General features: G+C 47.8%; 1 protein-coding gene, 1 long non-coding RNA gene and 1 pseudogene across 2 annotated transcripts; 2 read left to right on the top strand and 1 right to left on the bottom strand.

The window, feature by feature from the left end:
- Positions 1-2,362: 2,362 nt before the first annotated feature.
- On the top strand, positions 2,363-4,136 carry LOC121475493 (annotated as a pseudogene).
- A 939-nt stretch (positions 4,137-5,075) lies between these two features.
- On the bottom strand, positions 5,076-44,457 carry LOC121475322. Its single transcript, XM_041728525.1, has 7 exons — positions 44,438-44,457; positions 43,127-43,491; positions 38,998-39,041; positions 34,543-34,632; positions 17,493-17,568; positions 14,294-14,456; positions 5,076-12,477 (listed from the first exon to the last, which is right to left on the bottom strand). Exons 1-7 carry the CDS (start codon positions 44,455-44,457, stop codon positions 12,474-12,476), a joined length of 762 nt encoding a protein of 253 aa, XP_041584459.1. The 3' UTR covers positions 5,076-12,473.
- A 7,081-nt stretch (positions 44,458-51,538) lies between these two features.
- On the top strand, positions 51,539-55,206 carry LOC121475494. Its single transcript, XR_005983767.1, has 5 exons — positions 51,539-52,089; positions 52,415-52,599; positions 53,278-53,354; positions 53,820-54,021; positions 55,034-55,206. It is a non-coding gene; the product is annotated as an uncharacterized LOC121475494 (long non-coding RNA).
- Positions 55,207-57,070: the final 1,864 nt, after the last annotated feature.

The following is a 57,070-nucleotide window of genomic DNA, read 5'->3' as shown; positions in this document are numbered from 1 at the left end:
TGATAACTGATGGGAGTTATTCTAATGCCATGCCACTTTGCTATAACAGCAATTCTTACCAGTTCAATTAAGCTTATATTTTCAAGGATTCTTAGTTTTCTCCTGGAATTATGATCAACATAGTAATTTTTTATATTATTTTTTCTGAGAAACATTTTTAGGTAATGGGGGGAAAATGAGCCCTCTCTTAGAATATATAAAAGATATATAAAAGACTGTTTAAAATATGTATATATGTATAAAAGATGTTTAAAATATATTTCTTTGTGGAACATATTAAATGGATCATTATTTGTATGAGATTTTTAAAACTCACTGTGGCTTATTATGCAAATTTTAAACTGACATTGGATAGGTAAATTATGTTTAGGCAGTTTTCAAGAACTGGATTTTTGATTCAATAGACCATAGCAACTCTTTGATGTGCTATATTGTAATTCATTAAATTATCTTCTAGCACATGCATAGCTATCATGATGCTAATGGGTATTCATATTTAAATCATGAACGAAAGTTATACATATATACGCCAATTTTTCATATCAAAAAGCTTGGAACTGAAAGAACTATAGAGCAAAACACAGTATTTGAACACATTTTTATGGTGTTGTGATTTCTAGATTATCTCTGTATTTGTTAAGCCTATCTGTTGTGTCAGTTATCAATTCATTGCCTTTCATTTCCAAATGTACCTCCAATATGGTAAACAACAGAATTGGCTTAAGCATTTCTCTTTTAAAATGCACACTGTTAAGTTTCTCAGTAGAGGGCAGCAGGGGAGATTTTGCAGGAGGTAGAGACTTCCTCCAATTCACAGCACTATCCAGGAGGATAGGCAGTGTGGGTATAAGGATATCTGGTAAGGAACTACTACTTAGCAGTCACAAGCCTAGGATGAAGGTCCTTTGACCTTTCAGCCTCATCCTGGCAATGATATTTCTACAGACAGCCTGGACTCCTCTGACAAGCCTAGTACAGCCTGCATAAAGCTACTTGTGTCCAGAAGGTCACACACCAAGTCAGTCCTTCTTCAAAGAGTAAGTTCTAAAACCTTTCACCCCTACTGGCACCTGGATTCCCACTGCAGATCCAGCAACCATTTTCTTGTCACATGTCATTTTCTTATCTTTGTCTATACCTCCGGAGGTGGCTGTTGTTTGCACAGCAGTTCTGGCCTGGCCATTGCAGTGGTCAGCTCTGCTCTCTAGGAGCCAAACTACATTTTCTCCAGTATTTGAACACATTTTTACAGTGTTGTGATTTATGGATTATCTCTGTATCTGTTAATACCCTTTTCAAGTTTACCCTTTCTTAGGTACTCTCTCTCTGCCTTACCACACAGAATTTCTTTATATCTTATAGTTATGTTTGTCAGGGTTAATAATTCTTTGTATTAAACTGTTCTGCTTTAACCTACTACATGTTTTTTTGTTTGTTTGTTTGTTTTGTTTTGTTTTTGTCTCCTGATTGGGCTCAGAGTGCTACTTTGGCTTTCTACAATTAGAAGTGAAACTTGTTCAAGAGATCATTTTATTACAATAAGGGCTACTATTTATTGTGAACTATCTATGTGCCAGGCTCTTCACAATTATGATCTCACTTCATCCTCATGGAAATCTTATGAAGTGCGTACTTCATTCTACAAATGAAGTATATAGGGATCCCTGGGTGGCACAGCGGTTTGGCACCTGCATTTGGCCCAGGGCGCGATCCTGGAGACCCGGGATCGAATCCCACATCAGGCTCCCGGTGCATGGAGCCTGCTTCTCCCTCTGCCTATGTCTCTGCCTCTCTCTCTCTCTCTCTCTCTCTCTGTGACTATCATAAATAAATAAAAATTAAAAAAACAAACAAATGAAGTATATACAAGGCTTATAATTAAAGCAATTTACTCAAGGTCATGACTGACTCAAGACTTAAAACGAGTCCTCTCTCAATACTATCATAGTGCTTATCACTACTATTTTAACTCCTAAACACCATAAAAGTCAACTAAAATGTCCACGAATATCTTATTTTTTTCTGAATGATTGATAACATAGGATCTTATGGGTTTATTATCCAGATAGAACGTAAAATACATATTTGGATATCATAGCTTTCCAGGTTATGCTTGAAGCCATGAATATAAATAGAATCACCCAAGGAGAATGGAGAAAAAAAAAAGAAAAAAAAAAAGTTAACAGGCTTGGAGAAGACCTGGGAAAACACTGACATTTAAAGAACAGAGGAGGGATCTCTGGGTGGCGCAACGGTTTGGCGCCTGCCTTTGGCCCAGGGCGCGATCCTGGAGACCCGGGATCGAATCCCACATCAGGCTCCCGGTGCATGGAGCCTGCTTCTTCCTCAGCCTGTGTCTCTGCCTCTCTCTCTCTCTCTGTGACTACCATAAAAAAAAACAAAAAACAAAAAACAAAAAACAAAAAAAACAACAACAGAGGAGCTCTCGGCATTCCGAACGAGGTTGGAGCACACGCAGGCTGCTTTCTTCTCCGCTGTTTAAGCTCTCAGCCTCGCAGCAATCCTTCTATTGCCAGGATGTCACTTTCTAACAGGCTGACTCTGAACAAGCTCGACGTGAAGGGCAAGTGGGTTGTCATGAGAGTGGACTTCAACCTATGAAGAGCCTATGTTCCTATGAAGAACAACCAGATAACAACCAACCAGAGAATCAAGGCTGCCATCCCAAGTATCAAATTCTGCTTGGACAATGGAGCCAAGTCAGTTCTTATGAGCCATCTGGGCCGGCCTGATGGTGTCCCCATGCCAGACAAGTATTCTTTGGGGCCAGCTGCTGTAGAACTTAAGTCTGTGCTGGGCAAGGATGTTTTATTCTTAAAGGACTGTGTGGGCCAAGAAGTGGAGAAAGCTTGTGCTGACCCAGCTGCTGGGTCTGTCATCCTGCTGGAGAACCTTTGCTTTCATGTGGAGGAAGAAGGGAAGGGAAAAGATGCTTCTGGGAATAAGATTAAAGCTGAGTCAGTCAAAATAGAAGCCTTCCAAGCTTCACTTTCCAAGCTAGGAGATGTCTATGTCAATGATGCTTTTGGCACTGCTCACTGAGCCCCCAGCTCCATGGTGGGAGTCAGTCTGCCACAGAAGGCCGGAGGTTTCTTGATGAAGAAGGAGCTGAAATAGGCCTTGGAATGCCCAGAGCGACCCATCCTGGCCATCCTGGGTGGAGCTAAAGTTGCAGACAAGATCCAGCTGATCAGTAATATGCTGGACAAAGTCAATGAGATGATTATTGGTGGTGGAATGGCTTTTACCTTCCTGAAGGTGCTCAACAACATGGAGATTGGGACTCCTCTGTTTGATGAAGAGGGAGCCAAGATCGTCAAAGACCTGATGTCCAAAGCTGAGAAGAATGGTGTGAAAATTACCTTGCCAGTTGACTTCGTCACTGCTGAAAAGTTTGATGAGCATGCCAACACTGGCCAAGCCACTGTGGCCTCTGGCATACCTGCTGGCTGGATGGGCTTGGACCATGGTCCTGAGAGCAGCAAGAAATATGCTGAGGCAGTTGCTCGGGCTAAGCAGACCATGGGGAATGGACCTGTGGGCATATTTGAATGGGAAGCTTTTGCCCGAGGAACCAAAGCCCTCATGGATGAGGTGGTGAAAGCCACCGCCAGGGGCTGCATCACCATCATAGGTGGTGGAGACACTGCCACTTGCTGTGCCAAATGGAACACAGAGGATAAAGTCAGCCATGTGAGCACTGGGGGTGGTGCGAGTTTAGAGCTTTTGGAAGATCCAGTCCTTCCTGGGGTGGATGCTCTTAGCAGTGTTTAGTACTTTCCTGCCTTTTGGTTCCTGTGCACAGCCCCTAAGTCAACCTAGCACTTGCTGCATCTCTCCTTGGCATTAGCTAAAATCTTCCCTCATGTCAAAATTCAGCTAGTGGCCAAGAGATGCAGTACCAGGAACCCTTAAAGAGGCGCACAGCATCTCAGCTCCTCTTTACTGCACCCTGGATTTGCCTACATTCTTCAGGATCCCATTTGAATTTCTTAGTGACTAAACCATTGTGCATTCTAGAGTGCATATATTTATATTTTGCTTGCTAGAAGAAAATGAGCTGTGTTGGCTTCTCTTTTTGAAGTAGCTTATTCTGATTACAGCTGTGTCATTGTTTCACTACTCAGCATGGAAATAAGATGAAATTCCAATTGTAGGCAGGTAGGGAGACAAAGTTGGTGATCTATTAAATCAATAAAAGTATCCACTGAAACAGAGAAAAAAATAAAGAACAGAGGAAAAGAAACAGTAGAAAAAAAGCAAGAAAGTATAGTGTACTGGAAGCTAAGAGATTTTCAGAAACGAAACATCACAAAGAAAACAAGAAGGACGATGAAAAATGTGTGTTTTGGCTTTAGCAACATAGAGGTCAATGGTTGGAAGAGTGAAATTGGTGGGCCTAAATTCCATATTATACTGAGATGAATGCACAAAAGGTAAAGAAGTATAAACTTTGAGTAAAACAACTCTTTAAGATACTTGACAATGGAAAGAAGAGGACTTCTGTGAAGATATGTAGGGCCAAGGTGGTATTTTGGGTTATTTCCCATAAGATGAGAGAGACTTGAAAATGTTGAAGTTGCAACATTCTGAGAACTTAATGTTTAAGATATAGAAGGGAAATGAATGATAAAATCCTCAAGGAGGCAGGAAGTATAGAGAGCATATAAGGTGGGTGAATTAAAATAATTCTTAGTTTTAAAGATTTTTACATCAACTTTGACATTCACTGATTTTGACACTAATCTTACCTGAATCATACACATAGAGAAAGGGGGGATGGGGAGAAGAGATAGCTTGTTTTCAACAAATAGAGTTAGCATCATCAGCCTTGCATGGTTTTCCTTAATTTTATTTTATTTTATTTTTTTAAAATTTTATTTATTTATTTATTTATGATAGTCAGAGAGAGAGAGGCAGAGACACAGGCAGAGGGAGAAGCAGGCTCCATGCACCGGGAGCCCAACGTGGGACTCAATCCCGGGTCTCCAGGATTGCGCCCTGGGCCAAAGGCAGGCGCCAAACCGCTGCGCCACCCAGGGATCCCGGTTTTCCTTAATTTTAAAGTTCTAGTAGAAAGCTCCATTTGTCTGGGAGCTATAAAGTCATCTTTGGAATTTCAGATTCCTACTCTGTGTCATATTCTCCAGTCCTCTAGGGAGAAGAAGCTGCTGAATTCATAGACATGTTTAGACTAGCAAGGCCTACTGCAGAGAAAGAAGGATGTACATATTTCAGAACACAAAAGGATTGAAGTAGACTATAAGTCCCTTAAAGGGAAGAACTATGTCAAATCACTCTGTTGTCCATTAACTAACCTAATCTTTCACTTTGGGCAGGTACATAATTAGGATACTTACATAACCATACTCATCCTTACCTAGTATATTGGGAGGTTTGGCTTCCGTAACATCCTTTATAGAAAAGCTGTGTCTATCTAAACTGATTTCTTCCGATTTTAAACTAAGCAAAGTAAAATATTAAGCCCTCTCTTGCTGTGGTGTATTCCAAGTGTCCCTATATTTCGCATTGACAGTCTTTATTCTCAATCAACTCCTTCGGACCCCCTGTAGTTTTCTAATTTGACCTTTCCACATAATTCAAATGCTAGGACCTAGCCCACACTGAAGTAACTCTCCAACACAATTTTGGCAAAATTAAAGTAGGCTCTGGCTTTTGGAAAAATAAGTAATACGGTAATACATGTTAGCTCTTTATTTTCTTCTAATTTTTGAGATTCAAGTGAGGCCATAGTGCTTTATCGTTAGCTACATCAGCAGTTAGCTTTGCCAAGTGAGGTTGCTAGCTCTTCTAAATGCAAATTAAAAGAGAAAAGAAAAGAAAGGAGCAAAGCATTAGCAGGCAGCAAAGAGATATGGTACATGGCCAACAAGGTAATAGCCTTATGGTGAGCCACTGCTCCAGAGAGGGAGGGTTATCTTGTCAATGGTATTAAACTTAAGACCCTGTTTCACTTGCACTGATGTCTATCAAGGGAAGGGACCGGGATGCAGGAAGAGATTAAGAACTTCTCCCTAAATCAGTAATCAGTATCCTTCTAACAACCACAGAAAGGGTCTTAACATCTGTGAGAGTAGTCACTGTCCAGGCTGTGAGGAAACACGGGGAGAGGTGTGTAATGTTCATTGCTTCTAACTGTGAACACTTAACACTTGCGGCAACCAGAAAGAATCTGCAGTGCCCTCTTCATTCACAAAGGACACTATGACTATCTATTATTGAATAGTGGGTATTAGAAGAGCATCTCATCATTTTTAGAGTTTTATTTCACGTTCATAAAAACATTTCCATTTTTCTCTTCCTGAAGAGAGCCTCTTGGACTGAAACTGCCAGTGACTTTCCACATCCCTCATCCTGTTTCATTACAGAAACACTCATAAAGACACAATTTTCTCCTATCAATAAATATGTTTGATGTTCCATAGAAGTTCTATGTAATACATGCAGAACAATGGAGTCAGACTCTAGGATTAATGATTGTCAAAGCAACTTGAAGCGACGAGCCTGCCTCTGGATGCTCGGCGGTGGATGTGATGCGGGTGTTCAGTGGGAAACCAGAATGAGCAATAAAGCCCACGAGTAATAATCATAAATCCCAAAGAGGCATCACCCTTTCTTAAGACATGTTTAAACTCCTTGAGAACGAAGACTGTAAGGTGCAATCTGCTTTTAGAGGCATTATATTGTTCTAATACATTTAGTTTAAGTTGGAAGTGGAGCATGCCTGGACTGAGGAGCTTTTCCATGCAGTGGACTCAGCTGCAGCTCCACGCGGACTGCCAGGACAGGATGCGATGCTGATGGTGTTCTGAGCAGACTCCCAACATTTTCCTAACTTGAATTTGTTTTATTTTTACATCATATTCCTGTTAAAGGCTCCTAAAATCTCCTAGCCATCAAGTGTCTCAAAATACAGACTCTACATGGAAAGTATTTGGAGACACCGAATAATTTAGTGTGCCTTACGTATAGGATAAGGGACAAAAGGACTGATGTTTCTCAAAACAGACCATTAGGTTGGCTGTATTCAATTCTGATTCTATATATTTAGGACTCACTGAATTCATAGTTCACGGTACTTGCTGCCAAGATAGTTTTTTTTTTCTGCTTTTTGTATTTTCTCACATGAAGACACACTCACCAAGAAATCAAGTAGCAATTGAAGAACTAGACACACTGTGTGGGAAACGTCATGTTGGATATATAGTCTAGATGACCCCTTGATTAATACATAGAGGATTCACCTTTTTTCTTTCACTTCTCATTATTTTGAATCACATATCGCACAAACCAAATAATACTACATCTCAAAGGGAAAAATGTACGAAAGTATTTGTCAACCAAAACTCCTAGTAATTCATCACAGAATTTTCAATGTGCTGCTTTCCATGAACCTCATGCAAGTTCATGAATATTATTGAAGTCCACTGTCATGTAAAGTTTGGATCTTGCAGGAATCTAGGAAAAAAGTTCATACACTCTTTTCTGAATATTGGTAAAAATATATGTATAGTGCTCAAATAACAAGGATACAGTGAAGCAATTTTTAAGGATTATCCTACCACAGTATTATTTTACATACTTAGTAAAGAGATAAACTCTGTTCAGGAATCTCAAGACAGGGGTTTTTATTACTTCCAGAAGTTCAAGTAATTATTTAATAGCTACTATAGTTTGTAAAACATTTTAAAGTTCAGGTTGCACATCATTAGCACAGAGCCTCAGTCCTGCAGATTTCAAGCCTCAGAAACAGGCAACATATACTTCGTTTGATGGAAATTCAGACAGAGATATCTAATTCGCTACCCTGCGGAGTAAGGAAGATAAGCTGAGGCATCTGGTCAACACACTCAATGGGGATGGGGAGACCTTGCCATCTCTATAAAGGGGGTAGAGATTTATAAATCTTATTATTTCCATATATATGGCCTTTCACAACTTACCAGCTTATTTTCACATAGCTCATTTAATATAACAGTTATATAAAAGGTAAGACATTATTTTTTCTATTTTTATTGTTGTAACTTCTCTGCACACTCATCACCTTAATAACACCTAAATATTACCTTGAGATGACATTTTTTGTTTCTCAAAACCTTCACTAGATCTCATGCTCTTTGGAAGCATAGAGTATGCATAAAGTGCCTTTTCTAGTTATAGTGTCCATACATGTATTGTATCTATGCACACACACAAACAATACTATAAAGTTCAGTACATGATAGCCACTCATTGAGGGCTGAAAAATGAATCACTGAGTGAATAAAGGAACACCTCACATTGTTTCATTTCTCCTTAGCCCTTTTGATTATCCATTCAATTAATTTATTACTAAGTACCTAGCACCGTGCCACCCTGTAGGATATTAACGATACAGTAATCAATTAAAGGTTATTCCACAGTGTGGTCCAATGATCTGCCTGCTGCCATCTGGATGCTTGTTAAAAACTCAAATTCCTGGGCCCAATCCCAGACTTACTGAATTAGAATCTCATGGATACTGAAGTCAGAAAAGCATTGCACAATAAGTTGACAATCTTGCAAAAACAGGTCGATGGATTTTTAAAAAAATCATATTAAAAAAACATCTTTTCTTTTAATCTTTCTACAATATTTTCTCTATGCAATTTCTCTTAGTTATAGATTGGGTAAAACTAAAATTCAGGACAAATGGAAAACTAAGAACAACATGTAAATGAAAATTCTAAACCAAGGTAAATGGTGAACTAGTTTTTTGGGTCTAGGACTTCATAAAAAAACAGTCTTTCTGGGAACCCATCCTTGTGAAAAGCATTAATCATTAGAGAAAATCAGACAGGAATCTACAAATGACCTGGAGTCATAAATCAAGGAACAATTTTTGTCCTCATTTAGCCATGGTTATGTAGAATATGAACATATGTATTCCCAGTAGTGGAAAAACCAAGTCCCAGTCAATTAAATTATAGACTGCCACTGGCTTACTTACATTCATGCTTAAAAATGATGTATTATTTTCCTTTCCCATTTCTATTACTTGATATTCTTGCAACTCGTTTAATTATTATAACTGTTTTATGACACAGAGTTCAGTTTACAAAGACCTAATCCAGAGGTAAAGAGTCCAGTTTGCTTGCTCTCTCCCTGCTGTCTCAGTGAGACTGAGTCAGGGCTACACTTGGGGCCTTCCTGCAGTCTCAGATATCAGAACTCTGATCATGTTGTTTTAGGGTCAGTTGCTACAGATAAACTGGATGGATCGGGGTGGTGGTGGTGAGTAGGGATTTTAAAGCTGGGAGGAGTGGATATTTATCCCAGCTCTGTTGGTAATTAGCAGAGTGGCCTTATTTACTTATTCTTTGCTTTTCTCTAAAATTTAGTCATGCAGTATTAAAGAATCATTGCAAGGAAGAAAAATAAACACTTGCCTATTTCCTGCTGATTAATGGAGCCAAGATATAACCGCTATTGTTAAATGACTATTAAATGCAGGGTGGTGATGTTTAGGCCTAGAAAAGTAAATCAAATTATTTGAAGTCACCCAGCTAATAGAGTGCAGTGTGTCTTGACTTGCATTTACTCAATTCTCGTCAGTATACTTTCCACTCTCAAACATTTCCTAAGCTTGTAGATGAATTACAGTGGTTTATAAACAGGACGGGGGTAATTGCCAAGAATATGGAAGTGGACAGGGAAGAAGGAGCACATGCTGTAGTTAATAGATCTCAGGCAGAACAAGAACAAGTGGCACCTGCTGGCCAGTGTCCAGGTTCTGCTGAAATGTGAACACACAGGATTCTCTGAAGCCTGAAGGAGCCTGTCAGACTGGCCAGAAGTAGGCGGTGGCACTGCAGCAGGAATGGCTGTCAGACCTTCAGCCAATTTTTTTTACCTTAGCAGCTCTGGCTCCCTGGTTAGTCTCCATTACAATATTAACCTCTGAGTTAGTAGAGAGATTTTCTGACCAAATACTCTTTTAAAAGAAAACCTGTTTTCAAATCAAGAGAAATGTTAAAATGGTTAGAGTTCAAAGTCTGAGGTAGTCACCATTCCACATGACCACAAGAAATGTCTTAGTTTTGTATGCCTGGCATGGGCCACAATAACTAAGAGAGGCAAAGAACTCACAAGGCCATCTGGGGAAGTTTCTTCAAAGGCAATGGCAGGATAGGTTCTATTTGAAGAAAGATCAGAGCAAAGAACAGTTAATTGTAGTTAGAACAGAGTCAAGTATATCATGTTGCTGGCTTGATTAGAGAGCCAGGACTGTGATGGACAGTGATGAAGAGATTTTTCTCTAAAGCAAGGGTCAAGAACCTTTTTCTGTAAAGGGCTAGACAATATTTTCAGTTTTGAAGAACGTAAGATTTTGTCACAAGTACTCAGTTTGTCACTGTAGCACAAAAGCAGCCATAAATGACTGGCAAATGAATCAGTAAGGCTAGGGTCCAATAGGATTTTGTTTGCCAAACGTGAAGAAAGCTAGATTAGGTCTACGAGCTATAGTTTATCAACCTCTGCTCTGGAATAAAAACGTTTAAATTGAAAAAGAAACATTTGTGTTGTTTCTAGTGTCCCTACCCCACAGCCAGTGGGGAGACCTGAATTTTTCTTGAACCAAAACCTCTTCCATATAACACAGAACATACCTTCATAGGTTATGAAGGTACAGTGCAGGTTATGGAGGATGTTATCACTAAGGGTAGGGGAGACTCTGTACTAATGTTACAACTTCTGTGTGAATGTAAAAAAAAAAATAAGAAGTTTAATAAATAAAGAGGTTGGCGTTATTGCTGAAATAAATCACTAATTCCTTTTGACTGATTTATTCAGCGGAAAACACAAGGTCATAGACCAAAGGCAGTAACTACAGAGGCCCTGAACCCACGTTAGGGCACAGAGCAGAGACTTGTCATAATTCACGAGAAGGTGTAATTGGACTCCAGAGCCTGGATTTCTTCCAGTTCCTCTCCTGTCTCCTGGCCTTTGCACCTGCTTCCCTCTGCTAGAAACACTCTTTCCCCTACATCTTTACCCAGTTAATGCCTACAGGCACTTCAAATGGAAGCTTAACTGCCATGTATTCCAGGACACTTTCTCTGACCACCCAGAGTAAATTAAACACCACCCACCTAGTTTGGAATATTCATCATATATTATCCCAATTACTAGTTACCTGTTTTCCCTGCTACGATGTGAGGTTCATGAAGAGAAGGATTTGTTCTATACTTTCAGATATGTTTTCCAGGCAAACAGGCAAAGAATGAAAGATAATCATAATACCCATTTTATGTGAGGATGTGGTTAAATAGGCACTTTCATATACCAAGAGATGAGGAGATTCTCATGTATTTCCTTGATATTCTCTCTCTCCCTCTCCTTCTGGCTGGAAAGGAGTACTGGTCGTGAAGAGTCTCAGATTTTACATTCTTCCCCAGCTTCCCTATCCCTTAGCATAACATCCAAGCTTTGAACATGACAGTTAAGACCAATGTATCGGGATCCCTCGGTGGCGCAGCGGTTTGGCGCCTGCCTTTAGCCCAGGGCGCGATCCTGGAGACCCGGGATCGAATCCCACGTCGGGCTCCCGGTGCATGGAGCCTGCTTCTCCCTCTGCCTGTGTCTCTGCCTCTCTCTCTCTCTCTCTCTCTCTCTCTGTGTGACTATCATAAATAAATAAAAATTAAAAAAAAAAAAGACCAATGTATCCCCAACATCTAAGGTTAGTGCCTGGCACTTGCTAGGTGCTCATTAAATATTTGTTGGAAGAATGAATGGATGGATAAATGCTTGCCAAGAGGGCTCATACTACAAAACATTTACACCAAGTTGATCTGAGCTAGAAAAAAAAAATGTAAGAAAGTATCATTATAAATTTCCAAAATGCTGTGGACTCACTATCTTCCCTTCTCACCTCTTCTCCAGAATGGCAGCGATCCCTGTCCCACTTACCAAATGAGAGGAGAGACACAGAGAAGCTAAATGACTCCTCTAGGGCCATGGTTAGTAAGAAGACAGTAGGCTTAATTCATGGGAGAAGAAAGATGCCTAAGATTGCAGGATCCTACACCCCACTCCTAATCTGGAGATCCGGCGTTGCCAGTAAGCACCTGAATTGTCCCAAGGTCCTAAACTAGGCTAATTCGGAGACGAACATCCAGATGGCCTTCATGTAATTTCTTCCAAGTCAAGTGCATATCAAGGGGGAGAAACGAAAGGTGCTTTGTGCAACAGGGCGCAATTTCCAAGAAGGCCAGCAGGTGGCGGCAGAGCACACCCAGGCCTCTGGTCTTTCTGGCTCACCTGCTGTTTTCCACCAGGTAATGCACAATTTTGTCCAGCACCTTCTCAAACAAGGCAGTGCGGATCCACAGGTGCTTGATGGCCAGTGGGGACAGGCTGGGCAGCTTCGGCAGCTTCCGCACATTCTCCTGGAGGCCCTGGATCTGATTTCACCTTCAAGACCAGTAAAGAAGAAGGATGAATATTCACAAAAGAGGAAATCCAACAGGACCAATATGCAAACAGCAACCTCTCAAGGAAATGAAGGAATGGCAACTAAAACAACAAAAGAGCCCTTAATGCTCCTGGCAAGTGGGCAAAGAGTTGGAGGAATCATAATACCCAACAAGCATGAAGATGCAGTGAAATACACTTTCATACACTGTTGATGGGTAAACCGGATTCTCATAGTGATTCCCTTCCCTTCCCTTCCTTTCCCTTTCCCTTCCCTTCCCTTCCCAGCCCAGGACTTCAGTCACACAGAGGCACCTTGGAGAGCTGTGGGCCCAGCATCTCAAAATTCATGAGAGCCTCACATGGGAAAACCCTTCCCTACCCTACCCTACCCTACCCTTCCCTCCCCCTCCCTTCCCTTCCCTTCCCTTCCCCTCCCTTCCCTTCCCTTCTCTCTCTCTCTTCTCTTCTCTTCTCTTCTCTTCTCTTCTCTTCTTTCTCTCTCTCTCTCTCTCTCTCTCTCTCTCTCTTCCCTCCCCCTCTCTCCCCTCTCCCTGTCATGGATAAGTGGTTGCATGAATGAAGGAATGGCTCTCCCTTACCAACTGGCATGGGTATCTCTAATTCCTCCATTAGAAAGTCACTCCCAATATCATGGAAGGCCGATGGACATCCACCCCTTTAAGAAGTTCTCAGCAAACACCTGGAAATTTAGCAGATGGACTGGAAGACACCTGAAAACCAAGTGGCTGAGGAGTCACTTGGGATTCCTAATGGGAGTTGGCAATGTAAAATCCACAGCCCTGCCCATCACACAGTTCTGGCCAGCAGCTCTGGGCTGGTATGGCCTGAAAGGCAAGGCAAGGGCCATTGCCCATCCAGTGAAGTGGAAGGAACACCCATGGCAGAGAAGGCAAACATGGCATGCGTGCTTCTTTCTCCTGTCTCTTGCCATCTAATCAATCTGAGCATTCTTTCCTGTGAAACCCAAGAGTAGCTCTAGAATCTTTCACAACAAGGTCCTTTGGGCAGCCTCTAGCAACAACTGGAGCTGAAACCTATTTGGCATCCCTGACCAGGCTCCAGATCAAGGCTTTGGCTGAACAATTAGGACTCTGGCGAGGCTCTGGTGGAAGGTGCTCAGGTACACATACTCAGGCCATGAGCCTCCCCCAGCAAACATAATCAGCTCTTAAGACATGTGAGTGAAGTCAAGGCTCCCCTTCAATGGTGGCCTCAATGTGACACCTGGTCCATGCAGACAGAGACCATACTGCTTTGATTAAACTTTGGTCTTCCTGCATTCAGAATGGGGTCTGGCTCCCAAAAGCCACTTTATGCATTCAACAATCGTGTCTTGAACATTTCTAGGCACTGTCCAGGCACTGGGATGGGGAGTAACAGATGTTAGTTGCCTGTTCCCAGGAGTTCAGAGTTAAGCGGGGAAGATAGACAAGAATCAAGGAAACAAATGAAAGAGTAATTAGAGGTGGTGATAACCACAGGGAAGTAAGTAAATAGAGTGATCTAAAAGAAAAATTGGGTGAGGGTTGGAATTTATCCTTAACTGGGGCAAAGCCTGAGATGACAAGAAACTAGCCACAGAAAATGAAGTATGGGAACCGGGTGGTGGGTAGAACATGTGCAAAGGCCCTGGGGTAGGAAACAATCTGGCAGGTTTGGGGAGCAGAAAGGAAACCGGAGAGAGGAACTGGCAGGAGGCATGGGTTCTTGCAGAGCTCAGGGAGGAACGTGGAGTCAGGGGGACTGTCCTCTGCAGGGCGTGCCCTGCCCATACCCCATGCTCCATACTCACGTGCTCTCAATCAGCTGCTCCAGGTCCTGCACCTTGTGGCTCAGCTCCTCGGCTGGCAGGAAGTTCTTGCCCACTTTCATGAAGAGAGCTGCAATCTCGTTGTAGCGCAGAAAGCCAGCCGCCCGCCGCCACAGCCCATGCAGGACGCAGGCCTCCACAGCCGCTGTAGGGACATGACACTCAGTAGGCCCTGCCCTGCCCACACTCCCATGCACCCAGCCCAGGACTTCAGTCACACAGAGGCGCCTTGGAGAGCTGCGGGCCCAGCATCTCAGAATTCATGAGAGCCTCACATGGGAAAACCGCATATGCCTCTCTCCCTTCCACTCCCTCGAAAGGGAGCAAGACAGCTGAGGAGTTAACCTATGCTCGCTGCCCAACGTCAGACTATCTGCCCACATCCTTTCCCAGACACTAAGCAGTCGTGTGACCTCCAGCAACTACTTCCCCTCCTTGTGTCTCAGTTTCTTCATCTGAGAAGTGGGGAGAGCATGAACGTGCATCTTAAAAGGTTGCTGTTAGAATGAGGTGGAAAAAATGCATGGAAAGCACTTCACATAGAGCCCAGTACACAGTAAGCGCTTTAGGAACATTAGCTATTGCTCCTGCCAGGGAGAGAGGAGGGACCAGACCACAGGACTGTTGAGCTTTGTCTGGGCTCAAGATAAAAGTGACATAAACGTCACTACTGTGATTCCAGTAACAGCTAGCGTTACAGATCTCATTCTCCCTCTGCCACAGCCAAGGAAGAAAGGACAACCATCCCCATTTTTCAGATGTGAAAACTGAGGCTCTAAGAAGCAAACCGAATTGCCCAGGGCCACCTGGAAAAAAGTGACCAAGTTGGGACTCAAAACTGGGCCTGAGGGGGATCCCCGGGTGGCTCAGTGGTTTCGCGCCTGCCTTTGGCCCAGGGCACGATCCTGGAGTCCTGGGGTCAAGTCCCGCATCGGGCTCCCGGCATAGAGCCTGCTTCTCCCTCTGCCTGTGTCTCTGCCTCTCTCTCACTCTATGTCTATCATAAACAAATAAAAATAAATCTTTAAAAAAAAAAAACCAGACCTGAGCCCACAGTGTGCTCACAACACCTGTGCCTCCATGAAGGATTTGAAGAGAGGCTTCACTCATCATTTCCCGTGTCTATGTCTGCCCTGGGTGGTAGTCTGGGCTCTACCTCTAACTTGCTGTGTGACCTCAAGCAAATCACTTTCCATTTCTGGGACTTAGTGTTCCCTGCTGGGAGATAGTCCCTGTGGAGGCCACTCTGATGACCCCAATCTTATTTCTGGTATTTCAGCAGGCCTCTATTAGTGTTTTCCTACCTTCTATCTCACACAGTGAGACCAGTGTGGAGGTTTACCTTACTCAATCCTGGTGGAAAAAGCCCACGAAGTGAGTGTGCTAGTCGCCGTCACTCCAAAGAAGGAGAACGCCAACAGTCCAAGGGTTAAGAGCCCGGCCAAGGTCATGTTGTGTGCAAGGACAAATACTGAGAAGTTCTGGTTTAATTTCTTGTCTTGGGTTGTTGTTGTTGTTGTTAGCAATTACTTGGCTTTTATTTTTTTAATTAATTTTTTAAAATAGGCTCCACATCCACCATGGAGCTTGAGCTCATAACCCTGAGATCAAGAGTTGTGTGCTCTACCAACTGTGCCAGCCAGGTGCCCCAGTAATTGCTTGACTTTGAATGAATGTCCACTTATTGCCTAATTTGCTTATGGGCTTAAAATAGTCTGGATAAGCATCTATTAAACACCTTCATTTTTGCTTACACACACAACACTTTTCATCCATTTATACTTCAAGAAGTTAAGTAACTATCCAGGTATTGGCAGCTTGGTTGACTCTTTCTGACGATGAATCCTAAGGAACGGTGGATCAGAGACCCCTCAGGGAGACCCTGTAGGCCTTACTCAGTGCCATCACATTTCTTCCCTCATCCCAAACTGTGGCTGGAGTTAGAGGATTATTGTGATTTTTATCACTTTCTATTCCTCTAAGTCTTTAATGGGTAGGTATCGTAGCACATTTTGAAATGGGCATGCCGATTATTTTCTTTGCAAATAAAGATGTCCGGGAGAAAAAAATATAGGTAAATACATTCCCATATTTACATTTGTGTGTATGTGTCCTTTCATATACATACATGTTCATGTAATTATGTGCATACAGACTCCTCTATATATACATAAATATGCAAGTATATAAATATACATATATATGTAGCTTAAACAGATCTCACTTCAAAAAACATAAAATTTTGCCAAGGTCACCCAACACTCAAGTGGCAGAGAAGGGATGTGAACCCAGGTCTGCCTGGCTGCAAAGGGCCCAAACTGACGTCAGCAGGCTCCCAGGTCATGACGTGTGTTCCCACAGGTGGTACGCCCAGCCATCTGGATGAAGCCGAGGGCCCAGTCAGGTCTCCTCGCTCGGGCCTCTCTATGAGACCAAGGCCACGAGAGGGGGATTACAGCACGTCCTTCACCCCAACACATGCCCGTCATGAAATAATAAAGGTTTTTAGGGAGAAAGAAACTCCCCCACTTATACGTACACACTGATACGTAGAAACAGAATCCTGACTCCGGGGACACGCAAAACCTGCATCTGTAGCCTGTAGCCGAGGTGGAAGTATAGTAAGAACCTGGCAGCATGGTTATTTCTGGAGCCTTGCAAGCAAAGCTGATTCAAGGAGAGACGTCTGAGTCATGCTCTGAGCCCTGGGCCTGCCTCCGGTGCTGAGCCAGCTGGACATGATCCCTCAGGACGGTGTGATGGTTCCTCACTCCCTGAATTTTTAAAGCCCATCCATCCCCTCCCATTATTTAGCAACAGCCATAGGCAGGGCGGGGGAAGGGGCACGGAGCCATTCCTCAGATGGAGCCATTCCTCAGATGCGAGACCCACATCACTAGGGGTGTGGGTTGGTGGCTGTGAACTGAGAGGGGAAAGCAGGCCCTCCGGCATCAACAGTGATTAACCCTTCGTAGGTTGCACGGGGGCCATTCTTAATGTCTTCCGGAGACATTGTTGTATTTCCAAATTCCCTAATGGGGCCCCTTGGAAATCTGAAAATAACGTTGGAGTTACAAAGCAAAAAAGCAGTTAAGAACCCTTGCTTGCACAAAGATGCCACTCCCCCAGGTCAGCCCACAGAGAAAGAAGCCACTTTCAAGGCCACAGGCCACGGACTCACCACAGAAGGAGATGATGTGGCTGCTGTCCTCGTGGACAAACTTCCGTGTGACGGCTTCCTCCATGATCTGCTTCACCTGGAAGGCAGAGGCAGCTGGACGGGAGACCCAAATGCGACCCGGGTGTGGTCACCCCAAAGGGCTGTGTCGCCCCTCCTGGGCTTCTCAGGCCGTCCACAGTGTTTTGATAACTGCTTTCCTTTCACACCCTCCTCACCCCGTCTTCTGTTAAGTCTGAGGCCTGTGGCCTAGAAGAGCTCCACACTTCACATTCTCCTGAAGCATTTTTTCGGGTGCTTGCTCTGCACTTTTCAGATGTCACATGAAATGTCATCTCCCTCCTTGACCCCATTATCTGAGACAGCCCTCCCCGTGACTCCATCCATTCCTCGTTACAGTTCCTTCAGGGTACTTACACTATTCCTGTCCTGTTTCTTTGCGTACCGTCTCCCTCCTCTGGGATATAAATGCTCTGAGGGCAGGGCCTCATCTGCCTCAGAGCCTGCAAACTGTGGCCTCCCTGATGTTAGGGGCTGAACTGTATCCCTGCCCCCCACTCATACGCTGAAACCTTAACCCCGAGTACCTTAGGATGTCATCTATTTGTTGACAAGGTCTTCAAGAGCTAATTATGTGGGATCCCGGGGTGGCGCAGTGGTTTGGCACCTGCCTTTGGCCCAGGGCACGATCCTGAAGACCCGGGATCGAATCCCATGTCGGGCTCCCGGTGCATGGAGCCTGCTTCTCCCTCTGCCTGTGTCTCTGCCTCTCGCTCTCTCTCTCTGTGTTACTATCATAAATAAATAAAAATAAAAATAAACATTTATTTAAAAAAAAAAAAAGAGCTAATTATGTTAAAATGAGGTCATTAGGGTGGGCGCTCACCTGGTACGACTGGTGTCCTTATAAAAGGAAGTCTGAGCACAGAGCACTACAGAGGGAAGAGTCCGCCATCCTGGGAGAAGAGGGCCATGTACGAGAACACCCAGAACAGAGCTTTCCCTCACAGACGTCGGAAGGAGTCAATTCTGCCAACACCATGATACTGGACTTCCAGCCTCCAGAAGTGTGAGAACGTAAATATCTGGCATTCAGGTCCCCCCGGGTGTGGTAGCTTGTCATGGCAGCCGGGGCAGACGGACACACCCACCGTCAGCATCCTCACCATCACGCTCCACGTCCTCATCCCCCCAGCGGAGCACTTCTCTGCCAGAGGAGGAATGAGTGAACGAGTGAATGAGTTCTAGGCTTACCTGTATTAACTCACTGTACCCTCTCCTCAGCCCTGTGCGGGGTGGGCCTATTTTTATGAGAATGAAGATCAGAGAGCCTAAGCAGCCAGCCAAGGTCACACAGTGTACAGGAGGCAGGAGCAGAAACCCAGGCTCTTGATGCTACTCTAGAAGCTTCAGCCAATGGCTTGTCTCTGAAAATAATAATGCTGCTCTAGCTTACACACACTTGCACAGCACTGTGGTAAGCACACATGGTATTATGGAGTCACATGCTGAAGCCCTATTCTCCCCCTCCTGGTGTGATGGTATTTGGAGGTGGGGCCTGGGGGGGGTAATCAGGGTTACACAAAGTCCTGAAGGCAAGGGCCTCAGGATGGGCCTAGTGTCCTTAAAAGAAGAGGAAGAAATCAGAGCAAAGTGAGACGGTGGTTGCCTGCAAGCCAGGAAGAGAACCCTCGCCGGGAGCTGAATCTGCTAGCACCTTGACCTCGGACTTCTCAGCTGGCAAACTGCAAGAAATAAAGGTCTGTTTAGGCCACTCTATCTGTGGTGTTCTGCTACGCCAGTCTGAGCAGAGGCACGCGGCCAGCCCCACATAATCCCCACAGCATGGTTCCCAGGTGGCCCCTACCACCCACTTCATTCACAAGAAAATTATGAAATGCAGAGGTATCGGTTACTACCTAGCCAAGGTCAGAACATCCAAGGTCATCCTGCTGAGGTTTCTACGCTGGGCAATCTGAATCCAAGGGGAGCCTCTGCCCATTCCACTCCACTCCAGAAACAGGGGTCAGATGCACTTACTGGGGTCACCGCCCTCCGTGACACAACAGAGGAAACAACCCCTTCCTCTTACTCTCCCTCTCTCCAGAAGGCCGGGAGGACCCCCTAACCACTGTCTGTGGTTCATAGCAACACTACTCTTATTTCCCAGCTCAGCTCAAGCCGGGGTGGAGTCTGGGGGCTTCGGCCTCTCTCTGCTACATGATGGCCTGGCCCAGCAAAACTAAGATTCAGAAGTCCGCTGTTGGCAAAAACCATGGGCAGAGTTCTTGGGAGGGGGGGGTTCCTGTGTGCTTGAGGGAGAGCAAAAGGGCTTTCCAGGTTGGGGCACGGAGTCCAGGGAAGGCTACTGGCCCCTCCTTGGCCCCTTGGACAAGAGCTGATCACATGGTAGGTGATCACATGGCCCCTTGGACAGGAGCTGATCACAGTGTGCCCCACAGAACCCTTCAGGACTGGAGGCTGCTTAGGGGGGTGCTGGAGAACCCTTAGAGGGGTTGCCAGTCCCTTAGAGGACAGGGGACTACTTCAGCCACAGGGAGAGCTTCCCCCAAGGTCTCACTGCTTCCCAGGGTGGCCCTCACCCAGAGACTGGAGCAGGCGGGCCCTGAAGATTTGGCATCCTCGCCCCAGCTTGGGACAGCTTTGAAGGGCCACAAAGTTCCCTGGGAACTCGCCGTGGCGCTTCCATGAAAGCCCCGTGGCCCATCTTCTCCTTTGGCCCTCTCCTGCTTGCTTCACTCTGCTCCCCGGGTGTCAATCCCAAAGGCATACCCAAATAAGCCTGCATGCTGACCTCCATCTCCACAATGGCCTCCACTCAGGGACCGCCAAGCCAAAGCATGCACACATGTGAGCAACAGTCAACAGGGAGACGTCGTCGTAAACAGTTCAAATGCTCATGAATGCAGTTCGGCAGGAGGCCCTGGCACTGAGGGCACAGAGCAGCAGGGATGGAGTCAAACGGTCCTGCCCAGGACGACCTTTCACTCCAATGAGCCAAAAGGTAGGACAAGCTAAGACAGGCACAGGGCAAGTGTGACATTGCCCAGCAGGGCCAGCAGCACCAGCACCAGGTGGGACCTGGTAGAGACACAATGCTTGGCCTCCGACCCATGGAATCAGCAACTCCAGGATGTTTATCAAGCTCTCCAAGGAAATCTCACGCAAGCTCAGATGGCAGCAGGAGGTGCGAGAGGATAGAAAACAGGAAGCTGTCCCAAAATCCTTAGGAAGAGATTCAGCAGTCACGGCTCCTGTCTGGGACCTTCCCCACACAGCCAGCCCCTTCTGGCCACCTCTCCTGGGCCCCATGTCAGACTAGGGGAGGTAACAGTTGCGGCTTCCTCACTATTACCACCACAGGGTGCTGCATCCTTGGCGCACCCCACCCTGCCTTGGTCAGTAGTGCCTTTATTAAATTCACCTTACTGTACTCCGTTTGGGGGAATCCTCTGTTTCCTATCGTTACCCAGACTGGACACACGCGCTGTCTCAAGTCCAAACTCTGCAGAGTGGAGAAGGTTGTCCGTTTATCGCTGTGGACTCTGAAACTCAGGAAGGGCAATCCCCAGGGAAGGCTGGCTCCAGGACTCTTGTCCTGGGGATGGATCTGGGGTGGGGTGGGTGGTGGAGGTGCAAATGCAGCACCCGTGGGTAGTGGGTAGTGCTCAGCCTGGGGAGGGGCCCTGACAAGTGAGGTGCCCCCCACTTCTGCTGGCTCCCAGCTGTGGGCTAGAACCTGTCTCCAGAAGTTAGTAACAGGCTGCCAGCCTGAGGCCAGAAGAGGAAATTAAAAAGGCAGTGGGGTGGGGTGGAAGTCTCCCTGGGAAGGACGCCGAGAGCCTCCCAGGAGAGAGCACGGGCTGCAGGAAGAGGCTGTGACCCACACCCTCGAGGGCGGGCCCCATCCACAGGGAACTGGCCAGACCTGTGGGGGTGAGGGAGAGGGCCACAGAAGGCCTCTGAAATTCAGTTCAACCACCTTTCCCTTCTCAGGCGCCAGGCATGAGCTTGGACTTGGTCGGCTGTGAAAGCTGACAGATGTGAGGGACCTGGGGTGGTCTGGGCATGGTGGCAGTGGCAGGTGGCCTCCCGGCCCCTCCCCAGCCTCTGTGATTTCTCTAATCTTCAGCCCTGGGATCATGTGTGATTCAGGCAGCACAGAGGCAGTGGCTGTGGTCGCTGGGACTCGAGGCCCACAGACCTCCATCTGCATCCCGGCTAACCCCTCGTGTCCAGGGCGACGGTTAAATGGGCTGCTGTTTGCAAAAGGGCAGGCCTGGCTAGGACATAGCAGAAGTTTCATGATGCTAAAGCTTGCTGCCATTTTTTATTTTTTGAGCACTCACTGTGTTCCTGGAACTGTTTATAGCGTGACAACCCAAATGAAGTGGATTACTGAATTATTCCCTTTTCCCAGATGGGGAAACTGAGGCAGGGAGCTGTTCGATAACCACCCCAGGTCATGCAGAGGAGGCACGATCAGACCCAGGGCCTTTATTCTAACAAATACTTTGTCTCATAGCAGAAGTTGGAGGCCATTTTGAACAAAATGCTTTTGTTATTGCCCAGCTTAGAGTGAGAGAGTATGTTTACTGAGCACCTACTATGTGCCAGGGTCTCTGTACAGAATACCTTGTTTAATCCTCACAGGAACATCATCATCCCCATTTTAAAGCTGCATAAACTGAGGTTCACAAGAGTTTATGCAATTTGCCCTAAGGTTACAAAACCAGGAAAGGGCATGGTCAGGACCTCTTGAACTTAGGTCTCACAGTCAGCAATGCCTCCAGCCCTGCCCAGAAAGGGGTCAGGCCCTCTAAAATCCCAAAGTGCTGAGAAACCTATGAGAAAGGGATTCCTAGGTCTCGCCCAACATGGAGACCAAAGAAGCACTAACTGCAAGTCAGGAGTCCTGAGTCACCCGGACCGGACTCTGCCACCCATGTCCTGTGGGGGCCTCTTCAGGGCAGGGAGACCTCAAAGGTCACAGTGGTCAGGAAGCTTTCATCCCTGTCTAGCACCCATTCTAAGGAGTCCTCCAACATCTGCTTGCATTCCCCCAATGATGGGGAGCTCACTTCCTTCAGAACCAGCTTATTAGCTCTAACGACAGGATGTTAGGAGGCAGTGGAGAGGCTAGGAGCCAGAATGTGGAGTCACTGACCTGACATCGAATCCTTGACCACTCATGATACTGGACAAGCTTCCTCACTTGTCAAATAGGGTGGATGATCATAGTGTCCCTGCCTCATTGGGTAACGGGAGCCTTGCAAGAGCCCTGTGGAGACAGTGCCTGGCACATGGTAGGAATTCTACAAACAGGAGCCAGTCTTAGAGGATAGGGACTGCCTAGTTCAGGGCCCGCCCACAGTAGATATTCATGAGTGTGAGCTATGGGGCCCTTCAGCTCGATGCACTTACCCCAGCTTCCCATCCAGGGGCTATTTAGGACCTCACTGGCCTCTGGGGCAGTGGCCTGGCCCCACCCCTGCTCGTGGGATCTCAGACCATCAACCCCTGTCAGCCCCACCCTGCAAATTCAGGAACCAGCCCCGCCCTCCCACCCTCCACCTGCAAATATTTCAATAGCACACAGGAGAAGTAATCAATCTCAGGAGGAAGGCAGGCAGGGAAACCGAGGCCAATCCGAAAAGCAGGAAGACGGGACTCCTGGGGACCCCATTCCTGCCACCTGCCCACTGATACCCAGATAGCCTCACGTGGCCCACCTGGAACCCTGCTAGGTTCCAGATCAACTCACTACTCCCGGCTGCCTCTCCACACAGTGCCGTGCTCACCGCTTTTATGCCTGGATCGGAATAATACAGCCCAGCGTGCAAGGCTCCCATAAGGATTATGGAAGTATCAGCAGAGGGCCTCTAACAGGACCCAGCATAATACAGCTGGCATCCTATAAAGGGAGGCACCTTAGTAAAGCCAGTAAGAATAGGAGATCAGGAGTCACCAGGCTCAGGTCAAATTCCAATTCTGCCATTGGCTGGATGACCTCAGGCCTCAGTTTCCTTATCTGTGAAATGGAGATGATATACCACCTGTCAGGGCTGCTATGTGCAGATTTCATGAAAAAAGCATGCACAGCGCTCAGAATGGGAGCAGGAGCTCAGAACCACACAGTGTAAAAGCTTCATGCATGTCACTCTCTACCCCCTTCTGCTGCTGTATACTTTTGCTTAGAATTTATCACGGCCTGACTTTCACTATACACCTGCACGCTTATGTGTGTACTGTCCATCTCTAGGACAGCGCCGGGCAAACAGGAGGTGCTCAATCTATGTTGGGTGATCGATCACTCTGATTATATTAGTAACACACGCCAGCAGCTCATGCTCATCAGGTTTGGTTCCAGTGTCTTTAAGGCCCTCTGGCACCTGATCTCATTTGCTCTGTGTTCAAGGCCAGGGTGGGCAAACGTTTTCTGTGAAGGGTCAGAGAGCAAACACTTCAGGTTTTACAGCAGGACCGCCAGATAAAAACACAGGCTGCCCAGTGAAATCTAAACTTCAAATACATATGGAATTTCTTTTAGTCTAAGTATGTACCAGATACTGTGCAGGCTTATACTAAAAGATTCTCTGGTTTTTCTGAAATTCAAATTTCAGCAGGCGATCTGAATTTTTATTTGCTAAATCTGTCAAACCTATTTTCAGGCCACATACTGTCTATGTCCCATCCTCTCTCGTTTTCACACCCCTTTTTAGGATGTAAAAACCATTCTTGGCTTAAGGGCAGTGCACACACAGGCTGGATTTGGCCACAGGGACCCCTGGCATAAAGCACCCAGCACTGTGCCTGTGGCTCACATTAGGCCAACATAAAAACCAGCCGAGCTGCCACCTGCTCCTCCAAGTCCTGCTGCCTCGGTGCTGGCTCAGAGCACAGCTCACCCCAGCTGGGGTCCTGGGTGGTTGGCGTCCGGCAGTGCAGCTGGGTGAGTAATGCTGAGCCAGCAGGAGCTAATGAGATGGAGGCCCCCTGCCTCTCCCGGCCGCGAGAAACTCACAGTGGAAAGGCCGGTTCATTTAGGGTGTCTGGACCGCCTTCAGGGTGACTTTTAAAAATAGCTCGCAGCATCTGGGCAAAGTGAGGAGGAGAGGGGAATGAGCAGAGGTCAGCTCTGCCTCCCGGGTGGGCCTCCTGGATGCTGAGGGCGAGATGCACATGCCCTAGCAGGCCAGCATGTCCAGCCCCGCCTCGGACCGCGGGCCCTCAGACCCAGCCGTGGGCTCTTCTGTGCCTTTGCCCACACATGCCTTCTGCCAAGGGTCCCTCCCTACATGCTGCAGCTAGCTAAGTGCAACTCAGGCTTCAGCCCAGGTGTCACCTCCTTCTGGGAGCCTTCCTGGACTCTCCATACCCAAGCAGGGATACATGTACCTCTTCCATGTTCTGCCAACACCTGCCTTCCCAGCACTTCCCTTCACAAGAACCACAGCTGTCCCTCATTCACTTAACATTTATGGAGCACCTCCTAGGAGTTTGGTACAAGATGACGAGCAGATAGAATCCCTGCCCTTGTGGACATGGCAGTCTACAGAGACAGATACTAACCAAGTACAACAAATGGGTACATGACAACAAAAAAGTAGGCCAGTTCCCTGCAGCAAAAGAATTTAGTTCTTGGAGAATAACAAAGGAACTTGAGCTGATGAGGTAGGTCTAGCGGTCAGGGAGGGCTTCCTGGAGGAGGTGATGCTCAAGATCTAAGGTACAAACAGAACTGAACTCTCTGGTTTCTCCAACTCTAAACCAGAGGAGGAAAATGCTGCCCCTGCAATTGCCCCCCCCCCCCCCCCCCAGCCACCCTAGAGCTCAAAGGAAGGAACAGATGGAAGGACAATGTGGCAGGGAAAGGCACAACATGGAAATAGCTGGCGGCTTTTTATTTTTTAATTTCTTATGGGGGAGGGGGCGCACAGGAGGTGAGTTGGGAAGGCCTGGAACAGGGCTGCGAGCTGTGACTGCTTCTACCATGGGGCCCTACCTTCCTTTCCTGCCACATCCTGTCCCCTCCCCGCCCCTTCCCACGCCCAGCTCGGTCACTTGTGCCATTCCTTCTGTAGGATTCCCACCCCCTGCCTTTGCTTTGTGCTTTGTGCAGTCCCCTGCACCTGATATCCTCACCCACTCCGACCTCCATCTCCAGCTCTGGCAAAACCACTGCATCTTCTGGGACTCACTAAGGTGTCCTCTGCCCTCCTTCCCGAGCCACCCCCACCCCCCACCCCCACCCCCCAGGCAAAGTTGATGGGACCTCCTCCACTTCCAAGCTCCAATGGTCAGCTATGAGCACTGGGCTCTAGAGTCAAACTTCCAGAATTCAAACCCCAGCTCTTGCACAGAATCTTGGGCAAATCTTTCCCATCAGTAAAATGGGTATCTGTATTTGCCTCACAGACATAAGATAATACATCAAAAGCATTTAACACAGTGGTAGCCGCACAGTAAGTGCTTTACACACTTATTTATGAGGTGTTCGCTGAGCCTGGCACCATGCTTGGGGCATTATTTTATTGAATCCTCAGGGTAATTAGGTGAGATGGGTGTGGGTGCACATTTTTACAGATGAGGAAACTGAGTCTTGGTGAGGTCAAATACTTGCCCAAGAGCACATGGCTTTTTTTGTTTGTTTTGTTTTGTTTTGTTTTGCACATGGCTTTTTTTTTTAAGTTTATTTTTTTATTTTATTTTTTAAAGATTTTATTTTATTTATTCATAGAGACAGAGAGAGAGAGAGAGAGTGAGGCAGAGACACAGGCAGAGGGAGAAGCAGGCACCACACAGAGAGCCTGATGTGGGACTCGATCCCGGGTCTCCAGGATCATGCCCTGGGCTGCAGGCGGCGCTAAACCGCTGCGCCACTGGGGCTGCCCGTGCACATGGCTTTTGAATGGCAGAGTGGGGACTCGAACCCACGACCATCTGCCCTGCACTGAGCCTGGCACACAGTAGGTTCATTTATTCATTCAATACGTACTGGTGCATCCCACAAGCTACGTGGGTGCTTCACATCCATGAGCCCCAAAGATTCATAACAAGCATGCCATGTGGGTGCCATTGCTACTACTCTATTTTCCCAATGAGGCAGCTGAGCTAGGAGGGATGGAGACCATCTGGTTCGTGAAGAGGCTGGGATCTGAATCATCTCCAGCTTCGGAGTCCCAGGTGGCCAACTCCCTGCTCCTGAAGTCCTGGCCCTGCAGCACCAGCCAGGTCCACCTCTGCCCTGCCAAACCTTTTCACCACTGACCTCCCCAGGTGTGCCCAGTACCACCCAGCTCCCTCTCCCCTCTGCACATAGGTCTCCAATGGAGAATCATGGTAGCAAGAGGGAAACCTTCAACCTGAAACACGTATTACTGAAACCAAAGAATCTGAAAAGGCTACATGCTGTCCAAATGCAGCTGCAGGACATTCTGGAAAGAGCAACACCATGGAGACGGCAAAAAGATCAGTGGTTGCCAGGGGTTTTGGGGGGAGAAAGGGATGAACAGCAGAGCGCAGAGGATTTTTAGGGCAGATAAAGAGATGTATAGGAAATCTCAGTACTTTCTGTTCAGTTTCATTGTGAACCTAAACGTGCTATAAAAAATAAAGTCTATTATAAAAAAAGAAGAAAGTAAAAAAGGAAATATCTTGTCTGTGCTCTGCTGCTACTGTAGGATGTCAGCAGGGATCCCAACGCTCCGGCACATAGGCAAAGGGCCTCCTTCCAGATGGGTTCCTCCCTGCCCTCAGCCCATCACAGCCTGCACAGGGCTGGGGCCTTCTCAGAGAAGGGGTCTGAAGGCGTCTGGCACACAGCGAGAGCCCAGTAGCCGCTGGTGAACGGATCAAAGCTTCCTCTCCTGGACTCTTGCTCTCTCTCATACACGGTTCCAGAACAGCCCTGCCCCACCCTCCCACCCACACACTTCCACCCTGCCCTCCACATCCACACAGATGGATAATGAAAGCAGAGACACAGGACGGTCCTTCTGCAGCCCCATCTGTGCCTGTGGGAGAGAGCGGGGGGGCGGGGACATAGGTGATGAAGCCATGGCACCTGGATCTTCAGAGTCCTAGTGCTAGCAAAGTCTTCCCTCTTAGCACCTGCCCTAAACATGGCTGTGGGCCTTACAAGGGAAGCAAAAGCCTGTTTCTCAGTGGGCTGCTGCTAGGACAGCCCCAGTTAACCCTTTTCTGGGATGCTATAAATAGGCACCACGCATCGTTCCCTCAGAGTATAGGGACTGGCCAACCTGCCCTGACCTGGAAGCAGGGCGTTCTGGGCGCTGAGATTGGGTTTCCCTCACACAGGTGCCCTGCACAGGGTGCTCAGACACCCCCTGACGAGAAGGTCACGCAAGTGCCTGGTTCTGGGGCATTCACCTGGGGGCATTTTGGCAAAAAGGTCCCCCCAGCTACACCTCCCGCACACAGCCACTCAGGGAGATGATGGAACCACATGTGAAGACAGTCAATCCCCCGCCCCTCCATTCCCGGAGAAAACAGCCTGCGTGTCTCACATTCCCAGCCCACGCCCTGGAGACCGGCCAGCCCTCTCCTGGGTGCTCTGCTGCTGTGTGAGGCGGCTCCCCTGGCAACACGCCCCACTTCCTCAGACCCACGGGCCTCGTGGATCAGGAAGGCACGCACAGACGCTGGAGCGGCCTCAATTCTCTCTGGGGGTCTGGGCAGCTACAGGAGATAAGAACACGAATTCCAGATGGTTGCTTCAAACAGCACAGGGTGAGCCAGAAAACACATTAGCCACCTCTAGCCTACATTGGGAGGAAAAGCAGCCAAGCATCACATCCAAGGGCTGGGTGAGTACCCTGGCTCTGCTCCCTCACCAGCTGTGTGGCCTTGGGTAAGTCACTTCACTTCCTTCGTGCTTCAATTTACTCCCCTCTATAAAAAGGGATAATAAATAGGACCTACCCCTCTGAGCTGTTTTAAGACTGAAATATGTTCATGGATGTAGAGCACTTAGCACAATGTCTAGGACACAACAGAACTTTCTGGAAAATGCTCTGTGCCTAAAATGTCCAAAACGGGATCCCTAGCCACATGTGGCTATTGTCCACTTGAAACTTGGGACAACTGAGCAACAGGATTTTTTAATTTGAGTTTTACTTCCTTTAAATGTAAACATGTAACACTAGTGGCTCCAATTGGATGGTGCAGGTCTGGAACACAGTAGGTGCCCGGTAAATGCTAATTATGATTGTTGTTAGGGGTGGTTGTTTTTGGAGGGCTCACTGGGTTACAAACTAGGGAGCATTTCATTTCTGAGCAAGCCGAGATCGGGGAAACTGTATTCATCTTCAAATTCCAGCATCTTGCTGAGCGGTTCTGAACCGCATTTGGGTTTTGGGGTTGTGGACCTCAGAGACGTACTGAGGATACTCTCTCCCTACAACAAGTACAAAGTGTCTGCATAACTTCAGGGTTGCCCAGGCCCCTAGATCCCACAGACACCTAGCACCCAGGAGGTCACTTCCGCACTGCGGGGCTGAGCTCCAGATGCTGGGGCCCTCACCCTGCCCAGGCAGGGCATCTGTGTCTTGTCTGCCTAGTTCGTTCCCATGTCCCTGCCTGGTCATGTCACCTGGACTCTCCTCTGGGTCCCCTCCCTCCCTCTCACTGGGCTGACCCCACAGCGTCCCTCCAGGCTTGACAGATCTAAGCTATGAGTCCCAGAGTGACTGGCGCAAAAGCCATATGTGACTGGGGCGGAGGTCCAATGAAACCTAATCCTGAATCTTCCAGGAGAACCACAGCAGGGGGGGTTGGGGGGGATGGAGGCGAAGCTCTCTGTCTGCTGATGCCAAGCTGGCAGGTTGTAACCTGAGAGCTGGGCAACATTCTCCCTCCCCACAGAGACCAGCAAAGCAGAAAGCTAGCACAGAGAAAATCAGTGCAGAGACCAGAAAACACAGAGGGTCCTGATGACATCATTGGAACCCCTGGATAGAGCTGTACCTGAAGCTGGCCTCACTCCAAACTTCCCAAACCCCTGAAACCACAACGTCGATTTCTTAAGGCTCTCTTTCCCTCTTGGCTTGATCTTCATATATTTATTCGTTGTTCGAGCTGGTTTTGTTAGCAAGTTATCATCCAAATTGAAATGGGTGGAGCTGGCTAAAATACCGCTCCGTGCTACTTCTCAGTTGTGTGACCTTGGTCCAGTTTCTTAACCTCTCTGAGCTTCAGTTTCTCTCATCAGTAAAGAAGAGTCGCTATTTGTACCTGCTCTATAGGAAGCTCGCTTTGAGCACTAAATGAGATCAAACAAAGCAAGTCAGAGCAGCATTTAATAAATGGTGGTTGTAAAGATGTCTAGTTCTCAAAAAGAAGGAAACAAATGCATGATAGTTGCTATAATTCTAACTAATTAGACGTAATTTACTAAATAATAAAAATTAAAGAAGAATCCAGTCAAGGTCCCAGGTATCATCAAGTCTCAAGTCTTGAGGCTTCCGTCCTCTGATTTTTAAGTAGGAGACTCACTGCCAAAGGAACGGTTATTGTCCTTTACAAAACTGAGTTCTTTCAAGTTTGTCCAATGAAAAAGCACAAAAATCTATTTATTTCTTGTCTTCCTCTACTACTCAAGGAAAAGTACACTGCCTCCCCCTGGCCTTCAGCACTTAGCTGCTCATCCAGGGCCTCGCGGTGGCTAAGTGACAAGACCCGCAAGCTCACAAGGGCGTCAGAATTTCTTCAGCTGAGGGATTACTGCCACGAGGCCAATGAATAAGCAGACCCAGAGGGAAGATCCAACTGCCCACCTCAGGATGTTGAGGCAGCCAGGCAAGACTCAGCCTTCCCCACCCCCGCTCAAGGGCTCGTTCCTTTGGACCCCAAGAAATACCCTCTTCCCAGTCTGCGGCACTGCTCCTGTGGCAGCAGCACCCCCAGCCTGGGGCTTACCCAAAGAGAGCAAGATCCTACACTGAGAACATCTACAAGTTCATGTGACTGACCAGACAGGGCAGCACAATGTCCTTCTGCGACTGATTTCTATCTTGCTCGTAAATGGGTGAGCCAAGCACTCTGCCTGGTCCCTTCATAAATACTGGTGAATACCTGGCAGTGATAGCATCGCAGCAGTGCTGCGCGGTACAGGATACCCTCGCCACCTGATGCACGAGGACACCAAAGCTGGAAAGGTCCAAGCATCCACTAAATGGCAGGACTCAAACTTGGAACACAAGGCTGTCCGATTCCAAAGCCTGGACCTTTTGCCAACTCCACGTGCTCAGAGGAGCTCATCACCATATGTGATAGGTCATTGGTTTCAGCTCCGGAGTGATGCGGAACCCGGTTCCAGAGCCAGAATCCAAGCTGTACCACTGACACTGTCGGTGACCTTTGGTGACTTATTTGCCATCTCCGTGTGACGCTATCCTTACCTTTAAGGGACAGTGTTTTATCCACTTTGTGTGGCTTCATAACAATTAAATGAGGCCATCACCATAAGATGCTCAGTAAATACTGTTTAAGAAATAAAAAAATCTTTACTCTGTTAGAATGCCTTTAGTTGAGCCTTTGCTTTTCCTGACCAGAACGAAGATTCCCAGATGGTCTTATCAGTGACCGAGTTTTAATAGGTCTTAAATACAGACTTGGCAAATTCCTTGTTGAGAAAATGCGAGAGATCTGGCTCTCAGGGAGGGATGCTGGCCAAATCTGATGGTTTGAGGTTCTTAGAATCCTGGAGCTGTCCAACTGCGTCCACTTGGAAAGCAGAATGGCATAGGCAGAAGGAAACTGCGGGCGGCCACAGGTGGTTAGGGGCAGCGCTGGGACAAGGACTTTGGTGTCCTCACTTCCCATCCTGGGGTCTGCAGCCAGCAAGTGGGGTGTCCCACTGGGGTGCACAAATGCCATTTCCTACCTGCCGACCAGCAACAAATGCTACACTACCATTTCCCGGAGCCCTTCAAGAGGTTACTGCAGGGAAGACCCAGCCAGACTGCACAGGAGACATAACCCAGCCAGAAAGCTAGGCCCCACCTGCCACCCTCCTCACATCAAACCAGGGTGCTGAAGCCCACCAGGCCCTGCAGCTAGCAGAAGCTCCTGGAAGCCGCATTGCCAGAGACCTGAAAAAAGCATCAAAACACACCGCACGGATGTGGCTGCATTATTCACGAGGAGAATTTCTGCCAGCTTAAGCCTGAAAACACGACACACGTGAACTGATCTGAGTCAACCCTATAAGCATCAGAGAACCCCAAAATATCCACACCCAGTATTCCTGCATCTACTTGACTGGCAAGTATTTCTGGAACCCCTATTTGGCCAGTGGGGGAGTGGGGCAGAGTAAGGCGCTGTGGTTTCTAGCCTAAGAATTGAAAGCTCAGAAGAGAACAGCGAAGTTTCTTCTCTTGCCTAAAGACTCTGTGCCCCCGATTTGTGCCCTGCATTTATTGCTCGGCTGTGGCCAGAGCAGTCCGCAACATGGATGAATTCATGCTTCTCCCCTTGTTCAAAATTCTCCCACGGGTCCCGTCTCACTTCCGGGGGGGCCACAAGACCCTGCAGGAATGGCCTCCTGCTCCCTCTCTGACCTGTCTCCTCCTCCCTTCTGTTCACTCCACTCCAGGCTCCTTGACCTCTTTGCTATTCATCGTTCCTGACTCAGGGCCTTTGCCTATGCTGTTCCCTCTGGCAGGAACACCTTTCCTGCAGAGGTCAGCAGGGTTCCCTCCTTCCCTTTAGGTCGCTGCTCAAATGTCATAGTATCAGAGGCCATGCCTGACCACCTCCTCTGGAAAGCACTGCCCATTCCGCTCCACTCACTTTCTTTTTCTTTTCGTTCTTTTCTTTAAGATTTCTATTTATTCAGGAGAGACACACAGAGAGAGGCAGAGACATAGGCAGGGGGAGAAGCAGGCTCCCTGCGGGAAGCCTGATACAGGACTTGATCCCAGAACCCGCAATCACGATCTGAGCCAAAGGCAGATGCTCAAACACTGAGCTACCCAGATACTCTCCACCCACTTTCTAGCTTTATTTTCCTCACAGCATTTGTGACTTCTAACACAGGCATACTTTGCTTTCTTGTACTTTGCAGACACTACTTTTGTTTTTCTTTTCTTTTTTTTCTTTTTACAGATTGAAGGTTTGTGGCCATCTTGCATCAAGCAAGTCTGTATCAGCACCATTTTCCCAATAGCATTTGCTCACTTCCTGACTCTGTGTCACACTTTGGTAATTCTAACAATATTGCAAAACTTCTCATTATTATTATGTTTGTCATAGTGATCTGTGATCAGTGATTATGAAAACTCATGATGGTCAGCATTTTTTTAGCAGTAAAATGGTTTTTTTTGGAAGCCTTCACCTCCCACTCCCCTTAAAACATGTATACAATATGTACAATAAAATAAAAATAAAATTAATATAATTGTAATATGTGACATAACACAGTATTTCTAGATTAAGATGATTATATTAAAAATATAATAATTATATTATTTTTTTAGACATAATTCTTTCACACACTTAATAGACTACACTATAGTGTAAACACAACTTTTACATGCACTGGGAAACCAAAAAATTCCTTTGATTTGACTTATCACAATATTTGCTTTCTTCTGGTGGCTTGGAACTGAACCCACGATATCTCCAAGGGGTGCCTGCATATATTTATTGTTTATCTATCTGTCCCCCAACTAGATCCTATGCTTCATGAGAGCATGTGAGCAGGGATGTCGCTTTGCACCTTTTCTACAGTTCCTAGAGCTGTACCTGGTACATAGTTGATGTTCAATAAATATTCCTGGAAGAAAGGAGGCAGCAAAAAACGTCAGGAATGGAAGGAGGGAGAGGAGGTGGGATAGAGAGGAAGGAAAGAAGAAAGGAAGGAAAGGAAGGAAGGAGGCAGGAAAGAAAGGAGGAAGCTTTCTTCTAAAAGTGGCAAAAAGCTCCATCTTGGACCCTGTTACCAGCTGATACTTTCTGAAGTCCAAGTCCAAGCAAGACCCTCCTTGCTCATAAATTTTCTACAGCTCCCTGCCATCTAATGGAGCAAAGCCCCAAGCAGGGTGCATCTAGCGGGCCTTTGCTGCCCCATCTCTTCCCCTACATACGCCTGACCTCAAGCCATGTCTCCAGGGACTCTGCTGGACCTCTGTGAGGCCACCCTTCAGAGCTGACAAAGCAGGATTTGAATCCTGGCTTCTCCACAGACTGGCTGTGTGACCTTAAAGTGAGCTGCTTAACCCCTCTGTGCCTCCAGCTCCTCCTTTATGGAGCGAAGGAGACAAGTATCCTCCCTCCTTGGGCCGTCATGAAGAAGTGAAGGAGTTTTCCAGCACAGAGGTTTCTCCGTCTCAACCACAGTGCCAGTCTGGGCTGACACTTCTTGGTGTGTGTGTGGGGGGGGGGGGCTGTCCTCTGCATCGCAGGAGGTTGAGCAGCATCTCTGGACTCTACCCACTAGATGTCAGTCGCACCCTCGTTTTTGACGAGAAATGGCTCCAGACATTACCAAATGTCCCCTGGGCTAGGGCTGCCAGATTTAGCACTAGGCACTTTACTTCTGTTTATCTGGAATTCGAATTTAACTCGATGACCTATACGTTGTCCGGCAACCTCACCTGGGGGGCAAAACTGTTGCCCCTCTTTTATTGAGAAGAAGTAGATCCAAGTGGAAGCACCACAGGGATCTCAGTAGAAACATCAGTTGATTCTCTCACTTCCTCCAATCTTCTTAGCATGTGAAACCCTCCTCCACCATCCCGTCACACCCCTACCCTGTCCCAAGGCTGGAAGGCACAGCTCCCCAAACGCGCCCAGCTCAGCCGCTGTGGCAAGGGCTCCCCATGGCAGCTCTCATACCAGCTCCAGTTTGCAGAGGTCCACAAGAGCCTCCTCTCCAGCACCGGCCTCATCCCCCTGCCTCCTTCCCCCGGGGGTCTGTCCTCCTGCCCTCAAGCACCTGCTTTTGTCTCTTCCAATTAAGAGGCCTCCCAGGCCTAGCCCAAGGCAAGAAAACAAGGCAGTTAGTCACCTGGCTTCCGTTATCAACCTGGCTCAAGTGGCTGGCTCCTTTAATGGCAGTCGTCATGGCAACAAGAAGCCGGTCCCCGCAGCTGCCACTCTGGGAACCAAAACAAAATTAAGGGTTGGAGGCTGGGAGGGGAAAGGAGGGGAGGGCAAAGCGAGCCAGGGTGGAGCCAGAATGGAGCTGGTTGGGTTTAACTGCAGGAAATCTCACCCAGGCCACCCTATCTCCTGGGCGACACTGGGGAGACAGAAAAAATAAGATGCCTGCCCAGAGGCAGCTCAGGCTAATGTGGTGGGTGTTTTCACATCGCCTATCCTGACAAGTGATCTTCATCCTCACTAGGAATAAACTGAAACTCAGACCCTTGTGAAGGTACAGACAGATGCCCCACTAAGGCTGTGCAATTACAAGCCATCAAGTTTAGCTCCGCCCTCTTCCTCCACCTAGCTCCTGTCCTCCCCATCCGTTTTCCCTGTGCTTTTAGGATAGGACTTCCTGCTCTGCCCCTCTGCATTTGGCACCATGCTCCTTCCTCTCTGTCCTCCAGCCACTTCAGAGTCCTCTCATCACTCAAGTTCACGGTGCTCCCTCCAGCCACAAAGTCTTTGTATATGCAGTTCCCTCTGCCAGGAATGGTTCTCCTCTGTCTTCCCACCTCCTGCCTTCATCTTAAAGGTGTGCTCATCCTTCACGTATCTTCTTTTTTTTTTTTAATTTTTATTTATTCATGATAATCACACACACACACAGAGAGAGAGAGAGAGAGAGAGAGGCAGAGACATAGGCAGAGGGAGAAGCAGGCTCCATGCACCAGAAGCCCGACGTGGGATTCGATCCCGGGTCTCCAGAATTGCGCCCTGGGCCAAAGGCAGGCGCTAAACCACCGCGCCACCCAGGGATCCCCTTCACGTATCTTCTTAACATCACTTCCTCCAGGGCGCCTTCCTGGGCCACCTTGACCTTGTTGTATGTTCTTGTGGTGCCAAGTACCTCTCCTTCACACCTTGGCGCAAAGGCTGTCATAATCCTCTGAATTACACTCAGAATGTCTATCAGGATCTATGTACCAAAATGGGAATGTCAGCCCTAAGAGGGCAGGACTTCTCTTATTCACTGCTGCATCCGCAGAGCCCAGTCCTGTGTCTGGCACACAGACACCCTTCAGTAAATAAACATGTCAGAATTTGAACCCAGCTCTGGGTGAGCCCAATGCTCCTTTCTTGACCTGCTTCATGGTTCTGAGTCGTACTGGCTCCCAGAGTCAGCACAGGACAGAGCTTCCAGCCCCATAGCCGCTGCTGGCTTTTCTGGCTTCTGTGGCTCAGCCCAAGCTTGCAAACCTTGTCGAAAGAAACTGACTGTTAAGCCACCCTTTCCAGGAAGAATGACGGGAGGTACCTTTGGATGAGGCTGTGACAGGCAGGGATGTGACTTCTCTGAACCCAAAAGATGAGGAGAGGGAAGAACAGACTTGACTCCCAGATTTCTAGGCAAAGAGTTTGCCTCCACCATTCCATTGAAGACTGGCTCTCTGATACTGGGACAAGATGCTCTCCCAAGAGGTGGGCAGAGGAAGGCAAGGAGAGAAGAGGTCTGCTTTGGTGGGGCATGGACTCATCGCCATGCCCTTAGGGGCACCCATGCTGAACAAGGGGTTCATAGAAGACTTGAACTTGTCTTCCCTTGACTGCTTCTGTGCCCTTGAGAAATCACTTATCCCGTCTGGGCCATTTTTCACCTCTGTAAGATGGAAATCATTCCATCCACAGCTGAGACTGTGGTGCCGTGGAGACACGGATGAGCACGTTTAGGATATAGAGGTAAGAGCCTGGCTCTGATGTCAGACAGATCTGGGGGGTTAAGTCCCCGGCTTTGCACCTTCTTGGCTGTGTTCTTTTGAGCAATCCACACCTCGTCTCCAGGCTTGGTTTCCTTGTCCATGAAATGGGGGCAGCCTCAGTCACCTCATAAAGTCACCGTGTACACAGGATATGGCACAGAATAGTACCCACTCTATGGAAACTCTGATTACTGAAATGATGTGCCCTGAGAAATGCAGAATTTAGAATCAGCCACCAACTTGTGGCTATAAACCTGCCTTCTGACTGCAGATCCAGGGTCAAGGACCTTTGCCCAAACTTGCGAGGTTCTGTCCCTGACCCCTTCAGGCACCAAGCAGGATGCCAAGGGGTCCCTCTGATCAAGTGATGGCCTCAGCCTTAGGCCAGGCAGAAAGCTCATTCTAAGCCCCAAACTCGGCTGCTCCCAGGACAGAGGATGCAAGCTGACAACTCTGGTCACTGGAGGCAACGTGTCCTCCACAGCTTGCCGATATTCCAAACTAGACTGACATGGGTAGGACCTCCAGGAGCATTGCACCAATGCCTCTTTCTCCAGCTGTGGAAACTGAGTCCTTGAGAGAGGAAAGGACTTGTCCAGGGCACCAAGGGAGCTCCTGGCAGAACCAGGCCAGAGGCCCAGCTGAAGCCCTGCCCAGAAGCAGATACCGAGAGGCACTGCCCTCCCTGACGCCTTGCTCCCAGGCTCTTCTACCTGTAGACCCCTTCCATTGAACCAGCAAGCCATTTCCTGAGAAACAGCCATTCCGGGGATGCCTGGGTGGCTCAGTGGCTGAGTGTCTGCCTTTGGCTCAGGGCTTGATCCCGGGGTCCTGGGATCGAGTCCCGCGTCAGGCTCCGCACAGGGAGCCTGCTTCTCCCTCTGCCTGTGTCTCTGCTTCTCTCTGTGTGTCTCTCATGAATAATAACTAAACGCTTCAAAAGAAAAGAAAACACAGCCATTCCATGTGACAATCTCCGGGGAGTACAAATTACATCTAGGTTTAAACAATGAACAAAGAGACTACAGGCTTTTAACCTGAAGGCTTTTGAGAGAGTTTCTATAAGACACCCTCCACCAACTCAGTCATCAGAAAATTGCAGGTGTGCAGGTTTTGTTGGAAAGATGGTCTATCTAGATAGAGCTTTCTTCAGGTCCCACAATGCCTCTAAGAGGGCTAAACTGAAAAGTTCTGGGCCTTTCTGAGGAACTCCACATCCCCCATTACGGATCCTTATTCAGAAATGCCAGAATATACAACTAGCTCTAGAGCTGATTCTTTGAACAACACGAGACATGCCACACAGAGACCTACGCACAACATGCGCCCATGCTTTCTGAGGAGGGCGGGGCAGCCACAGGTCCCCTCTTCCAGGCTGTCTTTGATGGCTGACTGCCACCATGCAGGGAGGGGCTTCTGGGTGCTCAGTGCTGACACCAGGCTGACACCCTCCTCGTGTGTGCACACGCATGCGTACACACACACACACACACACACGCAATCAGGCCAGCCCCAAGGTCTACAGCCATCTGTGATCTCGGGCTGAGGACTCAAGGTACAGAGGTGATGCCGCTCAACAGCGATCGGGTCCCAGGTGAGGGATGTGAGGCAGCATAAGGAGGGCAGCACACACACATACAGTCACACATACCTGGTCGCAGCCTCACTCACGCACGCAGAGACTTATGCATCACACGGTCACACACCATACTCACAAAAACAGACCCACACACAGACACATGTACACGCAATACGGAGATACACTTGGTTACCTCCAGGCAGATGCACAGACAGCCTCAGACACACACTCACAGCACATGTCGGCGCCCACACAGGAGTGAGCGTGCTCCACACACAGTCCGGGCATCTACATGCTTCCCAGGAACCCACCACTGCAGGTTCGCCCCTCTTCGGGAAGTCGAGGGCTATTCGCTAAAGGCTAGACTGGGCTCCCAGCTGGCCCCAAGGAGAGTGAAGGGGGCGGAGGGGCAGGTGAACCCTGCCTGATTCGCACCCTACTGCGTGTCGGGGGTGGGGGGGTGGGCAGGGGTGGGCGAGGGGAACTCGCCTGCCAAGACGCCCTGGCACAGGCCCACAGATGGTGCAACCCAATGACCAGGGACTTTCGGGGAGGGAGTCCCCAAGCTCCTGGGGGCGGCTCTAAGGACTGAGACTTGTGGGGAAGGGGAGATGGGGGGTGTTATCCCAAAGTGAACCGTTCCCTTTTCCCGAAGTCTGGTCCTCCTTCTGCAGCCCTACCCAGCCCCTCACCTCCCAGTAAGTCCAGTCAGCCCCCAGGTGCTTGCCTCCCCTTAATGAGACCCACCCACCTGCTCCTCCACAAGAGGGGGTCCTACCCAGACACGCCCGGGTGTGCCCCATCGGGGGCGGCCCTCCCGCTGCGTCCGCCCCTACACACCGCAGCCAAGCATCGAGCCCGTACCTGAGGCCCCCACCCCCAACTCACCCGCCTCCAGTCCTACCAGGTGAGCCCCACAGCTCAGGTGGCCGCCCCGCTGCCACGGGCCCCCACCCCTTTGGAGACCCTTCCCCCGGGGGAGCTCCGGCGGCTCCCTCCGCAGGGTCGCGCCCCCGGCCACCCCACCCCCGGCACCTACCTCCTTCTTGACAGTGCGCAGCAGCCTCTGCCGCGTGTCCGCCTCTGTGGGACGAGACGGGGGGACGGCGGGTCAGCCGAGCGCTGGGGGCGGGGGCACGGGCCGCCCTCCCGCCGCCCCCGCGCCCCGCGCCCGCTCACCCGCTTACCCGCGGGGCCCGAGGCCATGGCCGCGCGCGCTGCGTTCCCGACCGGGCGGCGGCGGCGCTCGCTCGCGGGCTCGGCTGCAGCAGCCGCGGCGGGGCGGGGCCGAGGGCCCGGTGACGTCAGGGCCCCCCGCGCGGCCGCCCCGCCCCGCCCCTCCCGAGCCGCGGCCGCGCGGCCGGGCGCCCAGCGGGAGGGTCCTCCGGGCCGCGCGCACGCCCCAGGCCTCGCCCGGCCACGCCCCGCCCCCGCGGGCAGCCCCGCCCACCACGCGCGGCGCCGCAGTCCCACCCTCTGCGGGGCGGGGCGGGGCGGGGCGGGGCGGGGCTGCGTCCCTTCCTGGACGTCCGCTCGGTGCCAGGCTGGAGGCGGCCGCGGGAGCCGGTGGGACTGTTCCTGACGCTCTCTGGGCCTCAGTGTTCTCATCTCTAAAATGGACAGAATATGGGACGCCCGGGTTGCTCGGCGGTTTGGCACCTGCCTTCCGCTGGGGGCGTGACCCTGCGATATTACGAGATAGCTGCTATGTTATTATTAATCATTAGTATTATTGTTATTATTGAGAATCTTGTTCTTTGGCTTTCTGTTGACTCTCACTCGAGATTTATTCATTTGTTTGATAAGTATGATTTGAATAACTGCTTAGCAAGGCTTTATATTCATACTCTCTAAATCTTTTGTTGGGGGTGTGCCTTTCTAGAGAACTCTGGACCCTGAATGTGGAGGTACGAAACCAGAAATCGGTTGTTTGGTTAAATTCTTTCTGTGGAATTTCTCTGTTCTTATCAATAGTTTAACTTCAACCCCCAGACCTACGTAAGAGATTTTCACGTTAGGCTCTTCCATCTCTTGTCCTTGAAATACCGAGTCTTTGGCAGAGATTCTTACGTGTCCCAGAGTACCCAAAAGACGAGTGACTCCACTTTTTCCCCTCATTTTGGCCACTGAAGATTTGCTTAATGTATTTCTCTGATTTATGTTTATCTCACGTTTGTACTAATAATGTTGGACCTAATGTTTATCCTTTCTTTCTTTCTTTACACATACACACACTCACGAGACTATTCTGGACTTTGGTGCAGGGGCCATTTATGGGTGAGGCTTAGTCATACCAATTCTCTTTCATTCTTGATTTCTCTCCCTATTACTATCACTCATCTCCTGCCACTTTAGCTCAACTCCTAGACTTGCTCATGACTGAAATGAAAGCTGGAGTTTTTGAATAAAGAAAAGGAAATGCCACAAGAAAGAAATCTGATAAAATTAGAAAAGAGGAGAATCCCTCTGACCACTTAAACATATATTTGTATATATGTATATGTGTGTGTGTGTGTGTGTGCTTGGTATACATACCATATACATACCATATACATACATGGTATGTATGTATTATACATGCGCGTATATATTTCAGTGGTATTATGGAAACTCAAGAATTTCATTGCTAAAATAATTTTCTATGCCAAGTGAATACCTATTTGCATTCGCTTTCATAATTATTTCTATAATTGGTTCTACAAGTAAATGCAGAAATAGCTGCATAGGCTTACTCCTACCACCTGCTTAGTACAGATATACAGAGAAGGCAATAATACATATTTAAATTACTCTTCTTGGGGATCCATGGGTGGCTCAGGGGTTTAGCGCCTGCCTTTGGCCCAGGGCCCCATCCTGGAGTCCCAGGATTGAGTCCCACGTCGGGCTCCGGGCATGGAGCCTGCTTCTCCCTCCTCCTGTGTCTCTGCCTCTCTCTCTCTCTCTGTCTATCATAAATAAATAAATACATCTTTAATAAATAAATAAATTCTTATTTTCTAACAAATCGTATAATCACAATATTGGAATGATAGCTCACTTAGTCTTCTGTTCCTGCATTCCAACACCTGGGTCCTTTCACAGAAGATAGATGCTCTCGCGCAGCCCCGGTGGCTCAGCGGTTTAGCGCCGCCTACAGCCCAGGGCGTGATCCCGGAGGACGTCAGGATCCCTGCACCGAGCCTGCTTCTCCCTCTGCCTTTGTCTCTGCCTCTCTCTCTCTCTCTCTCCTCTCTGGGTATTCTCATGAATAAATAAAAAAAATCTTAAAAAAGAAAAGAAAATAGATGCTCTCTGAGAATTAAATGGTCAAATATAGAGAGGTAGATGGCTAAATGTAAGTGCTATTTGAATAAATTTGCATATGAAATAACCTCAAAAAACTTCTATTAAGAAAAATCTATAAATCATTTTTATCTGAGATGACTCCCTTTCTGTACTCATGCCAGCATCTCTGGAATCAAAACAAAAGTTCCAAAGTTTTCAATAAGATCTTCCTTCTTAGTTCTCAATCAATTGGTTATCCAGTTACTAAGTTATCTGTTTTATATGGAAGGATTTCCATATTTTGTGGATGTAATTCTTAGGACCTGATCAAAATGCAGAAGAAGAAGGGGAATGGAAAAGATATTTAGCTGGGAGGGAAAAAAAAGAAGAAGAAAGAAAGAAAAAAGAAAAATAGAAAATTTGGATCAGTAAAGATGCTGAATTAGATAAATATGTTAGAAATTCTAGGTCATTAAAATATACTGTGTTACTAGAGCTAGAGGCTTTGATTGGTCTTGTTCTTTGGAAATTCCAGTCACATGGAAGAAAATCTCCACTGAAATGTCCCTAGAACAGATACTGATTAAAACATACACTGTTTATGTTCTCATTCATTTGGGGAATATGAATAATAGTGAAAGGGAATATAAAGGAAGGGAAAAGAAATGTTGGGAAATATCAGGAAGGGAGACAGAACATAAAGACTCCTAACTCGGGGAAACGAACTAGGGGTGGTGGAAGGGGAGGAGGGCAGGTGTTGGAGGGGAATGGGTGACGGGCACTGAGGGGGACACTTGACGGGATGAGCACTGGGTGTTTTTCTGTATGTTGGTAAATTGAACACCAATAAAAATTAATTAAAAAAAAAAACATACACTGTTTCACATTTCTTTCTAAAGAGATTTTCTTTAGTTAATTTTGGCTGCCTTTTGAGTGAAGCCGGAGACTACCATGGGATCATCGCTCTCAGAAAGCCAGGAGTCCCTGAAGTCCCTAGTCCAACTGTGATTGCATTACCTCTGACACAGAAATGCAAAGCAACAATAAACTCAAGGGTGCTGGCCACTGATGTTTTTTAGTTCCTTACCTACTAGTGTCATCTTCAATAAATCAGTATGTAGAGTCCACACTCTATTTCTTTAAAGAAATTCAAAGTAAATATAGATGATTTTCAGGTATTACTGATTTTCCCTAAAACTCAATGATTCATTTGTATTAATACTTATAAAGTAAAAAAAAAAAAAACTTATAAAGTGCTACGTAATAACTGGTTACTCTAGTTAAAACATTTTGGGAATTTCAACACTTGTTAAGGAACATGTCCACCAGTGACCAGGGTGTAGACTGATGCTATCAACATATATTAAATGAGTAATATTACCTTACTTTAAGAACTCCCCAGAATTATTAACCCCCTCCACACACACACACACACGAGTTTCATTTTTCTTCATTGTGTTCTAGACCCATGTTCTTTTTATGAGAATTCTAGAAGATTGGAAAGAAGAACAAACAAAGAAGCTACAGGTTGAAATATTATATTCTAGGTTCAGGTACAAAGAATCTAATTTCTTTTACTTTTATTGGAGCTCAATTTGCCAACATACGGCATAACACGCAGAGCTCATCTCAGAAGCGGGCCCCGTGCGTGGAAGGGAGCGACTCCCGTGGTGGGGTCGCCAGCGCCTCGCTCTTCCCGCTCCTCGTCCGCACTGGCCCGGTGGGGCGACCTCCTGCCTTGACTCAGCGCTTCTGGGAGGCTGCCTGGGCTGGGCCACCCGCTGCTCCGGGCTCCTCCCGCGGCCCCGCCCCTCCGAGGCCCCGCCCACTAGACCCGCCCCTCCGAGGCCCCGCCCCTCGGCCCCGCCCCCTCCGCCGCCACGCCGCGGGCAGCGCGCTCTTACCCAGCCCAACCGCCATCTTCACCGTCGCCGCCGCCGCCTGGCCGCTGCCGGCGCCCGGGCAGCCCCCGCCCCGGCAGCCTCGGCCCCGCAGCCCCGACCCGGCAGCCTCCGCCCCGCAGCCCCGACCCGGCAGCCTCCGACCCAGCAGTCTCCGCCCCGGCAGTCTCCGCCCCGCAGCCTCCGCCCCGCAGCCCCGGCCCCGGCAGCCCCCGCAGCCCCCGCAGTCTCCGACGGGGCAGCCTCCACCCCCTGCCCTGCGCGCCGCCTGCTGGAAGGGGCTTGACCCCTGGACCCCGAGGTCACCCCAGCTGAAGCAGAGGCTTAGCCAGACTGAGTCACCCAGGTACCCCCAGAACTTAAAACTCCTATTAATGACTTAAGAGCCATGAAAAATGTTGTATTAACAGGGATGGTTAATAATTTCTCAGCCTTCTAAGGAATCTGTAAGGATTAGTCATCTGAATGTTAAGTGACAAGTACTTAGGCTATTTAATGAAACCTCCATCCAGTATTTTAAAAATCCCCTTTCTCTCTTAGGTAGACATCTTCTTTAATTAAGCAAACGTGTCACTTAAACTACAAAACAGTTACGCTTGCCGATGTCTTAGAATACCTAGAGGACGTGATTTTCAGGTGTTAGACTTAGGATATTTGGATGTAAATTTTAGGGCATCTAGGGCCAAGTGTATTTTACTTATTTTTAATTAAAATCCAATACACATGTAGCGTATTACTTGCTTGAGAGGCAGAGTTTACTGACTCAGTTGTATATAACAAGGACTCAGTAGTACATCATGTGCCCTCCTTAGTGCCCACCACCCAGTCACCCCATCCCCCAGCCCACTTCCCCTGCAGCAACCCTCAGTTTACTTCCTAAGTTGAGACTCTCTTCTGGTTTGTCTCCCTCTCTGGTTTTGTCTTGTTTTGTTTTTCCCTTCCTTTAGGGCCAAGAATATTTTAGAGACATTTCTGTAATCATTGCTTCTGCCAATTTAAATCACTTTATATCAGATATGAGTAAAAAGTAATTGCTCTGTAATGGCACCAAATGTTTTTCTTAAGTAAGCTGCTGTTAAAAAGTTGTTGGTTTTACATAATTGATTTTCTGCCTCTTCAGGACACTATCCCTAGAGTATTTGGGTGCACAGCTGAGTGCACTCAAAATAATCCTTTAAAAACTTTACTTTGGAAATGTACATCCCCTCTGGGTTCCTGGGTTTTTGAAGGAATGAGGTTACATACAACAGGACAATTCTAGAAGTCATGATCTGTATTTCCACTTATTTCCCAGGATCACATTTGTGCCAGTACCACACTGTCTGGACGGCCATGGCTTTGTAGTACAACCTGAAATCTGGCATTGTGATGCCCCCAGCTGTGGTCTTGGTTTTGAATAGTCCCCTGGCTATTTGGGGTCTTTTCCGGTTCCACACTAATCTTAAGATGGTTTGTTCCAACTCGCTGAGGGAAGTCCATGGTATCTTGATAGGGATTGCATGAAATGTGTAAATTGCCCTGGGTCGCGTGGACATTTTCACAATATTCGTTCTTCCAACCCTCATGAGCACGGAGTATTTTTCCATCTCTTTGTGCCTTCCTCCATTTCCTTCAGGAGCGTTCTGTAGTGTTTAGAGTATAGATCCTTCACCTCTTTGGTTAGGTTTCTTCCTTAGGTATCTTACGCTTTTGGGTGCAATTGTAAAAGGGATTGATTGACTCCTTAGTATTCGAGGGTCTTCTAACAGCAACCTGTCAACAGCTCTTTCTATGTCCACTTATTTCCCAGGTTCTACTGTGGAAACGCCGGAACAAGAACCGTGTAGACAACCTGAGGACACCCGCCCTGGAATGTGGGTGAAAATGCTTAATTTAACATCCCCTGTGGCACACACAGAAGTTGGAACGGTCTGTGGCGTCATTAGAAGGTGACATGGAAATTCATTCATTAAATAGCCTCAAGAAATCTTGTCCAGGGGGCACCTGGGTGTTTCTGTCAGCTAAGTTTCTGCCTCCTGGTTTTTAGCTCTGTTCGTGACCTCAGGGTCATCAAATTCACCCAAATTCAGCATGGAGCCTGCTTCGTATTCCCTCTTCCTTTGCCTCTGCCCCTCTCCTCCTTACACTTGCTCTTTTGCTCTCTCCACACACACAAAACAGAATTCAGTTTTGCTTGGGGGCCATTGTTGAGACAAACCTCCTAAGCCGTATTCATTATGTTTCATGTGTCCACATCTTAATTTAAAAGGTCACTCATTAGTCTGTGGCCAAAGTAGTAAAATCGCATTGAGAACTCTAAATTGGTCAGATTTAGTAAGAGGGCTTGTGGGGCTAACATTTGGACATACAAGTCCGTGTTAAATATTTGCAAAATGTACTCTTTTTTCTTTCTTTTTTTTTTTTTTTATGATAGTCACAGAGAGAGGGAGAGAGAGGCAGAGACACAGGCAGAGGGAGAAGCAGGCTCCATGCACCAGGAGCCCGATGTGGGACTCAATCCTGGGTCTCCAGGATCGCACCCTGGGCCAAAGGCAGGTGCCAAACCGCTGCGCCTCCCAGGGATCCCCCAAAATGTACTCTTTTTAAACATTTTTACTGCAGTTCAATTTGCCGGCAAATTGAACGCTATAGCATAACACCCAGTGCTCATCCCGCCAAGTGCGCCACATGCCCCCGCACCTCCCCCCCCGGGCCACACCAGTACCCATCACCGGGTCGCCCTAACCTCCAGCCCAACTTCCCCTTCCACTACCTCTTGTTCAGTTCCCGGAGTTGGGTATGTCTCCTGTTTTGTCACCCTCACTGATATTTTCCCTCATTGTCTCCATTCCCTTTATTCCCTTTCACTAGTTTTTATATCACCCAAATGAATGAGACCATATCAAGTTTGTCCTTTTCCGATGGACTTACTTCACTCAGCATAATCCCTCCAGGTCCGTCCGCGTCAGAGCAAATGGTGGGTGTTTGTGGTTTCTCACGGCTGAGTAATATTCCCTTGTAGCCGTGGACCACATCGTCTTTATCCATTCATCTCTCGAAGGATTCCGAGACTCCTTCCACAGTTTGGCTATTGTGGACATTGCTGCCATAAACATCGGGGTGCAGGTGTCCCCGCATTTCACCGCATCTGCAGCTTTGGGGTATATCCCCAGCAGTGCCATTGCTGGGCCGGAGGAAAGATCTGTTCTTAACTCTTTGAGGAACCTCCACACAGTTTTCCAGAGTGGCTGCACCAGTTCACATTCCCACCTACAGTGCAAGAGGGTTCCCCTTTGTCCGCGTCCTCTCCAACATTTGTTGTTTCCTGTCTTGTGACTTTTCTGCATTCCCACTGGTGTGAGGTGGTATCTCCTGGGGGTTTGGATCTGTAGTTTCCTGATGGCCAGCGATGCGGGGCATGTTCTCATGTGCTTGTTGGCCGTGTCTCTGTCTTCCCCTGTGAGATTTCTGTTCGGGTCTTCTGCCCGTTTCACAATCGGATTGTTTGTTTCTCTGCTCTTGAGTTGAGTATGTTCTTTATAGATCTTGGACACTAGCCCTTTGACTGAGCGGTCGTTTGCAAATATCTTCTCCCGTTCTGTAGGTTGTCTTTTACTTTTGTGGACTGTTTCTTTTGCTGCGCAGGAGCTTTCGATCTGGCTGAAGTCCCAATAATTCCTTGTTGCTTTTGTTTCTCTTGCCTTGGCGGAAGTATCTTGCGAGATGTTGCTGTGGCCAAGTTGAAAAACGGTGTTGCCTCTGTTCGCCTCTCGGATTTGGATGGATTCTTGTCTCACATTTAGATCTTTCATCCTTTTTTAGTTTTTCTTTGTGTGTGGTGTCAGAGAATGGTCTAGCTTCCTTCTTCTGCATGTGGATGTCCAATGTTCCCAGCACCCTTTATTGAAGAGATTGTCTTTTTCCAGGGATAGTCTTTCCTGCTTTCTCGAATATTAGTTGACCATAAAGTTGAGGGTCCACTTCTGGATTCGCTATTCGGTTCCATTGATCTATGGGTCTGTTTTTGTGCCACTACCACACTGTCTCGATGGCCACGGCTTTGTAGTACAACCTGAAATCGGGCCTTGTGATGCCCCCAGCTGTGGCCTTCGTTTTGAATAGTCCCCTGGCTCTTTGGGGTCTTTTCCGGTTCCACACTAGAATCTTAAGATGGTCTGTTCCAACTCCTGAAGAAAGTCCCCGGTATTTTGATAGGGATTGCATGAAATGTGTAAATTGCCCTGGGTAGCATGGACATTTTCACAATATTAATTCTTCCTCTCCATGAGCATGGAACCTTTTTCCTTCTCTTTATGCCTTCCTTGATTTCTTTCAGGAACGTTCTGTGGTGTTTAGGGTACAGATCCTTTACCTCTTTGGTTAGGTTTATTCCTGGGTAGCTTATGCTTTTGGGTGCAATTGTAAATGGGATTGACTCCTTAATTTTCGAGGCTCTTCTAACAACAACCTGTCAGTCAACAGCTCTTTCTATGTCCATTTATTTCCCAGGAGCTGCTGTGAATACAACCCAACCAGAATCTAGCAGACAACCTGGGTACACCTGCCCAGGAGCACGGCCAAAGCTATTTGCCATCTTCCATAATAGAAAAGTTCAGCCAACGGACGAAAGCCCAGAGGGTAACATGAAAATTGATTCATTAAATAATAGCCTCAAGAAATCTTGTCCTAGGGGCACCTGGGTGTTTCTGTCAGCTAAGTCTCTGCCTCCTGGGTTTCAGCTCTGGTCATGACCTCAAGGTTGTCAGATTCACCCATATTCAGCATGGAGGCTGCTTCGTACTCTCTCTTCCTTTGCCTCTGCCCCTCTCCTCCTTACACTTGCTCTTTTGCTCTCTCCACACACACACACACACACACAAAGGAATCCTTACTCAGTTTTGCTCAGGGTGTCGTAGTAAAGACAGACCTCCTCAGCCGTATTCTTTGTTTCACGTGTCCAAATATTAATTTAAAAGGTCAGTCATTAGTCTTTGGCCAAAATAGTAAAATCGCATTGAGAACTCTAATTTGGTCAGATTTAGTGGGAGGGCTTGTGAGGCTGACAACATTTGGACATACTAGTTTGTGTTAAATATTAGCAAAATGTTTTCTTTTTTTAAACATTTTCACTGCAGTTCAATTTGCCGGCAAATTGAACGCTTATAGCGTCACACCCAGTGCTCATCCCACCATGTGACCCCGCCCCCCCGCCCCGCCCCTCCGCTGCATCACTGCCCATCACCTGGTCGCCCCAACTGCCCACACACCTCCCCTTCCACTACCCCTTGTTCAGTTCCCAGAGTTCAGTCTGTCTTCTGTTTTGTCACCCTCACTAATACTTTCACTCATTTTCTCCATTCCCTTTATTCCCTTTCCCTAGGTTTTATACTCCCTAAATGAATGAGACCATATCAAGTGTGGCCTCTTCCGATGGACTTACTTCACTCAGCGTAAGTCCCTGCAGGTCCGTCCACGTCGGAGCAAACGGGGGGTATTTGTCATCTCTTGTGGCTTGGTAACAATTCCATTGTAGCCGTGGACCACATATTCTTTATCCGTTCATCTCTTGATGGACCCCGAGGCTCCTCCCGCAGTTTGCCTACTGTGGACATTGCTGCCATAAACAGCGGGGTGTAGGTATCCCATACTTACTTTGGGGTAAATCCCCAGCAGTGCAATTGTTGGACCGTAGGGAAGATCTATTTTTAACTCTTTGAGGAACCTCCATCCACACAGTTTTCTAGAGTGGCTGTACCAGTTCACATTCCCACCTACAGTGCAAGAGGGTTCCCCTTTGTCCGCATCCTCTCCAAATTTGTGGTTTCCTGTCTTGTGACTTTTCCCCATTCCCACTGGTGTGAGGTGGTATCTCATCATTTGGGTTTGGATCGGTAGTTCCCTGATGGCCAGCGATGCGGGGCATGTTCTCCTGTGCTTGTTGGCCGTGTCCATGTCTTCCTCTGTGAGATTTCTGTTTGTGTCTTTTGCCCGTTTCACGATCGGATTGTTTGTTTCTTTGCTCTTGAGTTGAATGCGTTCCTTATAGATCTTGGACACCAGCCCTTTGTCTGAGAGGTCATTTGCAAGTATCTTCTCCCGTTCTGTAGGTTGTCTTTTACTTTTGTGGACTGTTTCTTTTCCTGTGCAGGAGCTTTCGATCTGGGTGAAGTCCCAATACTTCATTGTTGCTTTTGTTTCTCTTGCCCACGCGGATGTATCTTGTGAGACGTTGCTCTGGCCAAGTTGAAAATGGGTGTTACTCGTGTTCTCCTCGAGGACTGGGATGGATTCTTGTCTCACATTTAGATCTTTCATCCATTTTGAGTTTATCTTTGTTTGTGGTGTCAGAGAATGGTCCAGTTTCCTTCTTCTGCATGTGGATGTCCAATTTCCCCAGCACCATTTATTGAAGAGACAGTCTTTTCTCCAGTGCGTAGTCTTTCCTCCTTTGTCGCATATCAGTTGACCGTAAACTTGAGGGTCCACTTCTGGTATCGTTATTCGGTTCCATTGATCTATGGGTCTGTTTTTGTGCCACTACTACACTGTCTGGACGGCCACGGCTTTGCAGTACAACTTGAAATCTGGCATTGTGATGCCCCCAGCTGTGGTCTTCGTTTTGAATAGTCAGTCCCCTGCTATTCGGGGTCTTTTCCGGTTCCACACTAATCTTAAGATGGTTTGTTCCAACTCCCTGAGGAAAGTCCATGGTATCTTGATAGGGATTGCATGACATGTGTAAATTGCCCTGGGTCGCGTGGACATTTTCACAATATTCGTTCTTCCAACCCTCATGAGCACGGAGTATTTTTACGTCTCTTTGTGCCTTCCTCCATTTCCTTCAGGAGCCTTCTGTAGTGTTTAGGGTATAGATCCTTCACCTCTTTGGTTAGGTTTCTTCCTAGGTATCTTATGCTTTTGGGTGCAATTGTAAATGGGATTGACTCCTTAATTTTCGAGGCTCTTCTAACAGCAACCTGTCAACAGCTCTTTCTATATCCACTTATTTCCCAGGATCTACTGTGGAAACGCCAGAACGAGAACCGTGTAGACAACCTGGGGACACCCGCCCTGGAACGTGGGTGAAAATACTTAATTTAACATCCCCTGTGGCACACACAGAAGTTGGAACCGTCCGTGGCATCATTAGAAGGTGACATGAAAATTCATTCATTAAATAGCCTCAAGAAATCTTATCCAGGGGGCACCTGAGTGTTTCTGTCAGCTAAGTTTCTGCCTCCTGGTTTTCAGCTCTGTTCGTGACCTCAGGGTCATCAGATTCACCCATATTCAGCATGAAGCCTGCTTCATATTCTCTCTTCCCTTCCCTCTGCCCCTCTCCTCCTTACACTTGCTCTTTTGCTCTCTCCACACACACACACAAAGGAATCCTTACTCAGTTTTGCTCAGGGTGCCGTAGTAAAGACAGACCTCCTAAGCCGTATTCTTTATGTTTCATGTGTCCACATCTTAATTTAAAAGGTCAGTCATTAGTTTGTGTCCAAAATAGTGAAATCGCATTGAGAACTCTAATTTGGTCAGATTTAATGGGAAGTGTTGTAAGTTAACATTTGGACATATTTGTCCGTGTTTAATATTAGCAAATAAAACTCTTATTGTGTTTTAAGAAATAGAGCATATTCTTGACGTTAAGGTTAGGTTGATATCATAATGCAGTATATACTATAAAAACCCGTCACCCTATCGTTTGGCACAAAACGTCCACAGTTATTCTCACCAACATCAGTGTGGAACATTTATTACAAGAAAACGGCGTAGCGATATTATCATTGACGTCGACCACTTCTATTAAGGACTGCGCTGCATTAGGGTGTGTTTTGACATATGCATAATATTTTGTAACCCAGGACCCTGGGATCATGACACGAGCCAAAGAGAGATGCTCAACCGAAGGAACCACCCCGCTGACCACATTATTACGGCTTTTAAATTCGGGTGAAGATGACCCACAAGGTTACATCTGTTTCAGGTGTACCACCTATGATTGGCACTTACATTCATTGAAACTGCACTCACCCCTCACCCCAAGCATAGATTCTTTGGGTCCCCATAGAGCACTAATACCATTCCATTGATCATATTCCCTATGCTGGACCTTTCACCCTGTGACTGCTTTGATGTACATGTGGAAGCCTGCCCTCTCCGCTCTTTTTCACAACTATGGTTATTTGTAAATGGTACACATTCGGTATTTAAATCTCTCCCATAATGGTTGATTTTGATAACGACAGATTAATGAATAAAAACAACAGAGTAATAGACTAAAAAAGAACAGATGAAGGATTGCCCAACATTGCACAAGCCCACCGTCTTTTGACGGTTGAAATCAAGTGCAAAACCATTCAAGAGACATGACAGCATATGTGGATCTACAGAGGCAGAAATGGTTTTGGAAGAGGTCAAGAAGGTAGGAACATGGGGCTGGGTTTCACAACGAGCTCTATGAGAGAAGGGAACCCATCATTGGAATCGATGTGCCCATCAGTTCTCTTTTACACTGATTATTTCATGATACTTAAAGTTGCCATTGCCTTTTTTTAAAGTTTTTATTTGAAAGAGACAGAGAGACAGCAGGAGAGAGCATATGCAAGGGAGAAGGGCAGAGGGAAGGGGAGAAGCACAACCCCGCTGAGCAGGGTGCCCAAAGAGGAGATGGATCCCAGACCCTGGGACCTTGGCCTGAGCTGAAGGTTTTTCCTCATCCACCAATGACGGCCTGGCAGAAGCCTCATTACCATGCAGGCTTCCCCTGTATGGATGTAAACACTGATCTCACTAATCCCTGAGCACCACAACCAATGCACTGATATTCTGTGTCCTCCTAGATCTTGCCAAGGCTGTGGTGTCTGAGTTTGAAGAATCCTTGAAGACTCTCCACCCACTTCTATGGGAAGCCTGCCCCATTTTACCTGTATTAGAAATGTTGCTCTCTTGGTTTTCCTCTTTTTGAAGGGAATGCACATATGGTAAGGAACAGTGTATTTTTTTGGTGTAAGTACCATCTTGGTGGGGTGTTGGGAGGGGAGGATGTAAACTGTGCAGTAGGGGACATTTGCTCAGAAGCACTTTTCCGCCTTGAATTCTGAATTTGGAATTGCTGCTTCAGTCAACCTGGGAGATCTATCTCCCAGGAAAAGCTCATGCTTTCTCCCTGGGTGCAATCTGTGCTTCCTTTGGGGGCCTTTGACTTTACGACACTTGTTCATTTGGTGTTCAGTACTCACCAGAGAATCAATGACAAAGTACACACGTGAACTGACCCCCATCTTCTCCTCTTTTGTGTAACTGCAGGTTGCCTCAGAAAGCAGCGAAACTGGTGTGTATTCTGGAATCAGTCTCTTGCTTAGGAAAAACTCTAAATAGTAAGGCAGATGGGGCAACCTTGCTGTCCTCACACCCAGACACCCTTGCTGTCCAGGCACCCAGATTCCATGTTCCTGAGGCTTGGGAGTGTGTGAGATAGGCAGCTTTCCCAGGTGAGAAAAGAGGTCCGTGTTTCTACACTCCTAGGAAGCCAATGTATTCTCTGTGCGTGGAGTGGCTGTGAGTGCAACAGGCTTGGGGGAGGTGACTTGTTGACTCTATGCAGTGTGTGAGAGAGAGACAGACCGATAGTGAGAGAGAGAGGATAGAGACAGTGACACAGAGAAATACAGAGAAAGTGAGGAGGAGAATGAGTGAGGTAGACTCCCCAGCAGATATGTCCCACTGACACCACAAGATGGACTCAGTCGACATTCTTAAAAAATAACAAAAAACAGAACCTCCTCACACAGTACATCTTAGAGTCCTAAGACCGTGGGTGGCCCAACAGTGCAGATCGGCCCATGCTTGCTAACCTAGTGCCTCCATATTCTCTAGCCCTCCATTCGTAATGAGCAACAGTCCCAAAATTACTCTCTTATTTTCTTCCGTGCTTTTACTTATTTATTTGAGAGAAAGGAGCAGAAGAGGTGAGAGGGGCAGAGGGAGGGTGAGAGAAACAGACCATTTGCTGAGAAGGGAGCCCCAAACTAGCCTCAGTTCCAGGTCCTAGACAGCCTGACCTGAGCTGAAGGCAGACTCCTAAATGACCGAGCAACTCAGGAATCTCTACCTGAGGTATTCTTGAGCAGCATGACGAATGTACTGATGGATTCTCTGTGTCCTTCTAGTTTCATCCTTGGATTCATTCCTCATAACAAAATTCTTGGAAAACATCAGTGAGGAAGAACAAATCAGTATCATCAAGGTGAGCTTCAGTATCATTAACAGAGGAATGAATGTTGCTTTCTTGGTTTCTTTCCACACAAATTCTGATGAAAATCAGACAGTGGCTCTCTGAGGTGAAATACATAATCTTCCTCTTGAGAAAAGGGCTGAGTGGTTGCCCCTTGCCAACCGTTACCTTATTTCAGAGGATGTTTACCATTGGCAACACCAAAGCTGGAAATAAACAGCGAGATGGGGTACATTCCCTCAGCAGTGGTTTCTCCTGCTTGGTTGAGTGATCCTGTAGTCAGCATCTGAATGAGCTGGAGAGACACATCCTTCAGGAAAAGCAGCTTCCTCCAGGTGTCCTGTCATTTATTTGGGCACCAGTGTGTCAAACATGATGTCCCTCCCATCTGGCTTCCTTAAGTTTTTGAGAGCAGTAAAATCAGTGCAGAGTAAGAGGGAGCTGAGCCTCATGGTGTTCTCTCTTCTGTACCTGCAGGTGGCCTCAGAACTAGTGACAGCTGTACGTACCCTGAAGCAGTCTCTTCCTGTCTTTAGTCAGGAGCGCCAATCTGATTCTGGGTCCTCACTGGAATGAAAATCACAGGTGTAGTGAAATAAACAAAAACCAAAACCAGAAAACGGGTCTTCCAGGTGGAGACCCATGGACATGTTTTCATAAGCAAAGGGGTAGAATTCAGGTAAGGAGTTTGTGTCCATAGAGATAGCGGGAAGTAGAGATACATAGACGCCAGGGCTCAGTGAGTTCAGCAACTCAAAAACTGGGATCCACTTCTGGGTTGGCAAGGTCCCTGCTCAGCATGTCTGGGGTGTGGGGCCCCACACTAAACCAGTACCTATAGCTAGGCTCTAGCCTGCATCAGGAAGGAAAAGTGTGAGCTCCTGAAGAGGAGGAGGTGTGCCCCCTCTGCCTCATTTATCTGACTATGACCAGCCCATGTGTATGGGGTCCTCTCCTCTGCTTAGAAGCAGCCCCTGCTGGGATTCCTCTAGGACCTGAGTGCAGACCTTCCTGTCTGAGTGATGCCAGACCTCTTGTAGTGCCTGCCTCATGGATAGGAGCCCAGAGACCAACAGAAATGAAGTCAGGTCAGGCCAGCAAATTCCACTGCAGGAACCCCTAGGGCAGGGAGGTCACAGCTTCCTCATTTTTGGATCCTAGACCTGAGCTATCCAAGGAGGCAGCCGATAGCCAGACATGCCTGCATATGTTGAAATTCCTTACAGTCAATGAAGTTACACATTCCATCTCTCATCATACCAACCACAGTGCCAGAGCCCAGTAGAGCATGTTGAAAACACAGATCATTTCCATCATCATGAGTGGCTCTCCTGGGCAGCTGCTCTGAGTCTGGCATAGTGGCTGCACATGGACCCCATCTAACCTAGCGGGTGTCCACCACCCATCACAGGTGGATCCAGGTGGATCCGTGTCCACGTGAGAGCTATCATGATCTTGTGGAAATGGGGAAATGCCAGGTGAAGGGGCATCCTCTCTCTCTCTCAAGGAAGGTTTGCCACTGTGGTCAATGTGTTGGTGAAGGGCTCTAACTCCCAAGAGCCCAGGGAAGGTCTGAGGATCCCAAGGAAGAGCAGGTGTCAACAGGTGTTCCAAAGTGGCCTCAGTTGGAGTAGCAGGAACACGGGGCCTCACTGTCTAATCACCTCATCCTCGTGTTTGTATCTCTAAAGATTGGGCGGTGGAGAATATTGAGGATGAAATTCCTGAAGAGGATGAAACCTCAGGTCCGGAAGCACAGTGAGGCAGGAATCAACAGGAGGAGGTCCCTGGTGCAGTTGGAGTATACCTGCTACTTTGTAGACTGAGAGTGGGCGGGATGAAATAAAGAAGACGATGTATAGGAATGCAATTGTTTTGTTTTTCATTTGTTTACTTATTTGAGAGAGAGGAGAATGGGAAGGGCAGAGGGAGAGGGATATTCAGACCCCGCACTGAACAGGGAGCCTGATACTGGCCTGATCCCAGGGTCCTGGGTAATGATCCAAGCTGCAGTCAGACACTTAACCTACTGAGCCACGAAGGTGCTCTTCTCTGGTCTATTCCATCATAAACAGTAGGGTATTTGGATAAAATAAGAATTCTGCCCTGGGATTGGATTGTGCAGTTGGTCGTATTCTTCTTTTATTTGATGGTCATTCTCTGCAGACCAGCTCTGACTCCCTTTGTCACTGGCAAACATCAAAGCCCTTGTTGATGTTTGGTTGGCATCTCTTGGGAATACAGCAGGAGACCTTTTGGTTCGGGTTATTGCCTTTGGTCTTGGATGGAGCCAATCTCTTGATACACAGCTGTGCCACGCCCATCTGAACTTGCACACAGACTGCTTCCGTGGGAGCCAGGTGCTGGTACAGCCAGGGCCCCACTCCCTCTGCACCTACAGGTCACACAGTAGCAATGCTGGGCTACCCCCAGTTCTGCCCAAAGGGTGGAAGTGCTCTCTAGGGATGGGCATCCCTGAAATGGTCCCTCTCAGCACCTCCTCCCGGATCCAGCAGAAGTGAGGTGGGAGGGGTGCTGGGAGCACAGTTCCCTCCTCCCCTCCTTGCACAATCCTCAGTCCTGGGACAAGAATAAAATCTGCACTTGCCTCTGTGTGAGAAGGGATTGCGTGCAGCCAGCCAGGCCATCGAGGCCTTCACTGGGTGCAGGGAATCTAGAGGAATCTGTGAAAGCTGCTGGGCTGGCGGCACACGCTTGCGCTCAAGGTCCTGCAGAACTAGTCTCCTGGTCTGACCAGGCCCAGGACACAGGCCCTAGGCAGGGAGGCCAGGATTTCTGCTCCTGTCTGATCTCACTGCTATAGCCACACAGTGCTGGGCCTGCTCCCCACGTCAAGGGTTGGCCCAGCCTAGGACATTCCCTCATGCCTTCCTGGAGCCCATGGCCCAGTCCTTCCAGGGATCAGGGCAGATGCTAGGCTCGAGCTGGTATTGAGGACGCCTCACCTGCTGTACAAACCCCATCAGCCCACTTTTAAGCTAAGGGAAACTGGGCAACATAGTTTACCTCTAGCATCACATTCATCTCCTCTATGGGCTACGACATGTATGGGCTGTTCCAGAGATTCAGTGTGTCCCAGATTTAGGAGTCCATGGTTTGTCTCCCTCTCTAATTTTTCCCACTCAATCCCCCTCCTTTCCCTCATTATCTTGTTCCTATTTCTTCTATTCCAGGAGGAGAGCACTTGATGGCATGAGCACTGGGTGTTACACTATATGTTGGCAAACTGAATTTACCTAAACATAAATAAAAATTTTTTATAAAGAATAAAGGTTAAGTTTGTCTCAAGTACCTAAGATCACCCCACGCACAAAGCAGTCACATTATAAGCCCAGTGGGATATCACTCTCAGGGCCACATGCAACCCCAACCCGTAGGCCCCCAGGCCCATTGCACCTACTCCAGCATTGCCTGGATTGGCTCTTTGATCAACTGATTAAGGAGGGGAGCCCCAGGCTCTGAGACTGTGGTCTCCTTGTTGCCCTCAAAAGCCATACAGAATTTGGAAGGACAGAAAAGCAGGAGACCTCATTTACCCAGAAAAACACCCCTTTTGAGGTTCTTATGTTCCTGAGGTTCCAAGCATCTCCCTGTGTCATTTCACTCCAGTCGGTAGAAGGTTCTTGCTCATCATTTAATGTCCAAGTTACCTACTGAGGGGAACTGGGTGGCTCATTCAGGGAAGCATCTGACTCTTGATTTTAGCT

Source organism: Vulpes lagopus, chromosome 14 (assembly GCF_018345385.1).
Source record: "Vulpes lagopus strain Blue_001 chromosome 14, ASM1834538v1, whole genome shotgun sequence".
Taxonomy (NCBI): domain Eukaryota; kingdom Metazoa; phylum Chordata; class Mammalia; order Carnivora; family Canidae; genus Vulpes; species Vulpes lagopus.
The sequence above is the reverse complement of the archived record's forward strand: the minus strand, read 5'-3'. Positions and strand labels throughout refer to the sequence as shown.

Bases quoted from the DNA above. Each gene is read 5' to 3' on its own strand.
- LOC121475322 (XM_041728525.1), bottom strand. From the start codon at position 44,457: ATGGCCGTCCAGACAGTGTG. The intron at 34,633-38,997 runs GTAGGTGCCGGG...TTTGGTTCCCAG, and splicing joins TGCGCACTGTCAAGAAGGAG to AGTGGCAGCTGCGGGGACCG. The intron at 17,569-34,542 runs GTGACTAACTGC...TCTGCCTTCCAG, and splicing joins AGGTTGATAACGGAAGCCAG to GTGAAGCAGATCATGGAGGA.